General features: G+C 36.7%; 1 long non-coding RNA gene across 1 annotated transcript; it reads left to right on the top strand.

The window, feature by feature from the left end:
• The first annotated feature begins 18,779 nt into the window (after nt 1–18,779).
• On the top strand, nt 18,780–46,428 carry LOC110213241 (uncharacterized). The gene is made up of 4 exons (XR_002325939.1): nt 18,780–18,937; nt 19,206–19,243; nt 41,122–41,223; nt 46,275–46,428. It is a non-coding gene; the product is annotated as an uncharacterized LOC110213241 (long non-coding RNA).
• The last annotated feature ends 25,661 nt before the right edge of the window (nt 46,429–72,089 follow it).

The raw sequence follows: 72,089 nt of genomic DNA on the forward strand, positions 1-72,089 counted from the left end.
CAAACACTCTATGGATGACAGTTAAATTAATTAAACCAACCATTTAATGAAAAAGAAGTATCAAACAAAATTCTTTCATGTAGATCTGTTTATAGAAGCAAATGGGTTTATGAGAACCAATCAGACTCAGGTCCTTATCAGAAATGACAGAAGGTTTTTCTTGAGGCACATGGACTTTTTTGATCAACGCAGATCACTGAAATAGTGGAAATGGTGCAACATTTATCTAAAGGTTGCAAAAAATGAACATCCACCAGATCCTTATTAAGGCATCATTGAATGACTAGAATTATACACCAAAAGTTCATTACCCCTTATAAACTATCAGAACACACATGTTCATGCTACAGATACAAACATCCCAAATAATTTTCAGAATTCAATAAATAAGCTGTCCTTGAACTGGGGTATAATTATAGACAGAACTGCTGCTCACTGCCTGCACATAATAGTGATCCATAAAATCTAAGAGAAGTATTTAAATAGGTGTGATTCTACCAAATACTCATAACCTCCAAGTTGGAAGGAAAGCTTTCAAAATAGAGACCTTGCAGAAGATATCAAAAATATGTGGGGACAAGATGAGCTATATTATTTCCATCATTCTAACTGCTACCGGAGATGTCCCAAAATGCTTTAAATAAGCCATGCAGAAAACAAGCTTATAGTCTAATAGTTTTATTCAATTACAAAAAATATATATATATATATATATTCTCCTGTGCACTCGTCTGCAGAATATTAAGCCAAAATCAATAATAGCAGGACAGTAACTGGTATCATTTCTACTTGACTTCCATAAAAAAGACTGAGGAGAAGAATGAAAAGGTGAGGGTGAATAATGGAAAGATTAAGGAAAAGAAAAAGGTAGAGGAGAAGGATGAAAAAAATGGAGGAAGAGAGAAGGAAGAGGAAAAGCATTAGCATTTATATAACTCCTTAAGTTTAGCAAATTGTCTTGCATATATTACTGTATTTAATGCTCACAACAACCTTGTTGAAAAAAAGTTGTTCACCCTGTGAAATAAACTCCAAAATGAAAACTTCCAAAACATCAAAGCCAAAATTCATAGCTTTCAAGTAAAAGAAAAATGCCATTAGAAACAAAGAATTCAAGTACTGAACAGCCACAGACACAATCACACATTATTTTGCAGCCACCACCATATAAGAGCAGAGAGCTTGGAATATGATATGCTGGAAGGTAAAGGATATAGGTTTACAACTAAAACCAACTTATCTAGCAAAACTGAGTATACTACACAGAAACTATGAAATTCAAACATAAAAGTTAAGAGAAATATTAAAAAGGTAAACATGAATGAGTAATCATAAGGAAATAAACAAAGACAAACATTTTAATATAAGGAAACACTAGATATGTCCCCTCTGAGGGATCATAGCGAGTGTCAGAGGGTAACTTAAATGCCACCTTTTCCAGGGTACCTTCTCCGATCCTCCTAGATTAAAGTTATCCATGAATGTTATGATATGTCTTAAATAGCCAGTGCTGGTTTGCTTTCATGAGCCAGATCAAATGTTCCAACCAGTTACTACCATTCCAAAAGGTTAAATGTCCAGGTGAATCTATCACTATAGTATTCCTTAAAAAAAAAAACAAGCAAAAGTGAGAGGCTAAGTGGGACACTGCAATTATTCTATTTCAGTTTCAGCATAAAAAATTTTCTATTCAATATTTGGGAGGTTGGCTACCTTCCCAAATGCACTTATCTCTAGTACTCTGGTTTGTACTCTCCGTTACATCCAAGCCAATCTATTTCTCTTGTTTCCAAATCTTTGCTTATACCATTTCTTCTAAAAAGAACAAACTGGTGCTTTTTTCTATAACAATTTCCACAACAAATTCTTTTTAAACTAAGTGGTGCAAACATATTACATCAAATAGGAGCACAATATTCTGCATTGTTACAGAAATTCCTTTGGACTCATTTCACCCCTATGGTTAAGACTAATGATATAGAATTTTATTTATTCTTTCATTTAGCAGTGACTGGATACCTATTATGAGCATAATACTTTCCTAGATACTATGGGCTATACAAAAGTGAATAATATATAGCACTTGCCCTGAAAGAATTTATAATCTAGTGGGAGGAGCTGATACATATATAAACAGTAGAAGGGCTTCTAAAGAATATCATGTTGGGATGTTGTAGTGGGAATCTATGCCTGCAGCTGGAACTCCATGTTCTCTGAAATTCATTACAAATCAAATTCTATGAGTCTATAATTTCTCATCAAATAACATTTTGACTGGGGGGGGAACTGGAATTCAATAAGAAAAGACTTTATCTAGGAAGTGGCATGTAAATTGGAACATGAAAGAACCATAGGTTTTCAATAAGCAAAAATGGGGCAAGAATATTCCAGGCATAGAAAACAAGGGCATAGAAGCAGGAAAGAACAAACTTTGTTCGTGGAATAATGTACTATTTTCTAATTCGGCTAAATTAGAATCTCCATGACAGAGAGATAATAAGGCTGGAAAGGTAGTATGAGGGCCTTGTATGCCAAAGAAGGAACCTGGGAGATTTTGAATCTGGGTGACTGGGACAACAGTGGTGCCACTGACCAACATATAGAATTATAAGAATGTATATTTAGACCTGCAAGGTACCATGGAAGGTATCCTGTCCAACCCCATTATTTTGCAAGTTGGAGCCTCAAAGAAGTAGTAAATAATAGCTAGGATTTGAACTCAGGTCCTCTGACTCTAAATCAAGCACTCTCCTTGTCCTTCCAAGGATAAGGAAAAAGGTAATTTGCAGTCATGACAGTGAACAAAGTTGAGTTTAATTTAAAATGGGTTGAATTTTTATTGTCACTTGCATATGCCCAGTGGGCATTTAGAAAGTGATACTGGGGCATAGAAAGAGAAATTGTAGCTAGAGAGCGATATTTGAAAGCCACATGCATGGAGGTGATTATTGATGTCATGGGAATAAAAGTCACCAAGGTAGACTATACAAAGAAAAAAAAAGAGAGAGAAGGTAATTAATGGACAAGTCCCTACAGAATTCTGTAGTATCTATATTCTTATAATGCATGTTGCCACATATGTTGGTATATGTTTGGGTAATCTTTCTCACCAAAGTAAGCTGAAGCAAATAGAACATTCTTTTCTAGCCACAGTGAGGGGTTAATAAATATTTGTTGCTGTTGTAGTAATTGTCATCATTGTCGTTGATGTTGTTTTAAAAAAATGAAGCCATGAAGCTCTTGGCCAAATTTAACTCTTTAATAAAAGGGGGAGGGACAAGAAGGAAAAGGGGAAAGGTAAAAGGAATTGACAGGAGATAGAAGGGAACGGACATGGAAAGGAGGAGGGAAAGGGAAAGGACAAAAAAGAAAAGGAAAAAGGAAGAAAAAGGAAAGGACAGGAGTCAAGGCAAGGGAAGAGTAAGAAAGGGAAACAAAAAGAAAAAAGGAAAATTATAATTTCTATTACTTCTTCAATTTTTATGCAATTGGACAAATAGGCCACTTGAAATTAGTTATTTAATTTTCTCAATTCCCACTGAGTCTGTTAGGGTATTCGACCTACAATGCAAAATAGTGTAGATTTCTTAGACAATTGTTTTTAACAGTGAAATACAATTGTCTTTAGTTGAAATGGAAAAGCACGAAGAAACTTGTTCAGCTTCCTTGGTTGGTAGACATTCCTACCCAGGACCCAAGTCCTGCTCATTTTAAGAAGAGAGGTGGAAAGCATCTACTTCTAAAAAAAAAAAAGAAAAGAAAATGTGCATGTCTTCCTGATAAGTTGCATCCCACATACAACTTTCAGGAATCACAGTGCTTAGCAGTAACTACACTAAGCACAAAAAGTTTAATATCCTTCAAAGTCACAACACAAAAAATATAAATAGAAGAAATGTCTTCTCTCCTTTTATCTCATCTACTCCATTTGAAGTCTTACTTGAAGCAGTTCTCTTGCATTTATTCTAAAATAAGGAAACTCCTTAAAAATGAAAGCCAAATGTTAGAATGTATTCTATAATCGCCTAATATTCCCAAGCCCTCAATTTCCTCATACCTAAAATCATGAGTTTGATGCAATGATGAAAAAAAAAAGATAACTGGCACAGTTCCAATGAAAACCTCTAAGAATGGAGCAGTAAAAACAGAAAAAATGCTGGCTTGGCAGTTAAAGAAGGAGGAGATGAAGCGAGAATGCTGTCTGGAATAATAAAGAATTAACCACAAACCCCTTTTCTATTAAGCACAAAAACTGTATTAAAATAGCATGAACTCATTATTCAAAATATTTCAATTATGTATTAGCCAAGTAACAACCATATTGCTCAAGTAGAGCCTCATCTTGAAGAGTACATAACAACTCATGTTTCTGATCTTATTCAAAATTCCAGAAAATCCCAAAACAGACTCAAGGCTATCTGTGAACTGGTAAAAAAAATACATTTACATAGTTACTTAAAGTATACAAGTGATGATTGTATATAGGGTTTTTGTCAACTAATATTTTAATCTTTTTCTTCTAAGTCATGATCTAAAATTGGAATGATAATCTTAATTCTAAATTTTTTCTTTCCCTTTGAAGAACATTGGGAATTTTCTACTTTGATCCTATGTTGTTTTTTTTCTCTTGTGAAAAATTATACTAATATTACTATGGAAGAAATAACTGTTTTGTACAGTTCAATTCATTCCATTAGCTATATAACCAATGATGCTTTTTAAAATTCTATCATTCCAATAAATGATGAGATCAGGATTGTTTCAGGGACTAGAAAGTAACTTTTGTTATTTAGCTCATTTATCCTTGAATTTCAAATGCAATACTTGATTTAATGTAACACTTTTGTATTCATGCTTCAATAGCATTCAACATTGAAATTTTTTATTTTTCTTTTTCTTTCTTTTTTTTTTTTTGGCAATCTCAAACTGAAATGGAGTTATAATCCAGAAACTAACAACTCAAAGGCAGAAACTTATCCTTTGCTTCAAATCAATTAACATTTATAAAGGAACCATTAAAAATCTTCCATTGCAATGTAATATTCACAACATTGATTAGCAAAGAGTCAAATATTAATTAATGATTTCATACTGCTTCACTATCCTTAAGGCGTTCTTAGTGAATTTTTTTGATGACAACCAGGATACAACTGAAAAGCCTTTATAGTTTATTCTAGTACAGTATATTGTATCCCAGATCATCCAGCACAGCAGTCCATACATACTGCATGACAGGCCCACCAAGGGAAGATTTTGTCCAGTTCTATAAACAAACAATATTCCAGTGACATGAATTTTTTAATATTATTTGTATGAACAATAGAGCCATATTAAATAGAAATATATATGTGTGTGTGTGTGTGTATATATATATATATATATATATATATATATATATATATCCAACATGAAAAATGCATAAGAGAACACATGACTACTTTCTAAACCTAAATACAAACGCTTCCTCCAACCTTTATACATCTCCTTTTCCACCATTTCTAAAGTGACTCAACATTCAAGTGTAGAGGTGCATGCCAGTAACCCCCCTGAGGCTGATGGATCACTTGAGCTCACGACTTCTCACCTAATGCAGGCTATGCTGACCCACTGTCTGTACTAAGTTTGACATTAATATAGTGAACCCCTGGGAGGACAAAACCACTTGGTTGCCAGAGAAGCAACCAGGCCTGAGTTAGAAATGAAGCTGGAAGAGCTTCTCATACCGTTCAAAGTAGAATCAGATGAGTAGCCCCTGCACTTCGAGCCTGGGCACAATAGGGAGAATCAGTCTTAAACATCAAACAAACAAATAGACAAACCAGCTAACTAATCAAAACAAAAATTAAATTAAATGATTTGGCAAACCTGGTCTAAAAAAGCACAAAAATGCCAACTCTTTTCAACAAAGTGGACAATCACAGCTCTTTAAAAAATGTATCCTTTTCCTTGATCTTAAAATTTATATTTATTTATATTTATATCATATGTTTACATCTATTAGAATATTTTTCATGTTCCAAATGTGGATGTTGAAGTCAAGTTTGAACCAAGACTGACAACATAACCATTATGTGAAATAAAAATTATATTTTAAGAGTAGCAATTTATTTATGCTTAAATAATGCAGACTTGTGGGACCCAATCAGTGAACACATACATACTGACACAGCAAGAAAAATAATATTGAGTCTACAATACAGTCATAAAGTAAAAACTACCCTAGGGAATCTGAAATCTATTAAAGAATGTTAACATCATCTTCCTATCTAAATCAAATTAACCCCTGAAACAGACTGGTTTATTGCACACTCATTAATTCTTTTTTCCCCTATTAATCCTACTCTTGTATGAGCTGTTTACGTTGGTTTTTCCTTCTTTTAATACTGCTTGAGAATGATCCTCTGTCATATGGAAAGATTCAAATGATCACAGCTTCCTTCTTTTTCCATTGTATTTTATGGTAGGCTGCTCCCAGCATATTTTCCAAAACTGCCTTTAAATTTAAAACCATATCATAAGGACATGAATGAAAATGCTCATTCTTCTCTGTGGCTTTGTGAAAACATTCACCTTCTACCTTAATCAATAAATCAGAAAAGTTGGACAAGTTCATGTGGATTGAGCCTTTTAATAAGACTTAATACAAATGAATATTAAGGATACAATGCTGTCTCCCTACCTGCCACCATTAAATATTAACCATTCAACTGGAAACATGATGGAAAAAAAATTTTCAGTTTACTAATAATTCTTATCACAATTAAAAGAGCACCTTCATACTGGAGCATCATTTGTCTGGGAGAGAAAAGTGGGTTAAAGAGAGGTTTCTTTCTTTTTTCCTTTGGAGCTTACATTTTGGAAATGAATAGTGGACCAATTCTACAAAAATAATGGAAGATATAAGGTCAGAGACCCATTTTTCCTTGTCAGCAAGACCTGCCAATGAGAGGTTTAACCCATTTTGCCTCATTACCAAAACAAATATGTTTCTTCCAAAAACATAGAAATCAATGGATTTTTCTTTGTTTTTGTTTTTTTCAAGAGTGGCAGCTAAGGTCAAATATCAGGCAGCTACAAGATAGTCAATAATCTATCATCTTTGCCATCTAAATGAAGAAGCAAGTACCACCAAAATGAGCTACTTTGTATTTAAGGGTTAAGCAAAGTCGATTTTCTTTCAACAATTAAAAAGCACATCTTTGTGTCAGAAATCTTCTTAAGAAACTAGAAATGTGAGAGGTCAGGTGAACTTCAGAAAGTTTGGAAAAGATAAGTACATAGCAAAAAATTACTGAATTATTTCTCATCAGAATAATGATCTTTAATATTTGAACCACATAGATGAAAAAGTGATATTGATGACTGTGCACTTTCTTTAGTGACAACAGGAAATATTTCCAAGCTGGGTTGTGCTAACTCAATGGAAAGGGCAAAGGTTTCTTATATTTCCAAACTAAAATGTTAGAAGTAAGTATCTCATCTATTACTACAGTGGTATCTGTCACTGACATAATAACAGGAGAAAAATATCAGCAATTCAACAAAGTGTTCTGGGTTTTTTTTAAGTGCCTACTCTATATAAGGCGCTGTACTAGGCATTTCCACAATGCCTAATACATATATGTACATATACATATATAACATACATACATACACATACAAAAATAGACCCTGCCCTTAAAGAAACTTATGAAGAGGGGAAGAAGATGTAATATGTACATATACATAAGCATATGCATATACATATACACATATATTCCCAAGATATAATTTAATTGATATAGAAACTCCATCTGCCAATTCAAGTTCATAACTTATCTGTAACATATTGTCTTAAAGAACACTGAGACGTTAAATAAGTTGCCCAGGTGACATAGCCATTAAATGTCTGAGGCAGGATTTGAACCCAATTACAAAAATGGTTCTGTGCATTATGCCACACTGATTCTCATGTATACCAATAGAATATACCAGTAATACAAAATAAGGTGTGATAGGGACAAAGAAATATTGAGAAAAATGTTCTAGGAAAGTTTGCAGAAGGAGAGGAAATTTTCAGGTGGTGGGAGGCAGGCAAGGGAAAGATTAGGGAAGGCTTTGTAGAGGATATTGGCCCCTGAGCTAAGCCTTGAAGAATTACAAGGATTCTGAAAGCAATGCAGAGGATGTGCATTTCAGGCATGGGATACTTAGAATGTACATAGGTAGAAAATGGCACCCCAATTTGGGGGAGAACATTATAGTCTAGTCTGCCTTGAAAATAGTGTTCGTGAAGGAGAATGATGGGAAATAAGTGAAAAGAAGTAGTGTGTACATCCCACAGGTAATAAGAATCCCTTGAAGATGTTTGATCTGGGAAGTGAAGTGGTTAAACCTATGCCTTGGGGAAATTGTTTTGGCAGTTGTGTGAAGGAGGGAGTGGAGATGGAGAAAGTGAAGGTAGGAATTCCCCTTGAGATAAAGACATGCTCTGCCTATGCAGCCTCCCAACCCTACCTCAAACCTAGCCACTGTCCCTAACTTAGTTCTTTAGAAATTTTGTCCTCTAACCTTGTAAGTAACTACAGATTTTTAATAGTCCAGGAAAGAGGTGATGAAAGCCTTAACCATGGTAGTAGTAGTATTAGTAGAGAGAAGGGGATGAAGACGCAATGCATTGTAGATATAAATTGACAGGAAGGGAATGAGGGAAAGGGATGAGTAAAATAAAATCTTACCTTCATGGTACCATGAACAGAATTAGAGAAGTTGAGAGAAGAGCTAAGTTTTAGGGAAAAGATGGTAGGTTCAACTTTGGAGCATGGTGAGTTTGAGGTGCTTGTGACATGACCAAACAGAAATGACCAACAGCTGGTAAAGAATGTGGAACTAGACTCCAGCGGAGAAATAAAGGCAATGCAATTCTATGGCAGGAACTATAGAGACCTGAAGATTAATGAAAGACCAAGCCTTTTGTGGGAAAGAACTGTGCTTTATTTTTCTGTGTGTGTGTGTGTGTGTGTGTGTGTGTGTGTGTGTATGTGTATGTATATTAGTGTTTAATATAACACCATGCACACAGCTGGTGCAGAACAAGTAGTTGTTGGATGAATAAATACAAAAGCAAATGAATGAATGACTGAGTGGAGACAGGAGGATTCATTTACATTCTTCCCTCAGACTAATCCTCTTCACAAGGTCTTATGTTACCAGAGTATTGAATTAGCTCCATTCTATAATTATTGTAATCTATAAATAGTTACAACTCAGTGCAATGCTACTACAAAAATACCTTCTTCTTAAAAAAAATGATAATAGAAATGTACACAATCACTACTCTGACAAAATGAAAACACAGCTACCTACATGGGTATCTTAAAGTCAAACATTTTCCTGACACTAAAATTGAACTTTGGTTTTCTAGCTTTATTTAACCACAGAATACAAATATTTTTACAGGTCTTTAATAAGGACAACAGAGGAGTTAAGGATAAAGATCAAGGAAATATTGAATCAATAAATTAGGTTTCTATAGCATAAGATAGACAGACAGATAGCTAGACGGGCAAGCAGGGGCACAGTAGATAAAGTACTAGACTTGGAGATAGGAAGACCTCAATTTGAATCCTTCTTTAGACATTTACCAGCTTTATGATCCTAAGAAATTTTGTTAACCTCTCTCAACCTCAGTTTTCTAATCTATAAAATGGAAATTACCATAACATCTCATAGGGTTGTTGTGAGGATCAAATGAGATGATATGTGTAAAGTGCTTTGTCAACCTTAAAGTACTACTTATTATTATAATGTGTGCACATGTGTATATACCTGTATATATATATATATATATATATATATATATATATATATACAGGTATATACACACACATATTTATGTATATATGTATATGCATGTATGTATGCATAAAGTATAGCTTTACCAGTGGCACAGCAAATAGAATACCAGACCTAGAGACAAGAAGACCTGAGTTCAAATCCAGCCTCTGACACTCACTAGCTGCATGACCCCAGGCAATCACTTAAACTCTCTCTGCCTTAGTTTTCTTATCTGTAAAATGAGAATAATAATAGTACCTACCTCCCAGAGTTGTTGTGAGGATCAAATGAGATAATAATTGTAAAATACTTAGCATAATGCCTAGCACATAGTAAGTGCTATATAAATGTTAGCTATTATAATATTTAATTCTATAATAATATTTATACTGTTATCTTCTTTTACTTGTAGAAAATCTGAAGCATGGAGTACATCTTGATCCACCCATCCTTTTTAGGTCTTCTCAAGAATTCTGCTTAGGGGATCTCATCTTAACCAGGATTGGAACAAATACTATTTATAGGAAAATTGCTTATGATATTGTCCAGGAAAAAAATTATTATACTGGTTAAATCCAACCTTATATGATTAGAGGTTGTCCACACTCAGAATATCACATGATCCCAGTAACCAAGTAATTTGTAGAGATAACTGCAAGGTTTTTTGGATTCTCCCACATCTTGGATCCACCCAAATCATTCTTGTTTTGGGTCCCCAACCCCAGAGTCTCATTTGGGGTCTACCCAAGCTTGTGTTTTGGGTTCCTTTGTGCTTTGGTCAAATTGCCCTCTTGGCAATTTGTGTACATGAGGTTCATGTGTGCGTACCCTTGTCTAAATCCTATATAAGATAAACCTTCCAGAGCATGGAAGCACCTCTTTTCTGGTTTGCTCTCCTCTACCAAATGACCTAATAAGTTTCTTTCTAAAACTATTTCAGATTTTTGGGGTTTATTCTCACAAACAACATATCACAGGAGATAGGATCAGAGGTTCAGAAATGGGAAGTCATTAAAGTTAATTCCCTTCATTTTACAAATGAGAGAGGTTAAGTCATTTGCCCAAAGTCACAGGGCTAGAATTTAGCTGAGAGGTAAGCTGAACACAGCCAACACTCTGTCACACATACCATGTTTTATATGGAACACACACACACACACACACACACACACACACACACACACACACACACGTTTCAGTGTCTTAAAAATTAAGTTCCATGGGAAACACCCTCTCTCTCCATTAGCCATAATCAGTCTTGCTTATGTTCTGATCTATGTAAAGACAAAGTAAAGGAAGATACAGGAAAGATATCCTTCACTGAAGCACCAGAGTTTTAACCTTAAAAAAACCTTTTTTTAGCCTTAAAAAAGTTCACTTATCAAATGAAATTTTGATGGGTCTAAAAATCAATGCCAGGAGTAAAGTGGTGAGAAAGTGATCCATGCTTCCTCTTCAGAGACTTTTTTTTGTAAATAGTATTTATTTTTTCCAATTACATGTAAAGATAGTTTTTAACATTCATTTTTTATAAGATTTTGAGTTTCAAATTTTTTTTCTCTCTCCCTTTCATTCCCCCTCCCCAAGATGGCAAGCAATCTGATATAGGTTATACATGTGCAATCATGTAAACATATTTCCACATCAGTCATGTTGTGAAAGAAGAAAGAGAACAAAAGGGAAAAGCCACAAAAAAATTTTTTTTTAAAGTGAAAATACTATGCTTCAATCTGCATTCAGACTCCATAGTTCTTTCTCTGGATGTGGATAGCATTTTCCATCATGAGTCTTTTGGAATTGTCTTGGATCATTGTTCTTCAGAAACTTTAAACTGCAAATGGCAAAATTAAAATTGAGAGCAGCATGAATTTTCATGCACACAAACACACTATATAGCCATGTGCACTTTAAGGGAAATGTTCCCTGTCTTATCAAGGCTGCAACTTGTTATGATTTTTGCACACTCTCATGAAATACTAAAAAGTAGCAAAAAAAGGCAGGGGGGGGAGGAGAGGAAAGCCCAAACCCCTCCTGTCACTTGTTAGCTAGTTCAATGGCTACTGCTCTAGAGTGGTATATGCATTTCCCTTTTGGAAACTATCAAAAAGGGCTTTAGTAAACTCCTGTATAAGTATAGTTTATGCACTAAAGCCAAGAATGACTTAAATTCCTTTTCCTGATTAATCTACACATCAAATGCATGACTGATCAGTGACAACTGACACCAAAAACAGAAAATGCTCTGTGTCATAATGAAGAATAAACATTTATAATTTATGCAGAAAGGGTATCGGAATGGCATTCTGTAGTTGTTGTTTTCAAATAAGGGGGTGCATCTCCTAGGAAGGCATGCTACTTGGGGGGATTTTTTTTTCATTTCTTTCAACAACTAAGCCCTAGGGAAAGGTAAAAAATCTTCCTTCAAGGTCTATTGATTGATTCAGTAACAAAGCATCATCATTTTCAAAGTGAATTCAAAAGTGGAAAGTAAACATCTCTAAATTTGTTCCTCTGTACACGCAGGTAGAATACAACGCAGAAATATTTGAAATCTTCCAATTAAAAAATCACTTACTGAACAGTTAACTGAACAATGACTTCAGGTAAAACCAACAGGAAATTATGCTGATAGAGGAGTCATTAAAGCTTCATATCATAATTGTATGGATAAAGAAATTATATTAATGAATTACTCTTTTATAGTCTCCATGTCTGAACATCTCTTAAAGATGTCAAAGTTGTTATAGCTTGGTAATAAACCAGAATTGGTTCCTAATTGGTGAGAAATGCAAAACAAGATAGACCAAAATCCAGGGAATTGTAAAACAGAACTCATAACTCAATTTGTAAAACCCCACAAATGATCCCTAAAGCAAGGTACTATTTCATTCCTAAATTCCTACTTCAAAAATAAATTGGCACTGTTCACCAAGAGAAGCAAACATTACTATAGGTTCTTGATTAATGTATAAAAACCCTGTACTCACACATTTTAGGAGAGTAGAATATTTAAAGCAAACATGAAATAAAGAAATATTCATTTTGTTCCTAAGTAAAAGGTACCACATTAATATTTTCTTTAACTTCTAATAGATTCCTTAGAAAAGTTCTTTCTTGCCTTTCTTTTACTATTTTAATCAGAAATAAAGATAATATAAAGCTTTTCTGTTCTTATTCTAAGATACAATTAATTTCTTAAGCTACACCTATTCTTTTATCTCTTTATGACCTTATGCCATGAGAAGTTATGTCTAAATCTTCTGTGAGTCATAGAAGAAATCATCTGATATTTTTCTATCATCAATAATAAAGTTTCTTAGCTCCACAGCCTCCCCTCCCTCAGAAAAGGAAATCCTACATAAACCATAACCTGTCAAACATTGTGACTGTGAATCAAGTACGAACAGGATAAAGCTTTTTTTTCCCTTTATATTAATTAACATTTTAAATCAGTTTTGCATTAAACAAACTTCTCAGTTTCCGCTGGCTATATTATACTTGTAGCAGCAAAACACTGAAAAGTATAAAACTCCCTTCTTGATAGGAAAGAGAAGAACAAACCTTGCCATGGTGATGGAACAATTCTCCCATATCTTACCTATAGACCTAAACAACCGGGGAACAACAGAATGGAGTATTAATTTGCTGGTTCATTTTTGCCCCCCAAAAATTTGGTAATCAGAAGTAGTTGGAAAAAAAAAGAAGAGAATTTAATATTATCTGGGGAGAAAAATCTCTCTGAGAGGCCATTCTTGTCCCTTTTCGTCGAGACACAAGCTCAGAAAAAAGGGGAGGTGAAAAGGGATGAACTCCCAAAACTGTTCAGCAAAGTGATCACATTTCCAGTCAGTATCACTATATCTTCAAACAAATAAATGTATTGCGTTTAAGACTTGCCATTGCCTTCTGAGCAGCACTGCCCATCTGAACGCTTGGCTCACCGAAACCGTTCCAAAGCCCTTGACAAAATGGTTTTCTGGTTTTTGTGAAGAAGCCAGTCACTCCAGAAGGGCATGTATTTAAAGTTTTTTTTTTTAATTTTTTTTTCATTCCAGCATATCTGCACACACAAAAACTAAGGATGCACTTCATCTGCTCTGAAAGAAACAAAACACCAAAACAAGGCCTTGGAGCCATTTCCCTTATCCCTGGCTCAGGCGCTTGAGTTAACTAGCTAAACCAGAAAGGAAGGTCTTTAAATGGCCCAACAATTCATTGCTCCTCTTGCATCCCCCTACCCCAATAACATAAATATGTATTGTGTTCTGAGTTTATTGTCAAATCCTCCTTCACACTCAGTGAAAATGAAAGTACTTAGATCTGTTTAGAAAGGGTAAAAGAGATTATTTTACATAATCCCACTAAACACCCTGTGAGGCTCTTCTTTAATGTCCTTGCTTAAAATGGTATTTCCTCCCTCATATCTCTCAAGTGCATGACTTAACATATGTTTATGCTGGCTATTCAGCAGAAAAACGCCAAATGAATTTTTCTAATCCTTGCTTTCAAATATATGTCGGGCCATGTTTACGGAAGACATGGACTTGGACAGTGACGCACAAACCATATTCCATACTTAGGAGAGAAAGAACGCTACATGTCAATAGGAACTTTTTTTCCTCCTTGTGATACAGGGGCCAGTCTTTGGATGCCTGTGTTAACATTTTTCTAGCAAGCTCATTTCTTATTGGATTTCACTGCCTTTTGCATAAGTTGCTGATGTTAGGATAAGCTGCCGAATCGGAAGAAACACTTATTACACACCAACCTGTTGATATTTAGGTTTCAGTTGTGTTGCCGTTTGGGGGGGGGGGGCCAGAAAGGAAGCTCCTCCAAGAGCGCTAAGTTAAACACAAACTATGAGATAATATTTAGGGCAATATTCTAATGCATTAAGCAAACTCCCTCGAGGCTTCAAGTCTGATCCATTTAGGTGCCGTCATTTTTTTATGATCCAAAAGAGCTCCCCCTCCCACCTCTAACCTAAGATGTGTCTTACACCACCCTGCTAGTTAGGAAAGCCATTAAATTCTTGTAGATTGAAGGTGGAAAAATAAATTGTGTGTATTTTAGACCCTGAATGATCTTCCTCTAGCAATTTTAGAACAAACTATGAAGAATTCTGCAATTTTAATCTCCTCAGTAGCTTCCCATTACTAAACGAGCAGAGCGCCGCGGTACAAATGTCGATGTTACATGTCATCTTGATCTGCTGCTTTTTTCTTTCATTAAAGCTTTAATGCAGCAATTATGGCTACGTTGCCCTATAAAAAAAGGGAAAGGCAGTTTCCTTTAAAAAGTGAAATTGCATAGCCTACTATTTAATTATACAGAAATGTAAATGGCCTATTTTTCCATAACTGGTTATTACTGCACTGTTTTACTTTCTGAGTTTTCACAATCTCTAAAACCTACAAAGCTTCCTGCTATATAATTGTTTTGTTACATTATTGTTTTCATCTTATTTTTTCTTTTAATGTGAGTGCAGCAGGATAAATCTTGGTTTTAAGCCAGCCAGTACTTCATCTACTTAAGCTTTTATAGATGAAGATTGCTGTAATTATCAGAATACCCGCTTATTTCTGAAGTATTATCTTGGCAACCTGCTGGCATTTACAACCAATTAACAAGCTTTGCCATTAGTTGCATAAGGGGTATCGCGGAGTAAACCCATTGTGTGCTAATTTTCTATTTTAGATAATCAGTTTGGCCATCCAGAATGGAAAGAGGAAGAAAAGGAAAGGTTTGACACTCAGTGGCAGACATGGAAAAATTACTACCTGCCTCCCAGAGACAAAGGTATCCAGCAACTCGGGGATTGTTTCCTTGCTGTCACTATTGGTTCTTAAGTAGTTCCCTTTGTCTCTCTTGGAAGATAAAAAAGTGGGGATTCAGCAAAGTAATCATGTCCTCTCTCTCTTTAAACTGACTGGCTTCTCTTACTGTCTTGCCCATTGCCCATAATTTCACCAAATTGTTCAAGTGTTAAGCACTTTTAAAAAACATAGAAAGAAAGAAATTGTCCACTAGTTTAAAAAAAAACGTGCCCTTCCCCCTCTTGCAATTAGAGTAAATTAATGCAGGGCTTCCTCAAACTAGGGTGTCTCCAAATTGGTCTGTGAGCTAGGTTTTGTTCAAGTGGAATGTTTGGCCTTTATACTGTGCCTTTTAACTGGTCTCTGATATTAATATATCTTGAAGTTTGAGAGAAAGAAGATGTTTCTGATTTGAAGTGAAAAGTTGCTCGACTAAAGTGAGAAAATGTTGTCCCAGAACAGGACTTGTGGCAAGGGAGGGAACACATGACCCTGACACTGGTTCCTTGATATTGGATCCTTGGCAATAGTTACGGACTACTCACTTTTCCCAAATGTTCACCATTCTCATCTGAAGTGCAGCATGTGCAAAAGAACTGCTATCCATCCCCAGGGGTTACTTAATCCTGGGTAATTAAATGCCCAATGAGACTGGCAAAAAAAAATGGCATTTTAAAATTAGCATTTTTGACTACTCATCTATTTACACAAAATCCTTATGTCAAGTTCCTTTGTAAAGCACCATAGACATTCAGGACACTTTCAAAGTTGGCTATCACAAGTTTTATTAGGTACTTAAAGTAGACCTCAAAAATAGACCAGCCTTTCTTGTAAGTTTACTATTTGTTGAGATGAATTGTCATGGGGAGCATGGAAAGTTAGCAGAAGAGACTAGATGTGTGAGAGAGTTTGAGGGTGAGTAAGGAGAGAGAGAGAGAGAGAGAGAGAGAGAGAGAGAGAGAGAGAGAGAGAGAGAGAGAGTGTGTGTGTGTGTGTGTGTGTGTGTGTGTGTGTGTGTGTGTGTGTGTAAAAATAGAGGCAGATAGACAGACAGACACAGAGGAAGCCTGACTGCATTCAGGTCCCACTTCTATGTAACAGGTACTTGCCCATGGTCATACAGGTATGTGAGGGATGAAGGACCTTAACCTAGGTCTTCCTGACTCCAAGGCCAGAGCTCCATCTACCATGCAAAGCTGCCTTTAATTGACAGATGACATAGATATAAATATACATATATAATTTATATATAAATTATAGAGATATTTTTCTATAGATACAGGCACAATGATATATACTCAGAGAACGTTTGAAACTGGTAGGCACTTAAAAAATCTTTGTCCAGGAGTTCAAAGATCGTTGGTATAAATAAGCAAATCCATAATAATAATAATAATAAAAAACATTAGGTACAAAGAAACTAAATCCAAACCTGGTCAGGGCACAGTATTAACCACAATAGAGTTTAGGGTCATAATTGGACATGATAAATTTTGCACTATGTGTGGTGCAGCATATGAACATACACAAATAGCACAGTAACCTAAGACCATTTATGCTACTAAGGAAAAAATTACTTAAAATGCTGTGAATAAACATTCGTACCAAAGGCCTCAACACCACATCATCACTGAACATCCTTGCTTAAGGCAAATCCAAATGACTTGTCTCTGGGTGCTTTTATAATGCTCTGGTCATTAATGGCAAGTTACCTGTATCCATTAGGAGATAGTTTGATGTTACTCGAAAAGAACCAGAAGAGTTACGTGTAAGAGGGGTTTTTTGGTTGTTGTGTCTGCACTGTATATATTTAAAATGTTTGTTTTTGATGAGACCCTTTTAAAACATTTTTATATTGTTCCTCTAGGATTGTTTTATGGAACTTGTATGTTGCTCTCTTTGCTTAGTTCCTGGGAAAGAAATTATAGCCTGCACTCTTTACCAGGTTCACAAAGCCAGATCACAGCCAGCAAAAATTATAATAGTAGAACCTCAAGTAATATCTTGGAAATGGCTACTGTTGTTAAATTCAACAGGTGAATGAGAGGGCCTTTCCTCAGTCTTGTGCGCTGAAAGAAGTACTCAGGGGAAAGAAGGAATGGCCACTCACTTCTCTGTTCCCCTTTCTCCTTCTCTATTTATATCTGAATAGAGATACTTTTGCTCATTTCCACTGGGGCAGATGAAGTGACAGTAGAGGAAAGGAGAAGCCCAGTGAATGCTTGTGAGGAGGCAGTGTGTAATGGAGAGGGAGGTGTAATGGACATGGCTTCAGGAGGACAAGGATTTTGATCCCACCTAAACTGGCTGTGTTACCCTGGATGAGTCCTTTGATATGCCTCAACCTCAGGTTCTTCATCTGTTAAATGAGGCTAATAATTCATGTACTTTCCTTTAATAATTTCCTTTAATAATACTTTCCTTTCAGGCTTTTCATGAGAATCAAAATAGACAATGTATAAAAATTGCTTTGAAAACCATAAAGAAATATGTAAATTTCAGTTATTGCATTAACTTTTCCAGAAGCATAAGTAAAAATGATCCATCTCTTTTCTTCACAACAACAGCTAGAACAACATTTTATATAGCACTTTAAGATTTACAAAGTACTTTATATATGTTATCTTATTTGAATAGATGTACAAGGACTACAGCAGAGCATGATTAATCTGAAATTCATACTTAATAACAGATCATAAATAACAGGTTTCTTATGATCTTGGGGGAGGGGACTTACAGGGAATTCTTTTATGTATAATGCTAAATTATCTTCCAGTGAAATTAGATGAGATAAATAGCAATAGTAAAATGGGGGGGTGGGGGGCAGCACTTTACATTGAAAAATAGATTGGGTATTTAGCTAACCCCACCATCTTCCAGTGACTTGCCAAAATATCTAACATGGGAGGAAAAAAGGAGAGGGAATCTGAGCACAGTCTCTAGGCCCTTTCATAAAAATTGTAGTGTCTCTTTGATTATGTATACGTAAATCTACAAGAAGGATAAGATTGTAGCTATACAGAGCACATGCATAGTTCAGTAACCCCATAAATATCACCATGACAGGACTGGATGGGTCCATGATGTCACTGAACATGTCATAGACAATGTTGTAAACAAACAGACTAAGGGTAAGATTCTGGCCAAGAGAATTAAGGTGTATGTTAAGGATATTAAATATTCTAAGAGTGGGAAGAGCTTCCTGAAGTGCTAGGAGAGAAATGATCAGAAGAAAAAGGAAGCCAAAGGAAAAAGCACCTGGTTTCAACTGAAGGGTCAGCCTGCCTCACCAGAGAGATAGCTTTGTAAGAACCAGTAATAAAGAACCTGAAGTATCGGAACCAATCTCCTATGAATGTATGGCATAAAAAATAAGATCTTTGGATTATAAGATATATTATATGTACATATATATATATGTATATATATACAAGATAAATATATACAAGATATGCCATATATACATATATACAAGATATATAGATATATAATATATATATAAGAAAAGAAAAACAGATTGATCCTCCAATCTAGCCACTGATGTTTATGTCCTAACCTGATTTTACTTTTCAGAATTAGTGCCATTCGATACATCAGAATGCATCAACCAGGTAGGGAGTGATCTGCTTCTCTGAGGTTTTTAAATTTTTATTTTTTCCTTTTCTTTTTGGTAATGTTATGATGTATTAGCATTTTCTTTAGTCAATTATTCCATCAACAAGCCCTAAGTACCTACTCTGTGCCCACGGAGATAACCTAATACTAAATGTATCAGGGTGACCAAGACTATGGGAAGGTAGAGTAACTGAGGTCAGAGGATCACAGATTTAGAGCCAGAAGGGATCTTGGAGGTCATGTAGTCCAAACTCCTCATTATAAATGAAAAAAAAAAATTAAGCCCACAGAGGTGAAGTGACTTGTGGCTGAGCCAGGATTCAAACCCAGGTCTGCTGATTCCTAATCTGGCAATTTTTCCAATGTCACATAAAATGTGTGAATTCCCAAATAACTTAGCAAATAATTTTAGGGTCTCTTCAAAGTCTCTTAAATCCCCAGTTTCAAGGTTCACAACTAATAATGATCTTTGGAATATTGGCTTTTCAACATTTCCCTAAGATAGGGGAAAAAATGCCAACTAATTCAAAATTTCCATTTAATGAAAAATATTAAAGGATTGGTGAAATACTCACTTTAAACCATTTTATTCAATAGCATTGGCATATTTCTGGAAATATCTTGAAGATTTTATTCAGTTACTAGAGTCAAAACTTTTTTTTAATCTTTTTAAATAAATTTTTAAACTTATTATTTATTAACATTTATTTTTTAAATTTTTTTGACTTTTGAATTTTGTCCCTTTTACTTATTGAGAAGGCAAGAAATGTGATATCAATTATACATTTGAAATCATGCAAAATATATTTTCAAACTGATAGGCATCCCCGCGATTTCACCACAAAAAGAACTGTTATAAATATAAATTTTTTATGTATACTTCTTTTTCTTTTTTTTTCTATTTCTTTGAGATATAGACCTAGTAGTGGTATTGCTAGGTCAAAAGGTATGCGCAGTTTTATGGCCCTTTGGGCATATTTTCAAATTGTTTTACAGAATGGTTGGATTCATTCACAATTCCACCAACAGTGCAATAGTGTCCCAATTTTTCCACATCTCCTCCAACACTTGTCACTTTCTCTTTCTGTCATATTAGCCAATCTGACAAGTGTGAGGTAATACCTCAGAGTTGTTTTAATTTACATTTCTCTAATCAATAGTGATTTAGAGCATTTTTTTCATATAACTATAGATAGCTTTAATTTCTTCTACTGAAAATTACCTATTCATATCTTTAGACATTTATCAAATGAAGAATGACTCACATTTTTATAAATTTGACTCCATTTTCTATATATTTGATAGCTGAGTCTTTTATCAGAGAAACTTGCGATAAAATTTTTTCCCATTTTTTTACTTTCCTTCTAATCTTGGCTGCATTGGATTTTTTTTTTTTGTGAAAAACAATTTAAGTTAATGTAATCAAAATTATCCATTTTACATCTCATGATCCTCTCTATCTCTTATTCAGTCATAGATCTGACAGGTAAAATTTCTCATGCCCACCTAATTTGTTTATGATATCACCCTTTATTCCTAAATCGTTTATCCATTTTGACCTTATTTTGGTATATAGTGTGAGTTTTTGGTCTATGCCTAGCTTCTGCCCAACTGCTTTCCAGTTTTCCCAGAAATTTTGTTAGCACTTTGACACTACTAGTATATTCATCCTTAAAGTTAGAAATGAAAATGCGGCAGCATCACAGTCTAAAACCATTAGTCAGAGGACAGTTTCAGCTTTGATATGAGGCCTTTCTATTATATAATTGCACCTTCTAATTTTAAAACAAATCCAGAACATAACTTGCAACTTGGAAACCTCAAGGTCAGATTTCCATTGCTATTGAAAGGTGAAATTAACTTGATCGCCACATTGTCTCATCAGAGTTTCCAAGTGGCAGTCATCAACTGAGTGTTATGCTTTTGATTATATTTAAGACAATTATTTTAGTGGGGCTTTTTTAGAGTTGGCAAGAGAATAAGAAACATTTTTATATCACAGTTTCTTTTAAAAATTAATGAAGGATAATAACGTCTTGCTGGATCATCTTCTATCAACTTAACTTCCATATTTTGCTTTATTATTTTAAATTAATTAATGTCAGATCTAGTCATGGAACAATGTCAGTGTGAAAGTGCTCTGCAGCAGATTAATGGCAGTAAAATCTCCTATAAAATATATTTGAAGAACATAAAGGAAAAAATAAGAATAATTATAATGTATTTATGTTTCTAGCCCAATAATTTAGAACACATTTTAATTGTTATTGTTTTCCACAATGCTAAATCAAAACATACTTTCAAGGGAATGTTAACCCACATAAGGACTTGAAGTCATCTGCATTTCCTCAGCCTGCTTTCTTAAAGTTTGAGTGGTCAGGGATAATTTGTGAAATCAAAAGAGATGGGGGCTCCCTAACTCAGTCAGAATGCCAGTACATCAGGTTCTATGTATCCTATAGTAAAATGGCCAATCAGATCAGTCCAATTAAACCAAATGTAGAATTGTTTTCAGAGCTAAAATCCTTTCCAAATATTAGACTGTCGAATCTGATAATATTAAATAAAGCCATGGGGAAAAAAAAGAAATACTTTCAAAGTACCTCTATGCATATCAATAATTATTGATAACACTTGAATAATTTTCTTTTTTTTACAGTTTGTAGAAAAAGTTCCTTTTTATATATTCAAGGTAGAATAAAGTCCATGTAACCTTTCTAATGCCATGAGGTCATTTAGCTTATGATGATGTTTCCGGCATGTTCATGAAGAGAGCCTGAATCAAGCAGGAGCATAACAGTACCTGTATACGCATGCATTCTGAAATAGACTTAGAAGTGCTACCAATTTTTGTTTCATAGGAAATAAGGCAGGCAGGGTAGGGGAATGGTGCTTGGACAAAACAAATACTCACACCCTTGGATCAAACATTAATCTGCCACAGAGCACTTTTGATCTGACATCATCCCATGATTAGACCTGATATTAACACAGGGAAGTACTGACCAACTTCTCTGGCTTGAAGCATATAGAATACTGGGGAGGAAACACATGCTTAGTGAAGTTCAGCCAGCAAGAAAGGCTACAAGGAAATGATGACAGCCAATAGGTAAGTGAGGCTAGTTAAGGAGAGAAATCACGATATGGGTGAAAATAGAGGGGGACTACACGTGGTTGAGCTAAAAGTGGGAAAGATGAGAGTGATCATTTTCTAAGTATAACTAGAGTGGAGCTATCAGAATTTTGCTAAAGGTAGAAGGGGGAAGAAATTTGTTTCCATGTGGACATGCTTCCTCTTAGCAATGGAGGAAGCCATTACTGCCATCCTGGCATTCTGTGGTCCTCCCCTAGCCTGTCACTTAGCATGAACCTGCTCCCTCATGAGATTCTACCTCTCACCTTTGTCTAGGGTCCTTTTATTGCATTATCTTTCCCTTGGGTCAGTCTTCAACCTTTACCTCCTACAAGGGCAAAGGCAGGTATCTGGGGAAATGGGCCAACTCCTTTCCCAGACAACTGAACTCACGAGTTAAATTCCCTCCTTCCCCTCCAACACCATGCCCTTCCCCTTCTGCTGCATTATCTGCAGTACCACCACACTCCACTCCAACCTGCCCCATTGCAATGCCTCCCTTATTGCCCCATCCCCTATCCTAGGGTGAAAGAACTTCTAAGTATGGCTATAGAACAATGAGTAGCTGGAAACAGAAGAATACATGAATAAAAAAGGATTTATGAAGCTCTTACTAAGTACCAAGAACTGTGCTAAGCAGTAGAATGGGAATGAGAGCTGGACTATAAAGGGTTGTTTACTTTCCAGGGGAAAAGAGTGAAAAGAAATTGATGCAGAATGGGTCTTGGAAAAGGCAGTTAAAATGAGCAAAGTATGGTAGAAGTCAGGAGCAGCAGTACTTCCAAAACAGGGTTGGTACGTGAGAAACCAATGAATATATGGTTTGGTTGAGCCCCTGAAGCTCTGCTTACAAGAAGGGGACTGCCAGGAATATCTCAGCTCCAAATCGGGTAAATTTCTTGATTCTTAAAGCCAAATCTTCTGAGTTGGAGTCAATAGTCAATGAACACTTATTAACCACCTACAATATGCCAGGCATTGTGCTAAGCACTGGGGATACAAATAGAAATAAAGAGTACTTGCTCAAAAAGGATGGGGAAAATAACACTCAAAAAAGGAAAGTGAAAAGCTGGTGGGTGGGGCTGATGGGAGGGACTAAAGAAGGTATCAAGTACTAGGGCATGTTGGAAAAATCCAAAGTCCAAAAACAACGTAGCTGGTGGGAAATGGGAAGAAGACTGCACTGGGGCACTTCCTTAAATGAAGGTCCAGGAGCATATAACTCTGACCCCTGGTCAGAGAGTCCAATCAAAGGGGCAAAGGGTATGGATGAGAAGAGAATATCAAGGTTTATTTAATCTTGCAAGTAAATGGGATTTGTCAGTGATAAATTTCCTGGGGAAGGCATAATGGAGAAATCCAAAAGCAAAGCAGCTGGTGAGAAATGGGAAGCAATGGAATATCTCTAGGCAAATGAGAATATATACAACATAATTTTTTGGTGGGAGTGGGGGGATCCCATGTAGCAGGTGAAATCAACTAATGTAGGAGGTAAACCTTGAGATGAGTTTTGAAGGAAACTAGGGATTCTAAAAGGAAGTGATGAAGGAGAACCTGTGAAAAAAACAAGATGGTAGATGGAATGTCACATGTGAAAAATAGCATGGGGCCCAGTTTGGCTTCTGTGAAGAGGAGTAATGTATATAAGGCTGGAAAGGTAAGTTGGGTCAGGTTGTGAGGACTTTACATAACAAACAAAGGTATTTATATTTGATCCTCAAAGTATTAAGGAATTGCTCCAGTTAATTGAGCAAACATATTCAGACAGGCCTGAGCTTTAGGAAAATCACTTGAGCAGCTATGTGAAGGACTGACTAGAGAAGGAGACTGAGGCAATGAGGCCAACTAGGATTTTATTATAAAAATAAATTGACTCTGTATAGGGTTCCCAAACTCCTGGAAAGTTGGACCCTGAAGTTGATAGGTGGCAGGCTCCACTTTGTTGTTTGTCCTTTCTTTACAAAGAGGATCAATGACACCATGAGGCCATATCTTCACTCATGTGGTAATTGGATTTAAGTGAGACAGAGTTGCACAAAATCACTAGTCTTGCTCTGTCTTCCAGAGTCATCAAATTCTAGTGCAAAGACAAAAGTTAAGACAACTGGCAATGGCCTGGATTGCAGTGAATGACCTTGGTGTCTTTGATGTTTGGCCAAGCTCTAAGCCCTCACAGTCCCTGCTTCAGCCATTTTCATGGCTTTTGGAACAAATTGTTCTCATCCATCCATTCCACTGGGGGGCAGGTGGAGTCTTCACATGCTTGAGATAAACATCCCCCTAATTCAGTAACTGACTTGAGGTCTGTCAGTTACTCTCAACCTGGTTTAACCTATCTGCCGAGAGAGTTTACTGGGTATGGCTGCTACACATGCTACAGCTTCTTGGGGCTACAGGTGAGAGTTGAGTGCCAGGTAGACACCAAAGGTGATTGAGTAGCCCTAAAAAGGGCTTGGCAAGCCCTCACACCAGAGATGTTAGTCTTCTTTGGACATCCCATATACCCCTTGCTCCACCTCAGACTGAAGGGAAAAGAGGCATAGCTTCCAAGCTTTGGATGGAATATCATGGCAGACTTCTTTGCTGTCCACCATGGAAAGCTATACAATGTACATTTACATCATTGGGTTCCATATATGATTGGATAATACTACCCCCTACTAATGGCATTACTTTAAGGATCTACAAGTTCATCCATGTGAATATGCTTTCCATTGAAGCAGATCACAAATATGGATGGAGTAAAGGGAAGGGAAGGGAAATGAAGAGAAAGGAAAAGGAAAAAGAAAAAGTGAAGGGAGAAAGGAAAGGAGGGAAAAACATTTCTAAAAACTTAGCATTTTCCAGGCTCTATGCTAAGTGCATGCGCATGCGCACGCACACACACACACACACACACACACACAACAAACACCTGCCCTCAAGAAGCTTACATTATAGTCAGGGAGACCACACAGGTAAAAAAATTTTGGCTAGAGAAGGGCATTTTGGGTGGGGCAGTCACAGAGATGTTGAATTGATCCATACAACTAAGGAGTAGCAGATTTTCTTCAATTGCTGCTGAAAAATACATCACCACATGGTTTGTACCTCTTCTGACTCAGCCAGACTGGTCTTCAGACACCATGTATATGACATCACCAGGCCCATGCTCCAAAACTTTTCACCTTTTAGAACTTGTCACAGAGAGCTTGTGCTCTGTCTGCAATAACCAAAGGTCACATCTCCATTAGTATGAAACATTCAAATAGGACTTTATTGGATGTCTTCAGTGACATGGTAATAACTGTTTAATTTAATCTGAGTAATCTCATAACCTATCTGTTGCAATCATTGTTTCCTCTCAAAGAGAAGACCTCTATCAACCTCTGGCTTTTGATTCCTACAGTTAGCCAAAAATGGAAATGTAAAATGACATGAGAGATTCACAGGGGATGGTCGAGATAAACGTCCTACTCTGATGGTAAACAAACAAAAACAACATTGAAAGGACCCTTGATATAAATATCATATAATTTCATATATTGACCATCATTCCATTCCCAATTTTAGTTGTTATAAATTATCTTTTTAAAACGCCTAGCTCAAGAACAGGGAATTCTTTCAGGATGAAAGTACAACTGAGGCAAGAATAAAGGCAGAAGATGGGTTTAAAATCCATAAATAGTCCTAATCCATAAATTTGGATTTTAATCTCCAAACTTAATTTCTATGGATCTTGATTTATAAGATTACATTGTGCCATTGAAACAAAATTTCTATAAGGGAAATTATTTATGTTGGAAATATCTATGATTTCTAAAGCTACGCAAGTCTTAAGAAATGAAGTTCCTAATTACAGCAGTAAATTAAGAAACACTGAATTGTTTGCCATAGAGATTTTTCTCAAATCTCTTACTACAAAATAAAAAAAGAGAGAGAGAGAGTCTGTCCTATTATAAGTAAAATATATCTATGGACCTATTCCTACACACGCGCGCGCGCACACACACACACACACACACACACACACACACACACACAGAGCCCTTTTTACTTTACACAGCCTTTTACCTAGGGAAAAACAACAAATATATACCACTTTAGAAGATCTAAATCTCTTACAAGACCTTAGTTGAGAATTTTTTACAGTGATTCTTTCTGTAGTCAGAATGGAATAAACAGATCAAAGTGACGTTGCCTGTCTGTACATTCAATAATAATTCCTAGTTGCCAAGGCTCAATCAATCCTGCAGTGATCCCCAGACAATCCTACTGACCAAAGAGGACTGGCTATAGTCATCTCAAATATAATGGCTGACCTTGCATTTTTGTTTACTGCAAAATCTGAACAATATCAATGCCTCATAGCAGGAACTAGATGACTCTGGAATCTCAAAGGCTTTATTAGCAAATCATAAATGCTAGCAGGCTTTTGCAAGCCGGAAAGGCTTCAAACAAGGGGATAGGCATAGATTATATGCCTGTGGTCCAAAGGGCTAACCTAGCTAAGTTAAAAGAGCCTCATCGCTGAATTGACCATAACAATTTTGGCCACAAGTAATTTATTTTTTGGCTAGGCAATGAGGTTAAGTGACTTGCTCAGGGTCACACAGCTAGTAAGTGTTATGTGTTTGATGTCGGATTTGAAGGTCCTCCTGAATCCACTCTATCCACTGTGCCACCTAGCTGCCCTGCAAGTAACTTTTAAAAACTGAGTTACACAGAGGTTGTTATCTACAAGAGTGGAGAGATTTCACACACTGATGAAATGATAGCTCTTTGAAATACCAAAACAGTGAAGCAAACTTATTAGGGAGTATTAATTCACACTTTTTGAAAGCAGATGCTCCCACTCAATGAAAACATTTTAAACACATTTTTGCAGTAGTCATTGTTCAGTTGTGTCTGACTCTTCATGATCCCATTTGGCGTTTTCTTGGCTAAGATACTGGAGCGGTTTGCCATTTCTTTCTGCAGCTCATTTTACAGATGAGGAAACTAAGGCAAACAGGATTAAGTGACTTTCCCAGGGTCACACATCTAGTAAGTATCTGTGGCCAGACTTGAACCCAGGAAGATGAGTCTTCTGACTCCAGGTCCAGCACTCCATCCACTGTGCCACCTAGCTTTTAAGCATATTAACACCTACAAACTGAGAAAATAAAGTAAAGCATTCATCCCAGCATATAGCAGTAGTTTCATAAATGTTTGTTGATTTATCTGGTCAGTGCAGAGAGCAATTTACACAAGATCCATTTCAGGCTTTAATCCACTCACCTGGATCCCAGAATCATGTCATATTTTCACTTTACTTACTGTAATATTTAGGAAGCGATTGTGAAGAACAGGACAATGTGCTGGGACCTGGGAACCTAAAATGTGCCTTTTATGGGTATTCATCCCTTTCTCTTTCCTCATACAAACCATTCTAAATCATATTGTTGCTATTATTATTATTATTATTATTATTATTATTATTGAATAGTATTACTACTATTGTTATTGTTCCTTTGAAATCTGGAACATTTTAGCAGAAAATGGACATAAGTTTATTTTTTCATTTATATTTCTGACGACCCATTTTAAAAACATCATCTTACAAACCAAATCACTTTACATTGTTCCATTAAGGCTAATAACACATTAAATTGTTTGGTTCCCTTTGCCTTTTTGATAAAGTTGGCCTTTTCTAAGATATGCACAATGTCTTCCCTTTAGGAATTTGGTGAGATTTATTTCTAGCTCAAAAGGTGACATGGAAGTAACACATGCAATCAAGTGGCCTCTAGTTGTGGTTTTCTAAATAGTTGCGTGGTCTTGGGCAAGTCATTTCCCCTTTTTGGCCTTCAGTTTCCCCATCTCAAAAATAGGAGCATGAGCTACGATCCTATCTAATTCTATGATTCTCTGACTCTATTCCTGAAAAAATCAACCAATAAAAGAAGATTAAGTTACAAAGTTATAAAAATTGGTACATCACTAAAAACCTCAATATTTATGTACTTGTGGCTGTTAATCTTAATTTATTTTACAATGCCACAGTGATAACTAAGTGGTACAGTCTATAATACTAGAGTCAGGAAGACTTGACTTCAATTATGGCCTTGGCTATGTGACCCCGAGTGAATCAGTTTCCTCAACGGTAAAATGGGAATGATAATTTGTTGTTCATTCATTTCAAACATGTCTGACTCTTTGTAACCCCGTTTGGGTTTTTCTTGGCAAAGATACTGGAGTGGTTTGCCATTTCCTTCTCCTGCTTCTTTTACAAGGAGGTAACTGAGTCAAACAGGGGTAAGTGACTTGCCCGGGGTCACACAGCTAATAAGTATCTGAGGCCAGATTTGAATTCTGGAAGACGAGTCTTCCCAGCTCTAGGCCAAGCATTCTATCCACTGCGCCACCTCGCTGGAATAATAATAATAGCATCTCTTTTACAGGTTTTCTGTGAAGCTCAAATGAGATATTTGTAAAGTTTTTAGCCCAGTGCCTGGCACATGGTAGGCACTTAATAAATGTTTGTCGTTCCCTTCTTTTCCCTAATGAACAAGGAATTGGCCTTGGAGACAGAATGGCATGGCTTCAGGTCCCATCTCTGACAAATACTGGCTGTTTGACCCCAGACAATATGATAAGATGAAGTTGGAGAGAAGACTACAACCTTCATTGATTGAATTAGTTCCCCTAGAAATTCCTGTATCAATGAAATTGCATATCCTATCCCTGTTCTTAGGGGCAGATTATAGAAAATACAAACTTTGTTTTTGTTTCCTTAGGAGGAGATCTCCCACTCTAGCCTAGACTGCAAGTTCAGGCCTTGGCCCCACTCTGATCAGCAAGGGACTTTTAATTCTGCTTTTTCCAGCTGAGCTGGTTTCACCTTTTCTTGGTGAACCCGTGGCCCCCTGCTTCAAGATGTGTGCGAGGGGGGAGGAGCGTCGTGTTGATGTTGGACTTAGTGCAGACACTAAATTGAGTTGGTCCCGTGCAACTCAGGGGCAGCTTGATGACATAGTACATAGTTGAAATCAGGAAGACCTGAGTTCAAATTCGACCTCAGACACTTCCTAGCTGTGTGACCCTGGGCAAGTCACTTAACCCTGTTTGCCTCAGTTTCCTCACCTGTAAAATGAGCTGGAGAAGGAAATGGCAAACCACTCCAGTAACTTTGCCAAGAAACTCCCAAATGGGGTCATGAAGAGTGGGATATGACTAACCAACAAAAGTGCAACTAAGAACTGAACACAAGAGATCTAGCAGCCTCATTTTTCCTGGCAGCCGCCAGAGATTGCGGGAATATGCTATTATACCCAGCAATACAAACTTTGAAATAACCATTCTGAACCAGGATTTCACCTCCAAAGCACAGCAAATTTGCATCAGTTTAGTTAACAGATGATCAAGAATATGTTTGACCTACTTTTCCAGACTATGTTAATTATTGTTTGACATCTCAAATCCATAACTACACCTGGGCATTTGAGAGCTGTGTCCCACCAATACATGCTCAGAGCCAGCCGAAGTATCCCCTTTCCAGGAACTTACACAGTTCTATTCCACAAAAATATTTACATACCCAGCCCTGCATATAGCCTAGTAACTGCTCAAACGTTTTAGCATTTTCCATTGAATTTTTCAAAAGGATAAACTAATTAGGAGTCCCTTAATGAAATCCATTACAGTCACTTTATTAGAGCAGAATGAATTATCTCAAATGAGATAATGTGTGTAAAGTTCTTTGTAAAATGTAAAGCACTTCTGTGATTATTTGCTGATGGATGCTTGCACAAACACACACATACATACAAACGGAGGTATATATGTAAAGTGAATCTTCTGACCTCCCAGAAGCTATGCCTGGCACAGAGTAGATACCTTTTAAATGTTTCATCACTGGCTGGTATAAAATAGGTCATCAGTTTTCATAAGAATAACAATCAATTAGTAGTACTTTATAAAGTTTGCACAATTTCATATTCATTATCTCATTTGAGCCACAACACCCAGCAATAATACCTTGTACATAAATACTTCTCCTAAATACTTCACTGATGTTAATACTAACAATACCCAAAGTACTGGATAGTAAACACAAAATTCCAGTTTAATTGATAAAGGAGGATCAAGCAACTTATCCAGTTCACACTAATTGTTTAACAAATAGTAGTAATTACCAGACATCATTAAAATAGAAAAAAAAACTCATTGGTGTGAAAAGTTTAGATTTACTTGTGCTCAGGATAGATGACCAAAACAATATTGGTTTTGGAGAAAATGAGTTTTATATATATATATATATATATATATATATATATATATATATATATATATATATATATATATATATATATGTGTGTGTGTGTGTGTGTGTGTGTGTGTGTGTGTGTGTGTGTGTATGTATGTATGTATGTATATATATATATGTGTATATATATGAAGATAGTGTTTATGCAATGGTCTAGAATTAATTGATATTTTGAATAAGTAGTAAAAGTTACCAAGTAATGAAGAGTTGGACACAACTGAACCAAAACAAATTCAGTATTTTTAGGACCCAGGCACAAGAGGGCAAACTAATTTGCAAAAGTTATTATGTTTAAAAAACACAGTTTGGCGGGCAGGTAGGTGGCAAAGTGGATAGAGCACCAGCCCTGAAGTCAGGAGGACCTGAGTTCAAATTCAGCCTCAGACCAAGCACTTGACACTTACTAGCTGTGTGACCCTGGGCAAGTCACTTAACTCCAATTGCCTAATTAAAAAAAAAAAGACAAAAAAGTAGTTTTTTAAGTTAAAAAAAACTTCCAAAATGCAAGATTTCTTTTCTTACAAAATTTCACCGGTTTTGTCCCATTTCCAATAAATTCCTCCCCCCCACTAGCTATGTCTTTTCTTTCCATTGTTGATGATACTCCAAAGTGTCAAGAATATATGAGAATATCTGGGAAGAAATTGATAACTAGCCATAAAAAGTAGAATGAAGCTTAGGTAAGTTTGAGAAGAAAGCAGATTCTGTCTTATGTATCTCCATCTGCCCTGTTCTATACCCACTCACTCTGTTGGAGATTTCATCTTCATATACCTAAGGTAGGGAGAACCCTTTTATTTTTCAGACCCAATCAAAGCCTACTTCCAGATCATTTATACTGAGGCATGGAAGACTATCAAGAACTTAAAGTATTATACCTTCCAGGAGCATTTACATTTTAATAGATGAAAAAGCTAAAGATTAAAGTTACATTTAATGGGGTTTTAGGTATCAGTCAATGGAAGGCAGAGAAATTTCTTAGATACCTGGAACTTTTGGGTATTTTTGAAATCACAACATCACGAACATCCTACTTTGTCTATACATAAATCCTCCCCCATACTTAAAAAAAAATAAACAAATTCCCATGAAAATCTAATGGGGCCAAAATCTAGTCACTGATAACATTATAATATATGAATGTGATGGAATACTACTATGCCATAAGAAAGGATGAAGGGGACAGTTTCAGAGAAAACTGAGAAGACTTGTAAGGCACAGTGAATTGAGCAGAACCAGGAGGATAATTTACATAGTGAAAATAACAATATAAAAGACTTAAGAACTCCCACCAATAATATGATCAATCATGATTCTGGAGAACCAATGCTGAAAAATGCAACCCATCTCTTGACAGAGAGATGTAGACTCAAAATACAGAATGAATTGGATATTTTTGGATGGCCAATATGGGAATGTTTCACTTTCACTTTGTACACTTGTTACTAGGGTTCTGTTTTTCTTTTTTTTTTTTTTCAGGGGCAGAGAGGAGAAAAATAAATGCTTGCTAATTGGAAAATATCAAAATTCAATTTAAAATAATAAATAAATTATTTCTATGCCCCAGAAATTAGCCTTCCTAGGAATCAGAGATTGTGCTATAAAAAAATGTTGCCAGGGGTAGTGAAGAATTCACCTGAACTAAGTTACCTTTTTCTTCAGCTTTTTCAGGGTTATATAGTCCCACCACCTACAGAGGAGAAAGCTTTCACACACTAAGACTGAATCATTCCCAGTTTTCCATTCTCCATGCTTGGGTTCCCCTCAGTAGGTAATTGTTGACCATAAAAAAAGATCAAAGACAAGTCTTTGAGGCTTGCCTCCTCCTTCTTTCTGTTAGACTCATACTAATATGGTCGGGAGGAGTCAGCTAAATGGTGCAGTAGATAAAGCACCCACCTGGATTCAGGAAGAGCTGAGTTAAAATCCAGCATCACTTAACCTTGTTTGCCTCAGTTTCCTTATTTGTAAAATGAGCTGGAGAAGGAAACAGCAAGCCACTACAGTATCTTTGTTGAGAAAAGCCCAAATGAGGTTATGAAGAGTTGGACACAACTGAACAAAAAACAAATTCAATATTTTTAGGACCCAGGCACAAGAGGGCAAATTAATTGGCAAGACTGAGCAACTTCAATTCCTTGAAACAACTTTATTATCTGCTCTGTGCAAGCAATTGTGCTCTGTGCTAGGGATTCAAAGACAAATACTGAAATATTCCCTGCCCTGGAGGACCTTGTATTCTGTTATCAAAAGGTCCAACAGATGGTTTGAAACAGAAATACAAGCATGTCAACAAAGAAAAATAGAAAAGATAAACTCAGATGGAAAATGCAAAAACCACTTTTCAAAGAAATAACATTAAAATTCTTTATACAATTCTTTGCAACAAAATGGTAAGATTTCTAAAAATATTTCAGAGGTGGGGAATTTTCGGCCTTGAGGCCACAAGTGGCCTTTTAGGTCCTTGGGTATGGCCTTTTAACTAAGTCCAAGTTTTACAGTACAAATCCTTTTATTAAGGGGATTCATCCTGTGAAGTTTGGATTCAGTCAAAGGGCCGTACCTAAGGCCCCAGAGGGCCACATGTGGCCTCGAGGCTGAGGTTCCACTGTCCTATGATACTAAAGCACTACGTATGAAATATGGTAAATTGTTTTATCTACTAATTAAAAGGATCAGAGGACCATTTTCCAGTCTGGCAGCATTTCAAAATCAGTACCCAAACAGGCAGGCCCAAGTCCTAAGTAAAACTGTGAAACACCAAAGATGATCGTTTCTGATTTCTGATTTAGAGAAATAATAAACCGTATTGTTGTAAACTCAGTGTAAGTAGATTAGAGTAAGACAACTGAGATGAGTGCCAGAAGCTACTCATATCATTCTTTTAAATGGAAATTTACCGTCTGCTGCATCACATGGACAAAATACAGAACTATTTTTCACAGCTTGTTCACTGAACAGATTATTGTAGAAAAAAAAAAACTTTTACATTTTCTGCAGATCCCCAAATCTCAGTCAAAAAAACTCTTGGCAATTTTTAGCAGTGAAACAGATTTTACTTTCAGATTGAGATACTCCATTTAGCAGCAGTCAGATGATCTTCCAAATAAATATAGACTCGTTTCACTCTTGATTTCATAAAAAAAAAAGTGTTTTCATAAGGTGTCTTGGAGGAAACTTACACTTCTTTGGCTTTCCCGAGCTAAAGCAAAGAAAAACTAGAAGGTCTAAAATCATAGAGTTCAATGAAAAAACATTCAGCTGAATATGTTACAGATCACACCTGCTTATCATAGAACATCCCCCCCATAATCAAATAAATGAACCTAAAAGTCTTTAGAATTAGCATGAAGGGACAGTAAACTTTTTGCCCTGATGCTCAGCTCTCCTCCAAATATTAACAAACATAACTGTGTGTGTATGGTATAACCAGCGTGCAGCAATATGTCAGCAATCATCTGTCAAGCAAGGAGCCAGTTTTTGGTCATGTTCCTTTGCAAAGGAGCCAAGATGAAGGAGAGGTCATCTCTTTAAATGGCCAAAAAAAATTATATAGATTACAAAATAATTCATAATTTTTTATTAAGTTAGGTACACAAATATTTCCTTGAACTTCCAGGTAGAGAGAAAAGACCATTAGACTTCAAATAAGGAAAGAACAGAGTTCAAATCCTGCTCACAACACTCTATGACCATGGGCAAGTCACTGTACTAAAGGCTTTTTCAATATCATTTGATCCACACAATAAACCTGCAAGGTAGATGTTATTATTAACTAATACAATTGAGGAAACTGAGGCAAATATAGATTAAATTATTTGCCTAGGGTCACCCACCTAGCAAGTATATGAGGCTGGTGTTGAACTCAGGTCTTTCTGCCTCCAGGTCCAGCACTGTATGCCCTGTGCAAACAGTTGCCTCAAGGAGAAGAGATGAGCTCTAAATGTCCAAAGGTCACAACAATACATGTGTTTGCATGCATGTAGGCATGATTCACGTTTCCTCCAACTCCCATCCCCAAAGGTTTGAAAAGGTAAGGCAGAGGGGGAGAGGGAGGGAGGAATGGGAAAGGGGGAAGAGTGGGACACAGGAATAGAGGAGAAAAGAGAGAAGTAGAAAGGGAAGGAAGGGGGAGAGAAAAGAAGATGCACGGAAGTACTGGTGCCAGCCTTAGAACTAACTGTAAAATTTTCCATGGGAACATTTACACCTCTAAAATTGGCAAATGCTACAAATTAGGGGTTAGTCATTTAGGTGATTCTCTAGGCTTAAAGTGATGGATAAAATATTAATAATGCAAATTAAATCTGAAAGTGTGCTATGAATACTTTTGTTTGAGAGCTGGTTGTTAAACATTACCAGTAAACTTCTGGAGAGACTCCTCTTGGAATAGTGGATAGAAAACTGTCTCAAAGTCAGGACAACTTGGGTTCTGGTGCAACCTCTAGTACATGCTGGCTGGAGAATTCTGAACAAGTCACTTAACCTCTCAATGCCAGATAATCACAGATTAGTTTCTTCTTCAGGGTTTTCCTGTGTCAATGAAACCATAGGTCTAATTAAAGGAAAATCCTAACATAATCAAAAAGTCAGATTTATTATAAGTCCTTTCTAAACGGGGGAAAAATTCTCAAAAAACTACATGCAGATCTCCTCTAATTCATTGTATTGTAATTTTGACACTATAAAGTCACTATAAAATCCCTGAAGCACCCAGCTAGTTGTTTTACCACAAGTGAATTTGGGCTATTTCACCTTTCTTGGCCTCAGTTTCCTCATCTGTAAAATGAGAAAGGTTGGTTGATAACCTTAAAGGTTTCTCCTGGTTCTAAACCTGTGATCCCATCAATATCACATTAAGCCCCAAACTCTCAACTTTCAAGAGCCCTCACAATGGATAGAATTCTGGGCCTGGAGTAAAGAAGACCTGAATTCAAATCCAGCCTCACACAGTTACTAGCTGCATGATCCTGGCCAAACCATTTAACCTCTGGTTGCCTCCCTTTCCACTACCATAAAATGTGGATAATGCTAATTATACATACTTCCCAGGTTTTTTGTGAGGATCAAAAGAGACAATACTTATAAATCATTAGCCTGGTGCCTGGCACATAGGAGGTGCTTAACAAATGCTTGTTTCAGTCCCAATGTTTTCTTCATTTGATTTGGGGCTTCTCATTAGGCTCTAGTTCTAGGAACAAAACTTATTTTTACAAGCGGTCATTCTACAAACCCCAATGATCCTTAATATTTCTATGTCCTTCATTCCAAGTTAGTTTTTAAGCCTAGTTAAGTAACTTCTGATTGGTTGGTGAAAGATTAGAATATAGAAACTTAAAAGAGTAATTCAGAGACTGATTAGCAGATAAATATGTGGCAAGGACTGCCTTACTTTTGTCTTTGCTCCTTAGCACTTAACACAGTACCTGGCACTTAGTAGGTATTTAATAAATGCTTGATGACTAACTGATTGGGAAAAAAAATTAATTAGTAGCACAGGTACTGAGGAAAATTCAGTGATTGATTTGGATACATGTAATTAACCAGGCAAATCACAAAAATTTAGCTTTGGAAGGAATCTAAGAGATCTACCCACCTTCTTACTTTGCTAATAAAATTATGCATAGAGAAATTATATGTATTACCCAGATCACACAGCTGAGACTAGAATCCACTTTTACTGACATCTAGTCTGGAGTGCTTTCTACAATACACCACTAGCTATATTCCCCCTTATGCTCTATACTTTTTCACAAAATATGAATTTTAAATATTATTTAATTGCATCTGTGCTTGTTTTTGCATTTGGAGATTACCATTATTACTCTCAAATACATTGTCACAATAATAATAATAACAATAATAATTGACATTTACATAGAATTTTAAACTCTGCAAAGAGCTCTCCATGCACTATTTTATTTGAGCCTGATGACAACCTGATGAGCTCAGTGCTAACTAGCATTATTTTACCCATATTACTGAGAAGAAACTAAGGAATAGAGAAGAAGTGGTTTTCCCAAGGTCATATGGCTAGTAAATATCGGAGGTGTGATTGGATGCCAGCCCTTCCTGAATCCAGGCATAGCACATCATTGTATGGACAGATCCCTTATGTCCACAAATCCAATAGGATTTTCTGGCATCCCTTGTGTCTGTAAATATCAGATGGAGGTTAGCCTTCCCATGATTGATAATTTAGAAAGATGCAGTCCCAATTATGTCTGTTTGTATTTTTTTTCTTTTGTCTAGTAGCATACCTTTAAGAAATCATTTTCTATGATTATTTTTTGACCAGTGAAGTGTTTCATTTCCCAGAAAGCAGACAACTTGTTATTGAATCTGTGCTAATTGGACTTCTTCTCAATAGACAGATTTTCTTCCATACATCGATAGCACAAGTCACCAGAAGGTAGCCAAATAGTTTGAACGACAAATATTTTTGTCCTAGATAAACAAACCATGGTTGCAGAACAACTGAGGATTGAACAATACCTACTATTTTAGTAAGGGACCTGAAAACATCTCTATTCCAATTAAAAATCTAAGAAAAAGAAAAGCAGGCAAAACAGTAATAACCATGTACAGCTCAGAGCCACAGAAGTCCTTTTGTAATTTGTCTGGGGTTGTCCAGCTTCCTTAGAAATATGTATCTGCACTTGAATGCTGATTTCATCTTTCATATGGTTTCAACTCCACCCATGTCCTGATAGGGTATAAAGTCATCAGGCAACCAATTAGTGATACTTTTTTGATTCTTTACTACCCCTCACTCTTCTCAGTTGTTACTGACTTCCCCTCCGGGACCCCTTGTATATCTATATATATATATATATATATATATATATATATATATATATATTATATATGTATATATATATATATACATATATATACACATATATATACATATAAAGTCTTTTATGTTTATAATCAATTCTGCACATTAATTCTAAAGCTCTCATCTATTTGCAATGCCCTTTTAACCTCTTTCTGATCCCTTTTGTACATTTTCTTTAAATGTTTCATTGACCAACTTTTATTTTCTTCCTTTTTTCTGTATAGCTATCATAAGCTTCTTTATCCCCACCATTCTCCTTCTCTGGTTTTCCAAAAATGACCTTACAGTATAACAAATTAGCATAATAAAGCAAAACAAATCCATACACTAACTACGTACAAAATCACATCTCATTCTCCTCTTCTAGCCCATCACTTCTCTGTCAAGAGGTGGTTGGCACACTGTATTAGCAGCCTTCTAGAGTTGTGGTGGGCATCTCAGTGGTACAGTGGAAAGAGTGCTGGCTGGGTCTAGAGTTCAAATCTGGCCTTAGGCACTTAGCTGTGTGGCCCCGGGCAAGTCACTTAACCTTTTTTGCCTCAGTTTCCTTATCTGAACAATGATCTGGAGAAGGAAACAGCAAGTATCCAGTATCTTTGCCAAGAAAATCCCAAATGAGGTCACAAAGAGTCAGACAAGACTGAAAAAAGACTTAACAACAAAAGAATTATGGTTGGTCATTGCACTGAGCAGTGTTTATCTTGTTCAAAGTATGTTTTTTTAATTCAATGTTGTAGACATTGTATGAATTATTCTTGTTTTGCTCATTTCAAACTGAATCATTTTATTCATCTTTCCAAGTTTCTCTAAATTTGTCCTTTTCATCATTCCTAATAATACAATGATATTCCATTACATTTATGTACCATAAATTGTTCAGCCATTTCCCAATTGATGGACACTTCCTTTGTAGCTAGTCCTTTGCTACAATAAAAAGACAAAAAAACAGTGCTGCTATGGGTCTCTTCCCTCTTTCTTTAATTGGGTTGGGTTATATGCCTAGGAAGTGTTATTGCTGGATCAATGAGCATACACCATTGTAAATCATTAGTTTCTTTTTGGATACAGTTATGGGTTGTTTTCCTGAATGCTTCACTCAATCAATAGTTCAATTAAAAGTGCATTCGTGCGTCATTCTATGTTCTCTCCAATAATTTTCATTTCCCTTTTTTCTCATCTTTGCAAATCTGAAGGATATTGTGGAAACTTCAGGGTTGTTTTGATTCAGATTTATATTATTAGTAATTTAAGGCATTTTTAATATGCTTACTAGTCAGCTTACTTTAATCTTTTGAGAATTATCTATTCATATCCTTCCATTGATCTGATAGGGCATGGCTCTTGTTCTTATATATTTGAATCATATAAATGTATATGTATGAATGCATAAACCTATAGATAGGTATGCATATATATTTTTTCATGTACAGGTACATGTATACATACATATGTGTATATATATTTATATTTCTTGAATGTGAGGTCTTTATCAGAGAAATTTAGTGAATTTAGTAACACTTTTACTTCTGTCATAGGAAATTAATTTTGACCTCCCCCTCCAAAAAAATTACAAATTATCCATAGTTAGGCAAAGAAAGAGCAGCAGTATCATAGGGGAGAAATAATAAATGCTACTATCTAAAATCTCTACAACGGAAAAAAAAAGAAGAGAAATCAAATCTCTCCAACTCAATATTCAATTAAAACAGGACTGTCCATGTATTTTCTCATCTAGACATAATTTGAATTTCAACTTTTTTTTCATTATTTTAGAGCTGATAACAATTCATATTTTAGGAAAACCATATCATTTTCCTTTTAAATCCATGAGCAAATTCTATTAAGTTTCATTAAATTTTCAAAGGTCAATATGTTGTTAATTATTTATCTTACTATTCGACAGTGGTGAACAAATATACCACAATTTTTCCATCTTTAAATAATATTTTCATATTTACCTACTATGCAATGTTTGAGTAAAAAAGCTCAATGAATATATAGTTTTAAATAGCTCTCCTTAAAATAAATTAAAGAATTATTCTCAACGAATAGAGTTTTCTGATCTCAAAAAAGATATCTTTACTTAGTTTTAGTGGAAAAAAAGACATGGAAATAATAATATCACATCCAGAATCCACAGTATGCTAGATGGCAAAATGACAAGCACACCAACTCATAACTTTTTTCATATTTAGCAAACTTTTCAATTAGGACTTCTTCCTGGCTATTTAAATATGTTTAAAGTAATGGTTTTCTGTAATTTGTCTTTTTCCTTTGGAAACATACCGTGCTATTGTCAGTTTTAAAAAAGAAGCAATTTTCTGACTTTTCAGATTGAGTAGGTCAAGGAAAAATTACTACTGCTGAAAACCTATAATTAAATAGAAAATGCAGCTGCACTTATGAGAAACTAAAATTAAGTTTAGTCTATTAATACTTGATTCTGAAATGGCATTTGGATTTTCAGGCAAGGTTTCATTTCTAGCCATACCTCACATATACTGGGTCTTTATGTGTCTACTTTTAATAAGTAACATGACAGAATAAAAGAAGAATATAATTTGGGGGTGCTATTTCTAATTGTTTGCTTTAAAATCCTTCAAAATACATTATGGTAGAATTCTTTAAAAATTAAATAATCTTTTAAAACATTTCTCCCTTTTGAAAAAAGTTAAGAATATATATTTAAATGTGAATATGCCCCCCTCAAAATTTAATGAAGTGTTGACAAAAAATATATAGACAGTAACCGTAATGTTTACTTAGTAGAAATCCAGAACTACTTCTAAAAAACACAATCATTTAAGTTTTCTATTTGAATTAATATTGATTCTGTATATTCCCCTTAAATATGAAGTCTGCATCTCTTTCTCTCTCTCTCTCTCTCTCTCTCTCTCTCTCTCTCTCTCTCTCTCTCTCTCTCTCTTTTGGTCTTGCTATACAATACAAAAGTGGTTTGCCAAGAGTAAAACACAATTGTTTGAATTTCTGTGATTATAGGATCAGTTTTCTGAACACAGATCCGGTCTGAATTATCTGAAGGAAATTTCCTGGTCTCTCAATCAGGTTACAGTTAAAGAGTTAAAATATTTTGTATAAACATGAATGCAACAAATAAATACAGCCATTTAGAACAATTTGAGAAGTCATAATATTTATCACTGTTTAATTTTAATAGTGCATTTTCACAAATGAAGATAAACACCCTTTAACCTCTCTTACAAAACTCTTGGATTGAAATCTGAATAACATTTACATAAAATTAGGTATAATGTGAAAGCCTTCTTCAGGCAAATATATGAGCACTGAAAATTTATTTTTTTGCTTTGAAATAGTAATAATCTTTGTGTTAGAAACTGAATCTGGGTAAAAGGGTCTCAGGAGATCCTTAAATGTTTTTGTTTTTATTCTCTACATCTTCAAAAATGAAGGCTCTAATTTTCTTAAACATTTATGAGTTTTTAGATATATTTTGAAAATATAATGACTGGTTAATACAAAACCAAAATGGACTAAAAGTTGTAATTGGGAAAAAGAATTCTATTTGAGAGAAAATAATATTTAAAATTTCCTGGGAGAAAATGATAGCTCTCCTTTTTCTTTTCTGTTTTAGGATTTTCATTTGTTTTGTTGCAGACTATTTCATAAGCATCTTGAAAACTACATTTTAGAGCCCAGATACTACCCTTACTGCGGATTGACGCCATGAAACTGGGTATGTGATGCTAGTGGTTTAATTAATTTGGTTTTGGCTTTATCACAAATCCACTTTTAGGTATTGAACACTTAAAGAGAAAGAATAGCAGAGGGGTCAAAAAAAAGGGACTGAAAATCAGGATAAGTTTTACCATTGTTTTAACCAACTACTTCCTTTTTCCCTCTTTAAGTGAATTCATTGCTCAGGCCTGGGACCTGTTTGTTTGGTCAGTTGTTGTTTTTTTTTTCTTTTTTGGTTAATGTGCTGAGGCTCTGGAATTCTATTTTCCAGATGCCTGTGTCCCACGGAGGGGAGGAAAACTGAGCCATGAAGTTCCTATTTGCATAAAACGCAGAAACATCTGTCACAAGCTTCTTCTTGGTTGAGTTTGGCATCAGGGGAATTGTGCAGTCGATCATCTGCCCTTAACATCAGGTTCTTGTGGAGTCAATGAGAGCCACCAGTGAAGGTGTCCAGGGGCACGAGGATCATTTGCTTGGTTCACAATAGGCATATTTACAATTATATCCTTAACAGGATGATTATATAACAGGCCCTGTCATACACAAAAATTAGCTTAGGCAGAGCAGGAGCACTGTTCTAATTGACACCACTTCTTGGCAAATATGTTTCTTATGAAGGTAATGACAATTTAATCAAACTCATACTTGTATATTTGTCAGGAGCACAAAGGAGAAATGTTTTGTCCAGGGGGACACAGGCATAAGACTTCATTTGGATAGAATTTGGGTTTGGGTCTAACTTTAGAGCCTTGAGATGGGACTATTGTTAAGACCACATCACACACTCAGAAAGCCAAATTGCCTCTGCTGCTGGAGAAGGTTTTTCATTCTACACAATGCAAATGAACTTTAAAAAGATATATAATTAATGCTTTAAAAATGTTTATTTGTCATTTTCTTCACCATGTTAATTTCCTCAAGCCATTCAATTGTACAGTTATAAATTTCAAGCCCTGTGACCAGAATTGTCTAAAAACTTAGCTGGACAGATACATCAACATAGATAAATACATACATTCAAAATGCACAAAGATATATCAGATTGCTTATAGCTATGTTATTTAAAAGGAACATAATCATTTTGGCTGAAATATTACCTTCAAGACCAAAGCAATGACTTCTAGTGATTTTTGAGACACTAGTTTCCAAAATAGAACCATATCTTACCATTTGCTCTAGTCTTACTATTCATTAAATACTCGGTAATAAGTATGATTGAATCGGCTGATTTTTAAAATTACTACCTATTTGTTGTCACCTATTTGATTCCTAGAGATATCTTTCATCTAATCTTGCTCCTTCAGTCTTTGAAAGTAAATTGCACCCAAAAAAAAAATAGACTTGGTAGCCATTTAACAAATTCAGATGTTTAAATACTAACTGTTCTTTTTCTAGCAGACTAGCATAATTGGACCAAAAGTTTCTGTGACGCTGGTCTCAGAACAAGCAGTAATAAGATAGCAGACTTCTTTCAAACTTTTCTGATTCATAAATAATATAGTAGTTTACTAACAGGAAGTTTGTGGGAAGCAACAGTACACAGTCTAGCAATCCATCTGTTATTAGAGAACCCAGAAAAGCTGAATCAGGATCTTAGATGTTTATGATATCAGAGATGCTCATGGAATGTTATTAAAATCATTATTAACAAAAATGGAGTGTTTTACATGTTTAAAGTAAATCCAGACAATTCTAAATTTTATTCAGCTACATGCACGTGGCAGAAGGGACAACATCATTTGCAATCAAATAAAAATTTTAAAAGGCACTGGATTTTAAAAGGATAGTTATTCAATGTTCATGCTGAAATGGAGACGCATTTCTTACCTACTATTAAGTTACTGAACAATTCAAAAAGATCATAATCAGGCTAGTTTAAAATAGCTACTAGTTTCAGCAGTACATCCTTATAGTTTAAAATCAAAAGAAAGCATTTTGTTACTATGGCTAATGCATGCTATCTGTGATGCAATTTCTGCCTTTGATACCTATAGTTAGAACAGTCAAAGTTTCAATGCCTTCCCCACACCTTCTGAGTGGCTAAAATCAGAGCCTTTCTTAAGAACGTACGTTTGGGCGTTTTGGTTTTGTGCTGCTGTTATTCTTATAGGTAATCTTCCAAAGTCTGACTGCAGCTTGAGAGCAGCTTAATTAAGATAAAATACTGGAAAGGACAGGTGATGGCCAAGTGAGGGTTATTACCTAAGAATCATAATACTGAGACCTCTTTTGTTTCAGATTTTCCCTGGATGAGACCAGGTTATTTTTCCTTTTATGAGTATTTGTACAAGGCATTATAATAGTTCATTCTGTTGTAACAAGGTGCACAATCCCAGCCAAGCCTGTCTTCCAAGCCAGCCAAAGGACAGGCTTCAAGCCCTCTGAAACAATGGCAACCTAACAATTCCTAAACATTTCAAATGTAGCTGCAGTTCATACTTACTTTGAAATATGATGATCTGAGACATTCTATCATAAGACCCATAATCAACTAGAAATATACCCTGACCCTTATGTAAAAATCAACTCTGCCTAACCTAACTTAAAAGAGGGATCTAAAATGTTTGGGTATCTATGCCGGCATTAAGGTAAATAGGTTACAATTTGGAGACAAAATATCTGATCCCTATTCATCTCAGGTTTCATTTTTGCTTAGGAGTATTTTCATTGACTCTTCACTGCAAGCATGTACAGGGGTATGTGGGGGGTAGGGGGGAAGTCTCTACATAATCATGCCTTTGATCCATTCAGGAGTGTGGAGAGGTCCTCTTATGATGCCTGGCTGGGTCCAGCATTTCTGCCCTCACTATTCCCCCAAACTCAAGGCTAGGTTAGCCTTTTCTGCTAGCATTTACAATAGTGCCATCTTCTGGCTTTCTGAATGAGGTAACTTCTATAGTCATTAACTTCTGTCAAACCACTGGAAAGTCCATTATTTAAAGGATTGTTATAAGGTTCTGACCCAGGATCCCACTTATCTTTTGTGGGGGGGTGGGGAGGTGTGGAAGTAAGTATGAGACTACAAGGTAGTGGGTAATGCTAATCATCAGTCTTCCCCTACCTGTATGCCTCCAGAGTAGGGGACTCACTTTGGAAGAGACCTTTGAGATCACTTAGTCTAACTCCTAGATTTTTATATGGGGTGATTTCTTCATCTCTGTGGACAAAGAATCCTAGAATCATAGGTTTGGAAAGGACTTTAGACTGCCTAGGTTTTACAATGAATAGTGTCTAATCTGCCATCAGTAAGATCCAAGTTCAAATTTTGCCTTCAACACTCAATTGCTGTGTAACCCTGGTCAACGCACGTGATGTTTCTAAACTTCAGTTTCCTCAGTTGTAAAATGGGGACTCTCTCACAGGATGGTTGTGAGGATCATACAAGATGACACAGGTAAAGTGCTTTCCAAACTTCATAGTTCTATATAAATGCTACCAATTGTTATTATTATCAGGTCCCTTTTCACCACAGAAATGTATTCTTCACCATCCCTGACAAGAACTTATCCAGAATCTGCTTGAACACACCAAAAGTTCACTGCCTCAGGAGACTGCCCATAGTCTCAGCACATCTCTCTAATAGTTGGAAGAAAACTCTCCTAATCTCCCTTAATTATCTTAAACTGATTCTCTCTCTCTCTCTCTCTCTCTCTCTCTCTCTCTCTCTCTCTCTCTCTCTCTCTCTCTCTCTCGGTGTGTCTATCTGTCTCTTTCTCTGTCTCTGTCACTCTGTCTCTCCATCTCTTTCTGTCTCTTTCTCTCTCTGTCTCTGTGTCTCTGTCTGTCTCTGTATCTTTCCCTCTCTCTCCATTTTTTCTCTCTCTGTGACTCTGTCTCTCCTAGTGTGATTCTGTCTTTCCTAGTGTCTCTCTTCCTCCATCCTCTCTCTCTCTTTCCTGGAAAAGGTCTCTTTCATTTCTCCTTTCCTTTGCTTTTGATCTTCATACTTTAATCTTAGGCTTCACCTTTTTTATTGTGCTAGGTTTATATTCTGAATGTTTCTTGTACTGCTTGGTCTTTTCCCCACTAAGTTTAATTTCATTCCTGTGATACTTGTGCTTCTTCCTCCATCCCCAATTTCTTATTCTAGTTTCCTTTGTTTGATTTCATCCTTTATTTTTTTTATTCTGTTGTCTCTTTTTCTTGAGGTTCATTTTTTTTCAACTAACTCTTCTCAATGTTCCTCATTTCAGTTGTCATTATATTTTCCTGAAATTGACCTAACTCTCCTGATTAGTATAATTTATGTGAATGTCCCCTTTCTCCTTCAAAATTTCTCTAGAAATAAAACAATAATGGCTACAAGCAAATACAGGAAAGGCTAAATCTTTTAATGACATTCAGCAACAGATAAATATCCAAAATAGCAATGGCTCTTTCAAGCTTTCAATATGTATTTCATAGCAATACAGTTAAACACCAAATGATGTAATGTAGGAGAAATGGTACCAAATGGTAGTATACAAGAAAACTACTTTGCCCTTGCTGTCGTTTCTAACAATCATCATGGTAGGAGTAGTGCAGGGAATATGAAGCATTCAATAAATACTGGAGAAATGGGTGGTTGAATGTGTTTTAAAGAGGCAAAGCCAGATTGCCAACTATTCAGGTTGGAACCCAGACACAGCATGATGTGGCAAGTGCACGAAATAAAGACACTTTGTCAAGATGAGCTCATGCAACATAGAAAATTTCAAACAAAAATGCAAAGAGGGTATTAGAGCTTTCCTTCTTTTGAGAACAAGTTTTGTTTGTTTATTTGTCTTAATAACAGCACGCAGCAAATATTTGAAAGGAGGCTATATAGGTAATGGCAGAGGAAGTAGAAAACAAAAAGACAAGGAAAAGTGAGCTGGCAAGTAGGGTGGGGTGAAATGTCATGAGGGGGGAGGCTTGGGGGAACTTAAGCTGAGGGGAATGATGTATGCATAGGTAGAAGCCAGTAAGGGCTAAAGCATGAACTCAGGTGATAGAATTATTTGAGCATGAGAGAGGATGAAAATTTTGGTCTAAAGGAAATTAATTGAAATAATTATCTTTCTTCAGGTTTCCTGAATCACCAGACAAGCCAACAAGGTTAATGAATCTTTCCTGAACCCGAAGGGTGGCAAAATAAGGGCAAAATAAAAAACAGTGGACCAGAGTACTCATGTTGGCAAAGGAATTAGGCAATAAGCTAGAAAACTTGACATACATCCTATACGACTTCACCCTAAACTCTGGCTATCTTGTATTTCTTGTTATTTCTACTCATCTCATAAGATATAAACTCCACAAGGACTAGAGACATCTTTTTAGTTTCTTTGAGATCCTCTACAGTGTTAGATACGTAATAACTATAGATCCTTAATAAATACTTGTTTAGTAAATCATGAATGAAAACAAAAATACAGTTTCCCTCTCTCATTCTGATGATGAGCATTTATTTTATAAGCATAGATTCTTATTCTCATCACCCTAAGAGGATATTCAGAAATTAAATCCTCCAAATGCCTTTTTAAATTTTATTATGCCATCTAAGTGATGAAAAGAAGAAAGGAAGAGAGGGATAGGTGGAAGAAATGAAAGGGAAGAGAGGAGGGTGAAGGAGGAGAAGAAAGAGGAAAGGGGGTAGGAAGCAGACACATAGAAAGACAGATAGAGGAGTTTGAATTTAAGGAAAGGATGACCCAGCATGGAAGAAAAGGGTTTCTGTTTTTTTTTTAAGTCTAATTGATTTCCCCACCCAGTTGAAAGAAAGCATTGACTGTGATATGAAAACACAAACAGATAATCTATCAGATGATTTAAAAAGATGGTCTTAGTTCTCAAACAGGGAAACCTCACAGAGAACAGAGGGGTAGCTCCAATCAAACTGAACAAAAGGGATACCTGGATGTGAGAGACAATAGAGCATGCTGGATAAAGCATTGGATTCAGGTGTGAACATCACCTTTGAAGCCTATGTGACCAAGTTATGTGACCAAGCACAAGTCACTTATGCATGTTCCTTAAGCCTCAGTTTCCTCATATGTAAAATGAGGGGGTAGGACTTGATGGCTTCTAAGGTCAGCTCTAAATTTATGATCCTCTAATTCATGTGTGACATCCCACAGGACCTCTCAGCTAGGTCAAGTTGAGTGAAGCCTATGTGCCTGATGTTGACAGTCCAACCCAGCCATACACAAACCTGTCACAGGAGTTCTGAATTTCCATTATTTCCTGACTGGATGTAGTCATGATCCTTGATTCTTTGGCAGTCAGATAACAATAAATATTTCTAGAAGAAACAGAAATATACCATAAATAGGGTTCCTTCCTTTCAAATTTCTATGTTGCTCTTCTCAAAATGGGATGTTATCCCACAGTAAGTTACTCTAAAAACAAAAAAAGAGAGAGAGAGAGACCATCCCAATAGCAGTGACTGATGAAAAATAGTTCCCAAGACATGAAGGAAAATGTGGATACTCCATTTGCTGACAACTAGGAACTAAATTCATTTCTTATGAAGTGGCTAATTTTTAAAGGACAAAAAAAAAAACTTGAGAACTACTGTTCAATATGCCTTATGGTAAAGATCAGAAGACTTTAAGTGGTAGGATTTTAGAACTATATGACCATACATGATATGTAAATTGGATCCTATCTTCCTGATTACCAGATTCTTTATTTTCAATAAAATTACTTCAAAAGAATTGATCCTTCTCTACACTCTTTTCACTTGCTTTTATATTTTTATTTCACCAGTTGACAGTTGGGCCAATAAATAAAATATTAAAGATTAAAGGATCTGAGGGGAGAGGAATTTTTAGTAGTTGTGTGTAACCTATTAGTTCAACATTTCAGCCATATCTGTCTCAGAACAGATGAAAACATATACCCAGTCAAAAGAAAACTTCATTCATTTAGCAAATATATACTGATCACCCACTCCAATATAATCAATAACCACACTAAGAAGGGTCATTTTAAAATAAAAACCATTCTGACCCAAACATGTTATACTCCTAACAAAACAGAAATCAATTCAAGTGGTTACCTGGATAAAAATAAAATAAAATAAAAAGCACTAGTTCCTGAAGTACTTATCTACATCCAAAGCAAAATAATGTGCCTTTCCGTGAAATCTTGGGTTTTCTTTTCCTCCAAAAGGCTAAGCCATTAATTGGCCCTCATATTTCTCTGATGCATGGTTGTTGTTTAACAAAAAAGTTTATCTTAAAGATAGTCTGGCACCAAAACTCATTTAAAATGCTGTCTAGACCAAGTGGGTAAAAAGTATGCCAACTTACTACATGTTCTTGATGCCTTTTCTGCCTTTATTTCATTAGTGGGTAAGTGCCACAAACTAAAAATTCATGATATTCCTGGAATAGGGTTTGGACGTGAAAATACTACTTGTATATTGAAAGATTAGTTATATCTAAATCCCCTCTACATGTCACATCTCTGGAAAGTCACTTGACATGAATCAGTCTGAGAATTAAAACAAGCAGGTGCACAATATAGTATCCAGAATAAAATAAACATGGCTGCATTTTTGAGTGCCAGTTTAGTTTGTCCATTAAATCTCCAGACGCTACTGGAGTTGTCTACTCATGTTTGCATAGAGGCTTGGTGCCCTCTGGTGTCTACTGTTGTGTATTACAGCGCTTCGGATGGTTTTGTTCGGTTGCTGTTTTTCTTAATCCATATCTCATGCATTATATTTAAAGCGTTCATTCAGATCCTGAATACCATAAAAGATCTTACTAGAAACCAGACTGACTTTTTTTTTTACTCGAGTGATCTTGGTTAAGCACCAAACCAACTCTCCTAAACACCAAGCATTTCAATGCTTAGTTTAAGGGATCCATTCTCCTCATCTATTCCTGTACCAATGTGAATTAGAGACCCTCCATTCATCCCCACACTGTTTTTCTTTTGTTTAACATCTTTCAGTAACCCCTCCAATAAGGGTACATTTAACAAACCATGCCCCAGAAGTCTTCTATTTTTTCCCCATATTTCATGGCTAGCAGTGCAGCATTCAGACTGTCCATCTGTTTAAATGTTGTCGTTCAGTCATTTCAGTCATGTCTGACTCTTCATGACCCCATTTGGGGTTTTCTTGGCAGAGTTACTGGAGTGGTTGCCATTTCTTTCTCCAGCTCATTTTACAGATGAGGAAACTGAGAGAAACCGAGTCAAATGATTTGCCCAGGGTCACATACTAAGGTAAGAGCTTAAAGCCAGATTTGAACTGAGGACGATAAGTCTTCCTGATTCCAGGCCTGGCACTCTATCCAGTGTACCACCTAGCTGTCTCTGTGGTTAAATATCACATTACATAATAAAATTTCAAACTCTGAAAAAAACTTGCTTTTTTCACATTTCACTGAGTAAATTGATGCTGTTTTTCTATTAGGACAGGGGTTCAGAACCAGGGCTGAATTAACTTCTTTTTAATTTTTCCTTTAATAACAGTATTTTAATATATTTGGTTTCCTTTGTAATCCTACATGTTTTATTTTATACATTTAAAAACATGATTCTGAGAAAGGATCTGCAGGATTCATGAGATTGCCCAAGGGGTCCATGTCACAAAAAAAAAAGGTTAAGAACCCCTGTTTTACGATTGAGTAAGTGAAGGCTTCATAGGATCATAAGATCTGGAGATAGAAGGGCCACCAAGGACATCTATTCCAACCCCCTCATATTATAGATGAGAAATATGAGGCTCAGGGTGGTTAAGGGACTCACTTAAGGTCCCACAGGAAGTAAGCTTCAGAGAAGGGATTTTGAACCCCTGTCTTCTGATTCCAGTGCCGGAACTGCCCTCACAACTTTACACTCAAGTTTTACACAAACCCCAACTACAGCACGTCCTCATGCTCCACATCCATTCTCTAAGCATTTAGTAAATATAAATGTGTTTAAACTGAATCGAACATGGTATTTAAATAAATAATATTGGCCATTGGACCCCCTCCCAAATACTACTTTCATTCATTTTTTTTTTTGTTTTTAAAGTATCTTCCTTCCCATGACTCTTAAGAAAACACTTGATAATGACTCTTTCAAACCAAAGTTTCCACAGAACATATAAGAGGGGAAAAACTTTGTTTTTGCAACATTTATATCACCAATCATCATTCACATTACCTTAGTGCTTTATAATGTACAAACTACTTTACTTACAATGCCCCCTACTAGGTAGGTTGTGCAGATAGTATCCTCACTTTTCAGGTGAGGGGGCTGATGCTGGATGCTTCACTCGATGATCCACAGAGCCATCCGAGAAACCAGGTCTTTTGACTCCATGGCCATGATTTGTTCTACCTAAGTACAATGCCACAAGAATTTTTCCTAACTTCTTCAAGCCATTAAAGGCAAAATAAAATTACTGAATAAAATTTAAAGAATGTAGTATTCATTTTTTTCAAAAAAGGATGAAGTGTTAGCTGTAAAGACTACCTGATACCACACTGTATGTTTACCTTTTACTTTGACTTGCCACACCTATTGCTAAAACTATCACTCTTTTCCCACTGATGGATTAATATGACTGTCATTGACCAATGTTCATGTCAAGAACATGAATATATATATATGAGTGTATATATACATATATGAAAATTAACGTTACAATATAATAATAAACAGTTAAAATTAAATTACAAAAGTTCATGCTATGACATAATGCTTGTGTCACCAGTAAGTCAGGACAATGCAACAACTTTAGTACAACAGGGGTATGCTGGAGCCAGCTCCTATGGGTTCCAGAGAGTAGATTACACCTTGGAAATCTGCAAACACTACAAGTCATGCTGGATTTGTTGTTTTGTTAATTGTCCAGAATTAAGAAAGTGAAGTAGAACACATCAACAATACAGACTAAACTTTTAAAATGTGTTGTGCATAATTTTTTCACCTGGAGTGCCAACTGTTAAATGTTTACTAATAACCACTGGTTAAAATCTTAAGACATCACTCCCACTTATAAACCATAGCAGAGAAAGAAGGAAAACTCAGGCAAGAAACCTACACAATGACTACAGCAATGTGAATGGAAAGAACAACAAAAACCCCAAACTGAGCACTGTGTAATTATAACTAAACTTAGCCCCAGATAAAGGAGGAGAAAATGCAACTCCAGCTCTTATTTACATGGTTGGAGAACAACAGGAAAGGAAGATGACATACTCTGTCAGATGGGGATGATGCATTGTTAAGTTTTGCTGAACTGTTTTTTATCCCCCTCTTTTTATTCTGCCTTGTGAGGGATAGTGCTGAGGATAGGAGACAAATGAGGGATATATTCAGAAATGCAAGTGCTATCAATAATTGCTATCAATTAAACAGAAGTTTGACAAAATAAGTGCTATCAAACAAAAGATATGAATAATTTTTTTTAATAAACAACACTTTTTCTCTCTCTGGGCCTCAGTTTCCTCATCTATAAAATGATAATGGACTCAACTTCTAAGGTGACTTTGAATTCCCAATCAATGAGCCTATCATCCTAAGGCTGTCATAAAACATCGTGTAATGTCTATATCAAGCTATTGAAGTATCTGAGCCTTTCCATATTGCTGGTTGCTAAACTTTACCCCAAATGGCATGCATCTAAGTCTAATCACTCAATTTATATTTGCATTATGCCCAGATATATAATCATGTTCATCTGGGGTTTTGATTTTATTTCTGCCAGAGGCATCATTAAACTCCCCAAGTGGATTCAATAAACTTGACTCCAAAGGCTAGAGGACTGGCAAACTGACAAATAAGGGCATACTTCATAAGCTTTCCAAAGACATCAAGGGTAAAATAAACATTTTGACAAGCTTGAGAGGAAACTCTAAGCCAATGAGAGCAAAGAAAAGAGATCTGTAACTGAAGAAAAAAAAATCCAGGTGATTTCTCTAGTTTGAGGAGAACTGAAATTGATGAACTGGATATTTTAAGAGAGCCAAGAAACATCATACTTAAAGTTTCTAGCACTTTCATGCCTTTTCCTTCCCCTTCCTCCTCCCAGCCAAGATATCAAATGGTCTAGAGCAGCAGCTCTCAAACTTTTTGGTTTCAGAACTCCCTTACACTCTTAAAAATTACTGAAGCTCCCAAGATGCTTTTTTTTAAGATGTGTGTTATATCTATTGATGTTTACTATATTGGAAATTAAACATCTTAGTATTATCATAAAAAGTTTTGACCTCACAGACCTCCTGAAACAGACTTGGGGACCTCCAAGGGTCCCCAAACTACACTTTGAGATCTGCTGGTCTAGGGGTATTTAATTCACCTCCTAGGATATGAGAATGAGCCCCCTTTATACTTAGACAGAGTCATTCTGAAGCCAATAAATTAAACAAATAAATAAGCCTGGATGAGCCATTGTGAGAACTCACCGGAACATTGTTTTACTTGTTGTGTAGTATTGAAATGATCTACAATTCTTTGGAAGACTAATAGCATGGTAGTTTCTTTTAAGGGTTACTACTACACACTTCTTGTATTTCAGCAATAAAATGAACAAGGGAAATTGTTCTAAAGTTTTGTGTGTTCTCTCCTCCCCACCCCCAGGGAATCTTGGCCAAACAACAGTGCCTAGCTATTGAAACTAAATATTGTTATTGAAATATTAATGCAGTGGCATGGTGAGTGTGCTGAATTATACTGCAGAATGCAAGGGAAACAAAGGCAATGATGATGGAAAATCTTGGGGCAGATGAAATCCAGAGAAGAGCATGATGGTGGTGGTAGAAAAAATATGGCAAGTGGAAGAAAGAGAATAGCAAGAATGTAATCAAGGATGCCAGGGCTAAGGATAAAATGGGCAGGCCATAACAATGAAAGGGAAAATGGAAGGAAACATTTGGGTGAATGAGAAAGGGAATAGGAGTATGTGGGACAAAGTGTGGATCATTGAACTGACCATAATACCAATACCTTTTCCCCTCTTGCTAGAAACAATTATAATATAAATTTGCTATTAATTTTATATTACATTCTTCTTCCAGGAGATGATCATTTGGAAACATGAGCCATATTATGATGCTAAGTGTGCAGTCTCTGTGGATTTTCTGTGGCTTTCAGCCTTCATTATTCTGTTCATAATAATTTCCCTTTCAGGAAATGCTTGGAGAAAATGTTTCAGAATGTGGTCAGAATAAACTCATTAAATCATTTTAAATTAATGTTACGGAAGATAACAAGAACCTCCAATGAAGTGAGTAAGAGGAAGTTAAATTCAATTTTTTTTCATATAACATTAACCAGCCATAACAAAAGGATGACAAAATCAATAGCCTCTCCCTTCCTTGCCCTTAGCCTTAGACTGGCTTCAAAAAGAAGAGACAGGGATAGAGACTTGGGACTTCATAAAAATATAGGGAATTCCAGATTGAGGAAACCCTTCCTGTCAAAGCATGTCAGCCCCTTTTCTGAAACCAGAGCACCAGTAAGTTAAATGATATGCCCAGGGCGATGCCACTACTATGTGTCGGAAGAAGAACTCGAACCCAGGCCCCTAACCTCACTTTCTATCCATTATGCCTGGCGACATCTCTTCAAAAAAGGAAAGAAATAGTTTTGCATTAGAAGCACCAGGCACACTCAAATAACTATTTGTAAATAGCAACATGCAAGGCGGCAGCTTCAGTTACCTCCACTTAAATAAACTGCCCTGACTTTCAGGATTGGGAAAATGCATTTAGCCCAGTGAGGAACCCACTCAAAATGTTGTGGGTTTGGCATTTCAAATCAAGCCCAATCCCTTTGCTATTTGAATTCATTTATTCTTGGCAAAATGTAACTTCCTGCCTCTAAGAAGAAAGGCTTAAAAAGTCTCATAAAAATTATTCCAAAGGCTTCTTGGACTTCAAAAGCTCTAACAAAACAACATTTTGATTAGTTAAATATATAGAATCCAATGCATACGGATTAAATTTCCTTACTTTACAAATGAGTTTCCCAATTAAGGAGGCCAGGGGTAGCATTTGAAAATAGGATTTGGAGATGTTTAGCCAGGAAGAAACACATTGGGGTTCATTCTATGGCACCAGTTACTAGAAAGGTCATAATACCACAGGGATACCAGGCCCTATAAGCACCATAAGAAAATGTGGCCAAAGGCAATGCCCAAAGAATGATCCTCAGACACAAGTTCAGAGACAGAGAATCCAGACCTCACTGGAATTCTCCCTGACCTAAAAACAAAATTTAGGCTGATAAATTTCATGTTTTGAAAAATAAGTTGATTTGAAAGTCTTGAGACTGAATTCATAGATGTAGAGCTGCAAGGGACCATATAGTCCAACTCTTCAATTTTACAGATGAGACCCAGAGAGGTTAACTGACTTGCCCAAGAGTCTATGGAAACATACATACATATTTTAATTATTTTAAAGATTTTTTAAAATCTTTGGTGCTGTTAAAACCTGCGATAACTATTTCAACATGCATTAAATGGAGTGATGCAGGCTATCTATATCTTAATGATGATAATAATAATAGCTTGTGGTTGTTCTTTTTCAGTCTGTCCAACTCTTTGTGACTCTAGGGTTTTCTTGGCAAAGATACTAGAGTGGTTTGCCATTTCCTTCTCCAGCTCCTTTTACAGATGAGGAAAGTGAGGAAAACAGAGTTAAAAGTGACTTGCCCAGGGTCACACAGCTAATAAGTGTCTGAGGCCAAACTGAACCCAGGAGGATGAGTCTTCCTAACTCCAGGTCTGTGCTCTATCCACTGCACCACCTCGATGCCCCCCCTCAATGTATATGTATATATGTGTATCTGTATGTATACATGTAATATATGTATTTGTATGTATATATGTATAATAATATATGTATATTATAATAGCTTACATTAATTTCATGTTTGACTCTTACAAAGGACTTATTATGCTTTATATAACTCCCAGAACCCCTGTGAGGTAATTGGGGCAAGTATTCCTTTCCATAGCATCTCCTAATTAGAAGGGATCTCACTCAGTAAAGCATTTATTAATCACCTTCTGTGTTCTAAGTGTTCAGCTTATAAAAATAAAGTAATCCAATCCATGAGATCAAGAAACTTACGGTCTAATGGAAGGCTTAACTATTTGAAGTTAAGTAAACACAAGATATATGCAAAATTAATACAAACTGATGAGGTGGGAGTAGAGTGACATCACTAAGAACTGGGATAATCAGGAAAGGTCTCTTGGAAGAGGGAGCACTTGAATTGAGTCTGGATGAGAGATAGGAGCTCCAAGGGGCAGGACTAAGGAGGAAATGCATTCCAGGCATGGAAGAAAAGCATTGAGGTAGACAGGGGTGGGGAACCTTCAGCCACATGTGGCTCTCCAGGTCCTCAAGTGCAGCCCTTTGACTGAATCAGTCCTTCACTCTGTGAAGTTTGGGTTCAGCCAAAGGGCTACACTTGAGGACCTGGAGAGCCACATGTGGCCTCAGGGCCACAGGTTCCCCACCCCTGATCTAGTCCCACTGGTAACTAAGCAGGAATTCCCACTATGAGGTCCCTGACAAGTGGTCACCTAGATTCTATTGGAAACCTCTGGAATCCACAATCTCCAAAGTAGCTCATTATACATTTCCACTTGGGGGGAAGTTTTTCCTTATACCAGTTAAAATATACCTCACAGCAATGTATTTATTTCTAGTTATGCCCTCTGGCTTCAACCAGAACAAACTGAGGACCAAAGAGATTAAGTGATTTAATCAATAAGGTCACAAGCTGCTGACCCCAAACTCAAATCCAGGTCTTCTGACTCTAATTCATGTCTCTTTGGTAAGTCATGTTTTGGTTCAGTTGATTCGGTTGTGTCCAACTATTTGTGATCCCATTTGGGGTTTTTGTGGCTGTTTGTTTTGTTTTTTGGCAAAGATACTGGAGTGGTTTGCCATTTCCTTCTCCAGCTTTTTTTACAGATAAGAAAACTGAGGCAAACAGAGTTCAGAGACTTGTCCAGGGTCAAACAGCTAGTAAATTTCTGAGGCCAGATTTGAACTCAGGTCTTCCTAACTCAATCCTGGTAATCTATCCATTGAACCATCTAGCTGCCAACCCATGACTACCTTCTTTATAAATCAATTGACCCTGCAGCCTAGAGACCACATATGGCCCTCTAGGTCCTCAAGTTTGATTCTTTGACTGAATCCAAACTGCACAGAACAAATCCCCTTGATAAAAGGATTTGTTCTGTAAAGGCTACACCCAAGGATCTAGAAGGCCACAGGTTCTCCACCCCTGCCCTAGGAGAACTTTCACTAAACTGGAAGAAAGAAGACTTGTCTAGATTCTGTCACTAGTTAGCCATGTGATCTTAGACAAGTAATTTTGGTCTCCTAGTCTCCAAAATAGGGATAAGAGTACCTGGTCTATTTAGCTCAAAAGGTTATTTTAAGAGTCATATAAGTGAAGTTGGAAGGTACCTTAGAGACTGTCTACTCTTTCTGACTCATTTTGTAAATAAGAAAACTGATTAGTGATGATGGTATTGGATTTGAACTCATATTTTGATGTTTCATTATAGTTTATGTATTATATAGGTTTTCTGCATATATTATATACATGTCAGACAGAGAAGGAGAGGAAGCTATCCCTCATATATTAGGAGGCAGCATGGCCCAGTAGAAAGATAATTGCACATCTGGAATCAGAGAATCTAGGTTTCAACCTCCCTGGTCCCTAGTTTTCATATCTGTAAAATAATGGGTTCAGGTTAGATGGCCTCTTGAGGTCTCTTTTGGGTCTCGATCTATGTTCCTATGATTTGGGTGTTGATAGATGCTATGCCTGGGTTTATTGCACAAATTATGAGACGCAAGAATGTGTCAAGTAATGGTAATCCCAGTGTTTTATATCATGTGTATTTGTAAGTTACCCAAGCATCCTGAAAGCCCTACTGTTGGGTACATTTAATCAAAGACAAAACACCTTCTTTTCCACTCTTGGGAGAACCATGACTTGGGCACAGTCCAGCATATCTCTGGCATGAATGGTTTCCCCGCTGACCAATGCAGTATTGATTTTACATGGATTCAGGGCTAACTCTCCATTGCAAATGCTGTGATAAGCTTCAGTAGGACTTCTTTTTCTTAAAGGTATTCACAGCAGGAAGGGAATGACTCTTGGACCGTGGGTATATCCTCAGAAACATCTGTTTATATCTCATAGGTCATGAAGTCATACATAAATGACACAGTGCCCTTCTACCAACCTATATGCAAGCAATGGGAATGGGGAAGGAAGCACATGGAACAAGGTATGGGAAGAGGAAAATAATTTGAACAAAATATAAGATCGTAGTGTCAAAATACAAGTAAGTGGAGTCAAAGTAAAAAAAAAATTTTTGGTGAGGCAATTGGGGTTAAGTGATTTGCTCAGGGTCACACAGCTAGTAAGTGTCAAGTGTTTGGTCTCAGGCCAGATTTGAAATCAGCTCCTCCTGACTCCAGGACCGGTGCTTTATCCACTGTACCACCTAGCTGCCCCTACAGTAGAAAATTTAAGAGTAAAATGAACCAAAGTGCTTTTCCCCCTGCAATAAGGTAATACATATGGGTATCTCTGACATATGTCTATGTATTTAAAAAATGCAAATTGAGACTTAGTTCAATAAGCAAGGATTGATGCTGCAAGGACCAGGGCTTTTCCTTATCAATGGTTACATCTTATTTTCATTAACTTTTTTGGTTACCCACAAAAGTGGAAGTAGCAGCAGCAGCAATTGGTAGCGGTAGTGGTGGTGGTTCTTGAAGAGGACCAATGACATCACAAAGGTGAAGTCTTAACTTGCCCGTGAATTGGATGTGAGTGAACCAGAGCTAAGCAAAGCCATTGACCTCACTCTCTCTTCAGGGTCATCTAAGTCTGGTGGCAAGACAAAGGCCAAGATACCTGGTGATGGTCCAGTGGTTGACCTTGGCCTTTCTAAATTAAGACTGAGAAAGACCCACAAAAGAATGATGAGGGGAAGACATTCTTCTTTCTCCCAAGGGAACAAAAACCCTAACCCACTACATAAATGATAATTATTAATACTTACTCCTTAGAAGAAAGGACTGCTAGTTTTTGTCTTTGTCTAGCACACCATCCTGAGCATAGTAGTGACTTTATAACTGTTTACTTGAATTGAACCTAGACCAAATCCTTCCTTTACAGATGGAGAGCCTGGAGCTGAGAGCTTTTATTCTGCATATATATATATAGACCAGAGATTTTAGCTACATCATCCAGTGGAATGGAATAAATCAGTTTTACTAAATAACGGGTGCTACATGTCCATCAATGAAACAAAAAACATATTTTGTATTAGAGTCTTGGCTGGCAGAGATAATTGTTTATACTAAGATGTGTGGTTTTTTTTAAAGGTGACATGCCAGCTAGGAGAACATTGTCCAATTTCCTCTATATGAATGAGCTTCCCTACTCCTCTCTATTAAAAAAATAGATTTGAGATCCTATGATATATCTCCTAGATTGAAATCTTGTGTAGAAGCAATCCATTTCTCTGTACACTGGTTCTTTTCCCAACAATCCAGGAAGATTTGTCACAGAATATTGCATTATCACCACTAGGGAGCAGCACTAGCCCACAACTGAACAAGTCCTTGGCAACACAGGTCCTCCATTTCAGCCCTCTGCCCACAGTTGTATATAAATCTCACTCTCTTCCATTATTTACACCTCTCCCCAATCCATCTCTTTGGTCCCTTCCCACTGTCTTTTAAATAGAAGAAGCCAAAGGAGTTTCATTGTTAATAGCGATTGTTTTGTTAGTTAACCTCATCAAAACCTATACAATTTTTTCAATTGATACAGGGTTTGACAGAGCATAGAGATAAGTAAGAAATTTGACTAGTTCAAAAACAAGTGCATCTATGGGGTTTATCCTTTCCTCTGTCTTTTCTCATCTTCATTTTTACCATTACCATTTCTTCCCTCCTCTTTCTCTTTTTGGTATTCTCTTTTCCTTATTTCCTCTTTCTTTCCCTTCCTTACTAGCTTTGATTCTCTTCTTCATTTGTCCCTCTCCTCACTCTCTTCCTGCCCTTGCTAATATGCAGTTGTCAGTGTCCCTTTTTTTCACCAACTCACTTCTTGTCAGTCTAATTGAAGTACTACAGGTCTGCATCCCACCTGCAAACCCTCCCTCTCCGTACCACGAAATTGGTCTTCCTCACTCATCTCTCTCAACTCCATTTCATCTTCCACTCAGGTACCAAAGTGATTTTCCTAAAGTGTGGGACTGACCATGTCACCCTCTAGCTCATTAAACTACAGTGGCCACCAATTACTTACTTGGTCAAATATAGATTCCTCTTTATGGCATTTAAAACTCTTTACAATCTGGTCTTTCTCTGCCTATCTAGGCTCCTTATATTTTACTCCCTTCCTCAAAGTCTATAATCCAGCTACACAATCCTAACTATTCCTCACCAGAGAAATTCAAGCCATATATTTTGTGCATTTGAACTGGCTATTCTCTCATCCCTACAGTGCTCTCCCTCTTCCCTTCTGATTCCTAGCTTCCCTGACTTCCTTTAAGACTCAGCTCAAATTCATTCTCAGGTAGGTGGTCTTTTCTGGTCCCACCCTCCTGCCTCCCCTGGTCCCTTCCCTCTGAGATTACCTTCTATTTGTACTGCTTATGTCTTGTATACATACATACAGTTATTTGCATGGTGTCTTCCCAATTAGAATGTGAGTCCCTACAGAACAAGGACCACATTTTTACCTTTGTATCCCCAAAGCTTAGTTCGTTCTTGGCATATAGTAAACACCTAATAAATATTTGTTGTCTGACTGGCTGACTAGGAGAACTGATACATAACTGCTTTGTAGCTCTTACTTCTCTCCTCTACTGACCAGATTCCTCACCATCCAGCTTGACTTTCGAGAGAATGAACATAGGACTTTCCCTTCCCTTGGTTTCTTAGCAAAAAATCCTCTACTTCTTTTAGCTCATTCAAAGAGTGTGTAGGTGTTTATAGAGGGTATAAAAAAAATGAGGCTCAGAGAGATATAGATAATACCCATTTAGAAAATAGCAAATCCAAGATTCAAACCCGTGTTCTCTGATTCTGCTGTCATTGCATCATTCCACCTCTAGTACTTGTGACAGGGAACTGTAAAGGGCCCAGTTATGGGAGGCCAGTCTCAGACACTTACCAGTTATGTGACCCTGGGCAAGTCACTTAACCCCGTTTGCCTCAGATCCTCTCTGTTAAATGAGCTGGAGAAAGAAATGGCAAACCACTTCAGTATCCTTGCAAAGAAAATGCCAAATGGGGTCATGAAGAGTTGGACAGGACTAAAATGACTCAATGAGAATAAACATTAAAAAGCAAAGTGGGAAAATAACGAAGATTTAAATAGGTCTTATCAGACAAGCCACATCAGAGCTACATCTAGAATAGAGCAATGGGTATTTGATCCAAGTAGCTGAATTTACAAGGTCAACACTTGTAAGTCCCCCAGCAGTGTAAAAAGAAGAGTTCAGCAACTAAGTATCAGCAGAGCTAGTGAAAACAGAAAGCTACCACACCCTCTGGGAGTCCCACCCTGAGCCAGTCCCCTTTCTCTTCTGCTCCCAAGCAAGCAGAACAAACTCTCAAGCAACTTCCTCTCAATATCCCAGCTTTAAAAAGTCGGTTTGGGGGTCACATTTTATGCTCCTTGACCTGAAAGGGAAGGTGTAACTTACCAAATGTACCAACTTTGGTACAAATGCATCAAAATGCAAAAATCTCTGGTTATGGTTACACAGAGTAGATGTTTAATAAGTGCTTTGTACATTAACATTCTGATCACACACACACACACACACACACACACACACACACACACGCACGCACATGGGTTACTTACAAAGAACTAGACCTATCTCGCTTTTTTTGCCTACTTTGTTTTCCTGATTTACTATTTCCGGATCTTGTCCTACTTCTCAACTTGGGTGAATGAGATGATATATCCTTCGAAGAATTACAAAATTTCAGAGTTGGAAAGGAACTCAGACACAATATAATTCAAATCATAGCTAAACAAGAACCTCCCTCTACCCAATAAATGGTCATATAGCCTTTGTTTGAAAACCTCTATGAGGGGGAAAATTAAATAATCCATTCACTTTTTGGATAGCTCTAAATATTAAGAAGCACAGTGGCACAGTGGATATAGTGCTGGGCCTGGAGGCAGGAAGACTGATTTCCTGAGTTTAAATGAGATAGTTGCCAGCTGTGCAACCCTGAGAAAGTCTCTTAACCCTGTTTGCCTCAACTCCTTTATCTATAAAATGAGCTGGAGAAAGAAATGGCAAACCACTGCAATATCTTTGCCAAGAAAACCCCAAATGGGATCACAAAGAGTTAGAGATGACTAAAAAATGAGTCAACAACAAATTCCCTTACATCAAGCCAAAATTTCTTCTTTGCCAGTTCCTTGTATTATTCCTAATTCTTTTCTCTAGGGCCAAGCAGAATGGTCTTCTGGGTGATTAAAATTTCTCCCAATGGAGTCATTTGACAAACACGCATGTCTCTCAACCCAGTTCCACCACAGATACTTACTAGCTGTGTAACCCGATGAAAATCACTTACTCTTTCTTTGTCTTGGTTTTCTCATCTATTAAATCTCTGTTGAAGAACACTAAGATCCCTTCCAGCTCCAAATCTATGACCCAGTGATTATTATCTCCATGATGGAAGCCTTGTCCTCGACAGGTCACCTTTCTATGACTACCCATCCTCCACCCCTAAATGAACTATTATTCATTTTATAATCACTGTCTCCTGCGTGTTTAGAATAAGCAACAACTCCTCTCTCTGGCCTTTCCAAGAATTATCTCCTTGGACTTCTTTGAATGTTTTTTTGTTTGTTGTTTTAGAATTTTTGAAGTTCCAGTCTTAAAGGTATTCTGTTGCCTTTTGAGCCATTCTCCCTGTCCTAACTGGCTTGAAGCAATTATTCTAACTGTAGACAAGTTAGACATTGGCTTTGATATAGTTGGAATCTCTAGCCTACTGTGCAAAACTGACATCTCAACCACTTCCTTTCTTAACAATCTGTGGCTCCAACATTGTCTCAAACTAAACCAACATAGGTCCATCTCCTACCCAAAAGCTTTGTTCTAGATCCACTTTTCTTCCCTCTTTCCTTCATCTATTCCTCTGAGTTTAATTAACATTTCTACACCCAAGCAACTCCCAAATCTAGATATTAATTTGTATCTTACTTCTCAGTACTAGTTCTACGGGGCCAGCTGTTGGTTGGACATCACCCAGATGGTAGTATTATAGATCTAGACCTAGAAGAGACTTTAGAGGTCAACTATTCCAGTGCCCTCACCTAATAAATCAGAAAACTGAAGCCCAGAAAGATTGAGACTTACCCAAGATGACAAAGAAAGCAAATGTAGGATTTGAATCTAGGTCTCCAACTTCAAAATTCAGTGCTTTTTCCACATCATGATGCTTGCCCTCTAAGACCTTATAATTCCAATGAGAAGATTAAATAAAAATAATGAATGCATGAATAAACAAATAAGTACAGCATGACACACACAGGAAACAAAGACACAACAATAAAAAATACTTAATATCAAAATTAGAGTTATAAATAGTATACCAGTGCTGGAAAGCCTCTCAGGAGAGGTACGATATGAGCTATAGGGTTTAACTACACAGTGGCACTCCAAATTTGAGATAGAATGGTGGCTGAAAGATGAAGAATCAGCATAAGCAAAGCACCATTTTAGGGAGTTGCTGGGGGTTGGGGGTACATCCAGGTGGTACTTGGTGGTAAAGTGACTTCTTAGGGTCAATCCAGCACATGCTAGCTATGTAAGAGGTGGAATTCGTCCTCAAGTCTTCATGACTCCTAACCTGACTTTCTATCCATCACACCATCCTGACGCTAAAATAAGAAAACCAAGGACCAAAACATGTTAAGTGACTGGTCCAAAAATGAGTACCAGGTTCTTGGTATGGCTGTTCATCTAGCTCACTACTAGGGAATCTGGGTCACCTCAAGTAGACTGTCAGCTATTTCAGGATAGTGACGGTTTTATACTGTATTTATATTGTAAAACAATCTAGCACAATTTCTTACACATAACAGTCATTCAATAAATATCGGTTGTATAACAATGCTCCAAGCTGCTAATCTCAAATTCAAGTAACCCCAATGAGTCAGCTCCTAATGGCAACTACATCTCCTAAGGACTCTAGACATATCCCTGAGGGGTTTGGAGGAGACTTTTACTACTATCAGTTTGAGCCCCCAGTCCAATATGGTCTCCCAATAGCTGTCAGTTAAGGATCAATTTAGTCAGCCAACCTTAAGTAGATTTTAGAATATAAAATGGCAGTATATAACATCTGTCATGAAGCACCCCTCTAAAATCCTCGAGACCCTTCTACTATCACAAAACCCTCCTCTGTCCAAAGTGGTTCCTCTTCAGAGCTTTCTTGTCATGGGTTTTACAGGAAAGCCATGAAGGTTGCAATCTCTGGAACGATTCTAATTCTCAACTCACTTGATATTTTAAAAGCAATCCCTACAGTGTGACCAAGTTTCCTCAACCTATCCAAACACTATCCCTGTGCAACAACACTCCAATAGTAAGTACTTTTTACCACTTAATCAAAAGTCAGTGATCAAGGGAGGCTTGTTCTTATTTTATCATTTATTTTAAATGATTGCTGGAGGAACTTGAATAAATCAATCAAGTCCACTCTTACAATTGTTACTGTTTTTATCCATATTAGTCACCAATCTATATCTATATAGATGTAGATATAGATATAGGTATAGATATATAGATATAGATATATAGATATATTTTAAAAATCAGTTAAGTATTATACTTTGTAATAGTTTTTACATAATGTCATAAAACTGAATATGTATGTGTGTACATATATACACATATATGTATACATACATACATATGTGTGTGTATATATATATACATATATGTATACATGCATACATGACACAACATTTAAAAATCCATTAATAGTCCTGTTTGGTCTCTTCTACAACTTATAACTAATTGTAACCAGTCACACAAAGATTCTCCAGGTGCTAGTATCACTTAACTCCTAGAAAAGTATATTCCTGGCCACCTACATCTGAACCTTCTCTTTTTCTAAGAGAAGGAACAAAACTGAATCATCCAGATTGGATGCTTGTAGAAGAGAGGGGAGAGGAGGAAGCAAAGGAAAGAGGATATTCCAGCCCTTCTAAGTGGCACCGAGTGAACAAGTCAGTCAATCAAATACGGGGCTGGGATACGGGTTAGATCCTCAGTGCCATTACTAGAAATTCCCAAGGATTTATAAGTTTCCCACAAGGGTCTTAGTGACTCTGGGCAATTTGAGATACTAGCATATAAAGATTAAACAACCTCAGAGAAAACACGGCCCTTGATGTCTTGTGTTCACTTCAGCAGCATTCATTAACAACCTATAGGTTATTCTATATCCTTATCCTAATGTTCCCTTTGCTCAGTAAATGCAAGTGATTTAAGACTTGAAATTCATAACCTCAAATAGCTTCCCTTAAAAATAATTCACTTGCTTCATTTTGTACCCGGTAGATCTTCCCCAGAATGTTTCTTACTCAGAAAGCCCTTCAACATTTTCTGTGTTACTCATCTAATTCCTCCAAGTTGCTTTCTGCCTTTTTTGTTTGCTTAGCTCTTGGCTTCCTCTCATCTACTTGTCTCCTACAGATCTCTCCAGGCCTCAGTTCATTTAAATTTAATAAATAGAACAGACTCCCTAGTGTTGCATAGACTCCAGACTCTCGGACCATATCCAGAATCACATTTCACCTTAATATGTCCATAACCCTTCAAAGCTGTGAGTTTGAGTCCTTTTGTCTGTCCAATTGTGGACTCACTTAAAAGAATTTGGTTCTGCATAGTGCCAATTAGGGATGAGGTAATTATACATCTAAACACCTAGTAAAAATTAAGACAGTTACAAACTCCCAGAAATCTTCTTCCCAGAGGAGCTCTGCTCTTAGCCCTGAATATTCTGTATTTTTACCAAAGACTTAATGACGTAGCTGGTACATGCATCAGATTTTTCAGTGACACAAAGCTAGAATTCAAAATTAGTCCATGGACTGAGAAACTTTGAATTGGAAGATTCTAGCAGGAAAAAAAAGAACCAGAAATCAGATTTTTAAAAAAAAAGTGTTTATAAAATGGTAAGCTTCGTGAGAGCTTCCAGAACTCTCTCATTGCAACTTTTGGTTTTCTTCCATGTTTTTAATTGATATTGTTACTGTTCAGTCATTTTTCAGTTGCGTCCAACTCTGTGATCCCATTTGGGGTTAACTTGGCAAATATACTGCAGTGGTTTGTCATTTCCTTCTCCAGCTCATTTTACAGATAAGAAAAGTGAGGCAAAAGGGGTTAAGTGATTTGCCCAGGGTCACACAGCTTGTCAGTGTCTGAGACTAGATTTGAACTCAGGAAGATCAGTCTTCCTACCGCCAGGCCTGGTACTCTATCCATTGTGCCACATAACTGCTCAGTGCCTTGAATGAATGGCATTGTCTTACATGTTATTTTCATGTCTATTCACCTGACTCCAGCTTCTCCTTTTGACCTATATACCTAGCTTTAAGATAATTGTCTTAAATATTGTAGTTTACATATACCCAGAGTGGCATAGCTTAACATAAACTCATGAATTATTACTTCCTTTTACAGTGATCTACAGATTGTAAAAGAAAAAGACAACCCAGGAGGCACTCCTGTTCATTTACCTATACCCCACTGAACAATTCTCCCTTTGTAAGATATTTTCTGTCGTTTAAATCCCCTTGCTCTTTAGGTTCTAAAATAGTTTTATTTATTCATCTATTTATTTTCAAAAACATTTTCACATACAAATATATGTGTGTGTGTATGTGTGCGTGTATGTGTGTATGTGTCTGTTAATGCCATGTTATTACTTGCTTTTGAGTGGCAGCAATGTTAAAATATTACAAATATATAATCTTGAAAAGCACTCAATAGAAAAGTGAGAGGTATCATCAAAGAACACTTTTTAAAAGTTCAAAGAACTTTATGTGATTAGCCATGTCTACATTCCAAGTCATTATCACTAAAATGTTTCATATTCTAATCTTTTCCAACTCAAAGTTTTGTCATAGCATTAAAATATATGTGTATATAGGTATCTTTTGTTTATTCATCACCATTTCCAAATATATCTATCAACTGTTTCCCTAGGAAAGAGAAAAGGAAAAAGGAGGGGAAAAAAAAGAGGAGGAAGAAGAAAAGGGAAGAAGAAGGAGGAGAGGAAAAGGAGGGGGAAATAAAAGGAAAATAAGGAAGAAGAGGAAGAGGAGGGAGAAGAGGAAGCAGAGGAGGAAAAAGGTCAATAGAACTAACCAATACACAAACTGAGTCCAACAATATATGCAGTGTTCCATATCCACAGTTTCCCCTCTCTGCAAAGAAGACAAAGAGGTGTACAAAGTGAGAAATGGAGAGGTTAAATGACTTCCTTAAGATTACACTGGTAATATTAAATAGTAGAATTTTCATTGGAACCCAGCCATTCTGACTTTATATCCCATTTTTTGGTGTGTGTAGGCCATCATGTGAATCATTTTGGATAATACAAAGATGAATAAGACCTAATTTTTACTACTTGTTAACCTTATGGTCTGCTAGGCAAGATAAGATGTGTACACTAATAACCAAAATATAATCTAATCCAAAGAGCGCTGAATGAGTGCAGACTGTGTGCAAAGCACTAAACTAGGTAGACACAAGAGATACAAAAGCAAACCAAAATATCAATCCCTAACATGATGAAGTAATTTATCACTCTATTTGAAACACACAAAGCACAAGCATATCAGCACATGCATCATTATTTGAGCAGGGAGGGTGTTGTAATTATTAGGGTAATCAGAAAAGGCTTCATGTAGGAAGTGGCTCACTAGTTGAGCATTGAAGAAAGTTAGGGATTCTGAGGCAGACACAAGGATTGTTGTGTGTTGTTTGTTCTTCATTCTTGAAGAGGACCATGACATCAGGGAGATGACGACATGACTTGCAATTGACTTTGATTTGAGTGAAGGAGCCTGTGCAAAGTCACCAACCTCACTTTCTCCTCCACAGCCATCTGGGTCCAGTGGCCACATATCAATCAGGACAAGTGGCCCAGGATGTAGATGGAGACTTTGGCCCTTTTAAGCTAAAGTCTTTTCAACTCCTCACTTTAAGTGAGGCAAAACCCATTCAGTGAATAGGCTTCTTTAAGAAGTGAGTCAAGGGGACAGCTAGGTGGCACAGTGGATAGAGCACCAACCCTGAAATCAGGAGGACCTGAGTTCTAATTCGGCCTCAGACCAAACACTTGACACTTACTAGCTGTGTGACCCTGGGCAAGTCACTTAACCCCAATTGCCTAAAAGTAATTTAAAAAAAAATAAAAATAAAATGTGAGTCAAGGACAGCCTCTTTAATTAAAAAAATCAGTCTGGGAGGGGAAGACGCTCAGGGTTGCTGGCCAAAAGAGAAACAGTTACTATTTACATTCACTTTGAATGGAGGGCCCAAAAAATAAGCATCAAGTGGTGCTTGGTCAGGGACCTATTGTCTGATCCAAAAGATACACGTTGTAGGCATCATGAAACCTCTGCACAAAGACACCAAGGCAGAAAGGTTGCCCAGTTCAGAGAACAGCAAAAGGTCAATTGGGCTGGATGTAAAATATATGAAGAAGAGTAATGTGAAATGATCCTGGAAAGGCAGCCAGAGACCAGCTATGAAGAGTTTGAAATGCCAGAGGACTTCACGTTTTATCTTAAAGACAATGGCATTAAGAATTTTGATCAGGGGTAAGGGATGATAAAACCAACATCTTTGGGAGATTATTTTGTCAGGTATGTGGAGGATGAACCTCGGAGTGAAGAGAATGTTATCAGGGAAACCCATTCCCTGGCTATTCCAGAAGACAAAGTAAGAGGCAATTGAAGCCTGAATTATCATGGTGGCCTTGTGGGTGGAGAGAAGGGAGAACGAAGTGAGCTATGTTGTAGAGGTAGACTCAAGAAGACTTGGAAAATGATTAGATGTGTTGGGGGAGTAAGGTGAGTAAAAAGTAGGAAACAACTAGGATAATGCTGAAGTTTCTTAATTTGTAACTGGAAGGAGAGCATGGAGCCTCAGCAGCAATACAGAAAGTCAGAGAAGGAGGAGTTTGAGGGAAGAAGATTCTGAGTACTTTGGAGGTGGTCATATTGAGCTTGAGATCCAACATCTAGGAGAAAATATTCAATAGAAAGGTAATGATATAGGTCTAAAACTTCTTGGTGGCAGGGTCCATATATTCGCTTTTCTTTGTAAGCATTTAATAAATGTCTGGTGACTTGAAAGACAACACGATATGGAAAATGCTGGACTTGGAGGCAGGGAGATCTATGTTGCTTCCCCCTTTCCCATTTTTTCTCATGGGGTGCTCCTAGAGGAATGAGAGTGTTATAGATGAAGAATAGTTCTGCCTGAGGGAGAGAGAAGGTGTAGTCTAGGAAAAGTGGCCATTTGTCCAAAAATTGAAAAGTAGGGGGTTTACTGGTGGAAGGAAAGAAGCAAAGGAGAGAGCAATTACTTCTTTTTTTTAAAATTTTTCCACATTAAACCTCCAAACCTTACCAGATAGTGCTGCTGGCTTTTTAATTATTTTTGTTTTGTTTACTTAAACAGAGCTCTAGCTACAAGCCCACTATAAGAATATTGGTCTTATAGCTTGGTCAAAGCTTAGTATAATACTCTATATACAGTAAGTACACTCCATAAATGTTCTTTACCAGTTGTCTATGTGTAATGGATAGATGGTACCAGCATCTAAATAGTATACATTATCAGAAAGATCACGTCTTTGGAAAGTCATACTACCTAGGTTATAGCACTAGTTCCATTTAACCAGCTTTAAGCTCAGTCTATTTAAGCATCAATTTCTTCATTTGTCATAGTGTAATCTAGCATACCATCCTCATAGGGTGATTGTGCAGATGAGATAACAGCTACAAAAACACTTCAAACCGCTTATAAAGTGCTACATAAAATGTAAAAGTATTAGTAAATTTTTGAAAATAGCAAATGACTTTAATTGCATCGATGTTAAAGTTGGTTTATCCCAATTCTTGCTTAGATTTAAAAGCTTCAGTAGTAAGGAGGCCATGAGCCACATCCAAACCTTCTGCCCTCCATTCTGGAGGAAATTAAATAAATAACTATTTCTCCTCATTCACAAAAAAAGCCCTCTGCTAACCTAGGATTCACCAAAGAAATCATTGAATTTTTAATATCAATGTTTTAAAGCCTTTCTCAAGAAATTCTTGATCAAAGCTTGGTGCTACAACATAGACATGTAGGAATAAACTAGTTCTGTGGCTGAATGTTCTAGGACGTAAGAATAGGAAATGAGATAATACAAAGTATTAAGTTATATGTATATAAATTCATGGCAAAGAATTATTAAAATGATAATAATAGCTAACATTTACATAGCTCCTACTATGTGCCAGGTTGTATAGTAAAGGCTTTTTCAAATATTATTTTATTTGGTCATCACAACAACCCTGGGAAATATATGCTATTGTCATCCCCATTTAACAATTGAGGAAACCAAGACACCTCTCCAATTCTATAAGTTGCAGAACAGCTGCTCTTCTATGTTGGTAAAGGGTGTTAAAACACTAAGAATTCCCTACACCAACAAAAACACAGGTCACATCCAATAAAAACCTGCTGGAAGTTTTAAGGGTTTGTAAAATGCTATCAGAAGTTGTTAATAATAAAAAATAAAATCTTCTCAAAAACTGCATTAAAACATACACACATACACACACACACACACACACACACAACTACTTAGCTAATTTAGACAGAGATGTGCACAGTTTCTTCCTCTTTTTCTACTAAATCTCAGTCATTTACTGACCAGCTCATTGTAGTATCTCTTTACAATTAAGAACAAACACATGGTTTTCAGAAATCAATAAAATTCATTTGAAGAAATAACAAAGGTAGAATATCAAGAGAAATAATGAAAAATAAAGGGTTCTTTTTTAAATTTTTAACTCTGCCAATTAGCCTCAAAGTAGCTCAAGTAGCAGTTAGAGAGAATTCAGGGACCCTGTCCCTAAAGACTAAGGGTTGCTGCGGGTTTTGCAGTTATAATAGATACTAGAAGTTAAGCATCATGGGACAGAGGAGAGATAAAGGAGCAACTTGCAGGATTTTATTTCTCTTTCAGTTTGGGCATAGATTAAAGACCAATATCCTAAAGAATCTGTGAAAAAAAAATCATCCTTAGAATACTGGCTAAAATAATAATCTGGTGTGGGGGGAAGCACCAATTATACTAGATTACTGATTTATGGTACTTGAGGACAAGCAGCAAGCAGCAGAGGAAACCAGCCTCAGAAAGTTTGTCAAGGGTCATGCAGTTGCTGCTTCTAGCAGCAGAGGGTGCCAGATCTCCAACAATTTAGTATGAGAGGGGTCTGATTATGTCAATAAATGAATAGTTAACTCGGCCTTCTTTAACATGAAATCCCATAGACTCACCCTACAAGTAAAGGGGCTCTTCTTGTCCACTTACCCTGCCCAAATGAATATCCAAAGTCCATTCCTGAATGAGTTGTAATATTCACTCTAAATCATTCAAAAGTAGGTTTTGAATAGTCAGTCTACACCCTAACATTCCCACCCACCCACTTAGCCCAAGCTTGTGGGACTTCCTGTTTGCTAACTTAGCATCTTCATTGAGTCTTAACGTTCAAAGGCACTGCCTTCTTTACCGTTATTTGCTTATCTTCTTATACTCCAGGCTCTTCTGCTACAAGTGGACCAGACCATACAAATTACCTTAATGCTTCTGTGGGACTCAAGAAAAGCAATTGTTGACCACCCTCTCCTCTTAGATACTCTCCTCACTGAGTTTTCCACTCTACTCCTTCCTGTTTTACCTCCTACCTGTTTGAGTACTCCTTAGTTTCCTTTTCTGGCTCCCCATTCATATCACAGCCCTATTGTAGGACTTCCCCAAGGTTCTATCCTGAGCCTTCTCTTCTCCCTTTATTCTCATATTCTCTCTGTCTCTGTCTCTCTGTCTCTCTCTGTCTCTCTCTGTCTCTCTCTCTCTCTCTCTCTGTCTCTGTCTCTCTCTGTCTGTCTCTCTCTCTGTCTGTTTCTCTCTCTGTCTGTCTCTCTCTTTCTCTCTCTCTGTCTCTCTCTCTGTCTCTCTCTCTGTCTCTCTCTCTGTCTCTCTCTCTCTCTCTCTCTCTCTCTCTCTCTCTCTCTCTCTCTCTCTCTCTTTATTTTATCTCATGGGTTTAACTATCATTTACACTCCCAGATCTACATATCCAGATCCTGATTCTCCCCTGAGCTTCCATATCATATCACCAATTGCCTACTGGTTATTTCAAACTGGATGTCCCTACATATTTTAAATTCAACATGGTTAAACCTGTAATCATTATTTTTCCCTTAAACTTACCCCTCTACAAACTTTCCTGATTCTGTCAAAGGAATCACCATCCATTTTACCATCTTTGCTGGAACCATTTCAATTTTCTATTGTTTATCCACCTATACTATTAATTGGAATAAAGAAAAGGATGTGACTAAACGGTTAAGTACTTAAGTGTACGTAAGACTGTGAGGCAGTTAGGTGTCTCAGTGGGTAGCACATCAGACCTGGAGTCAGGAAGATCTGAGTTCAAATCCGGCACCCAACACTTACTAGCTGTGTGACCCTGGGCAATTCACTGTTGGCCTCAGTTTCCTCATCTGTAAAATGAGCTGGAGAAGGAAATGGCAAACCACTCCAGGATCTTTGCCAAGAAAAC

Source organism: Phascolarctos cinereus, unplaced genomic scaffold (genome assembly GCF_003287225.1).
Source record: "Phascolarctos cinereus isolate Bilbo 61053 unplaced genomic scaffold, phaCin_HiC Scaffold_726;HRSCAF=1367, whole genome shotgun sequence".
NCBI lineage: Eukaryota > Metazoa > Chordata > Mammalia > Diprotodontia > Phascolarctidae > Phascolarctos > Phascolarctos cinereus.